We start from the raw sequence: 72,089 nt of genomic DNA on the forward strand, positions 1-72,089 counted from the left end.
CTTTATAAAACCCTGTCGGGTTTTTCCTAATATCAGGGACTGATTGTCTAATCGTGTTCACTTTCTGTCGAGAGAACGGGACGTGAACAAACTGCGATACGTAATGTGCAGGGATATCCGTCGCGGGAGTACCAGTCGCCGCGTCGGCGGGGATTTCTACTTTTGGGACAAGGGTCGGAGGGACCTCTCTCATAGGCAACTGAGATATAGGGACCTCCGACCGCTTACTGAGCAATAGGGCCAAATCGAGCGCTAAAGCAGCTGTAGAAGTGTCGGGCGAAAAAGCTCTTTTACAAATACCCAATAACTCTATGGGGCAACCAACCTTCTTCCTTATACATTCCTCCTGTAAGTGCTGTACCATCACTTGGATTACCTTTCTTTGCATCTCTACCGTGTATTGACTATATGTGTCATACACCTCATCTGGCGGTATCGATGAATCCGAGATCCATCGAATCGCGTCTTTGGTACAAATTCGTACTTCCTCAGGTGCTGATCTTCGGCACGAAAGGAACCGTTTCTGTACATATATCCTATCGTCCTCATCATCCTCGTTTTGTAACCTTTCAAAATCCCTCCTAAACTCAAACAACCTATCAACATGTCCATATACTTTCTGCTCTGTATCCCTCGAAAGTGCCAAAGCATTCAGATCTCTCACCCCTTGTGGGAGATCCGAAGTCTGCAATCTACCCCACATTACACCTAAGTGAATCCCCAGTCCTTCAATAAAAACATTTTTCTCGGGAAAATCAAGCAAATTAGATAATGTTGAAAATGCATCAGTTTGATCACCTTTTTCCATGCAATGCTTAGCCCAAGCAAATAGTTCCTGTTTCCTGCCCGCAGGAACAGTACTACGAGTCACAATTGTTGACCCTGCACCGGGATCTGTTTTAACGAACACGGGACTCCCCGGAATCGAAAGTGTAGGTGGACTTAACAAGGGTGCAGGGGAGAGAGGCAGTGTAATAGACAGAGGAGCGACAACCAAAGAACTAGGAGCAGTAGGCTGTGCAGGGGGAGTAGGGATAGCAACGGGAACAATAGCAGGAACGGGCAAGGTGCCCACAACAGGAGCATACGGAGGTGGCGCTGAAGAATCAGGCCTCCGTTCGTTCAATATTTTCTCAATAAACTCCTCGGAAACATGGAAATCTTTAGAGGGGTAAATTTTCTGGACCTCGAGCGAGAAAGCTCTATCCATTTTCTGGGCTTCTTCTAATCGTTTTTCCTTGTCATACAACAATGCCTTTTCGGCATTTGTTTTATGACGACGTGCATGTTTATCCCTACTTTTAAGCTGCTGCAATGCTTCCTTTTTCCAATTTTGTAACACATCAAAGGCTGCTGGCCTAGCCTTTTTCTTAAGCAAGATCGATTCTAAGTATTCAATACGGGGGATCTCAAAACTACCATTGATTGGCCACTGAAATTCGGAGGCATTTCTGGTCTGTCTGTGCCAAATGTCATTAAATACAATACTACCAATGCCATACTTACAGTACATAGTACACGCCGGCGACCCCTCCTGTGGTGCCGGACGGCTAAATTCCAAAGATTGTCGATCGCTGCGGAACAGAGCCCTAAAGCAGCTAGACAATTTCCCAGGCATTTCTCAAAGAATTGGTGTTACCTGGTCCAATAATTGTGTCTGCAGATACAATACGCCAAATTCAAATTGTCAGGGTTAAATTAAGAGCCGGGTCACGACTGCACCTGACCAAACCTAAGGAGGACCGTACGGTTTACAAAGGACTTCAACTAACGAATTTTTACCTGCGTTCGGTGGTTTCGGCAAATCTGCCCGCCTCGGAATTGGACCCTCGTCAAGATGCCGTGTCAGACCGCACGACTATCGCCCAAGGATCGGATCGTGCAGCGCTGCTGAGGTATCGCGTCTCGATCGGTCGGGCCCGCAGAATCACACCGTCCGATCCCGATTCGATAGTCTGCGTCAACCTTCAATGATCCGGCATCAATCTTGAGGGTCCCTATTCGGGCGCCAACTGTGGAAACAGAGAAATTGATATGAGGCCGGGAAGCCCAACAGGAAACACACCAACACAGGTTACAAAGGACATACAAAGCGCTTTATTTCAAAGTTACAAAGTTACCAAAGTCAATTGACATACGGATAGCTATTCGGCCCTCTGACTAACACGCGAACCTTCAACGTAAGGTTCGCACTGAAAGTGGGAGAGACCGATCATCGGGATGCTTGGGTTTTTATACGTTTTGTCCTGCATTGGCCAGCCCTCTCGCAAGTTAACCATTCTTGGAACCATGGCTAGGGTTCGTAGCCAGGTCGAACACACAATTTACCTAATTTGATCAGTTCCGCTGATACAGTTACATATTTACACACAGGTTAAAGAGAGGACAAGGTCTTAGTTCGTGACCCTAACAAGTGGCCTGCGGACATATTGTTTATTCACGTGTGCGGAGGTCACCATGGCCGGAGTCTTACTCAAAATGTCATTCGGCCTCCATTTTGTGATTCAGGGTGACTTCCACACTGCAAGAGTACCTAAAATGGCGGCTAGATCCAAGATGGCCGCTTACACAATACATTAAGGTCAAGACCTTGCCGCGGAACCTATGTACATGGTATTCTTTAGACAGCTTGGCGTAGGCCAACATACATTTAAACAATGCGATTGGGGTCACAATATTATATCGATTTCCACAGTATGGGGTGGAAGTAAAGCCCCAGGGATGGAATGGAACATGGCAAAAATGGAATGGATTCCTCTGGAAAAATGTTCTTGGTCTTCCAATGTGTCTTCCGACCTCTAATATCAGGTTTGAATTGGGTCTAAGATCATTAAAAGCCCAAGAAGGTTGGAAATGAGTGTCTGTTTTCGCCTCATAACAGTAGCCTAAGTGGGATCACTATGTGCAGACATGAAGGCCCACTTGGAAAACAATAGATAAAAAATGCTAACAAATCTACGTATTAAAGTAGAAGATTGGCTGGATAAGACCGATATTGCCATTCAAACTCTAATGGAGAACCCAGTGAATGCAAAAAAACAATGGGATGAGATGGACTGGATAAAGACTATAGAGGAAGTGCGATCTGTGGCCAACCCAAACCCATTGCAAAAACTGGGAAAACTAAATAAATACCTGGTGAAATTCTCTGACTGGAGGATCAGGAAAAAATTCCTGAGATTGCGGTTAAATGTCATATATACAGGGGAGGTCCTTGCGAAAAGAGGTCTTGGAGACTCTGCTATCCAACTGTGCCAGGTCTGCAAACATCCAGAAGCTCAATCTATAAGACATTTACTAATGGACTGTGAAGTCACATAGCAAGCAAGATCTCTCCTTTTCGGAAAATTTGGTTTTGAATCGTCAGACTATATCCCAGAAATGTTTTGGGAGAGGATGATTTCTGGACACTCACAAGGATTGACAATAGCAGCGATCCAGATGTTAGAAAGATGTAACATTGTACTTTGATTTGACAGGGGAATGTCCTGTAAGAGGAAAAAGGGGAGCAGGCCTTTAGCAGTTCATTATCTAGTAGTAAAGTGTGGAATGAAGAAAGAGGAATAGAAGTCTTGTTGGGCGATATGTATATTTTAGTTAGATGCTATTTTTAAATTGTGTCTGGGAAAATTAAACATGGAATTTGTTTCTTTCTTGTTTTATGTTGATATTAATGATGATATTTTCTATTTTCTAAAAGGTTTTTGTTATCCAAATACAAAAAAAAGGTAGTGGTTGCCGTCTCCTGGCCACATGGAGAGAGGCTACCTGTGGAAGAAAAGTGATGACTCCACCGGATTCATCGCAAACAGCTCCAAGAGGACAGTCTTGAACATCCAGTGGCATACTTCTCTTAGTCACTCATTAATCATGAATGAAACTATATCATTTTAGAGAGAGAGAGCTGTTAGCTATTAAACAACCATTTACAGAGTGGAGGCATATTCTCTTAGGAGCCTCATTTGCAGCGGAAGAACCATCCATAGAAATCTGAAAGTCCTTCAACAACATGAATGCCAAAACAATCGCTAGGCACATTGGGCCTTTTTCTTTGCACCTTGCACAAACTACGTCACCTATTTACCGTGAATGTTGTAGCTGATTTCTTATCACAAAGGTCTCTACCACAAATGACTCCTGAATATGCAGAGGAAATGATTCCAAAAGAACGAATACTATGTCAAACATCTTTGTTTTTGCATGAAGTCGCTTGAATCAGCAAGGGAATCGCTATTGAAACCAAACTCTATCTACAAGCACAAGGTGGGTTGCAATTTTACAAACATCAATCATTCATTCCAACCTCAGACCTACAACTCCAAACTATCTGCATGTGTCATGACAGTCTGGTCGACTGTCACAAATGCATCAACTCCATGTTGGATGCAGTGAAATGCTCTTTTAGGTGGCTTTTCCTAGGATTGTATTATTGTGAGTCTGTGTTTTCCTTTAAGATTTGACTCCAGTCCAAGGCAGCCAAACATAGGGCCTATGATGAACTATGGCAGTCAGAGGGCCACAATTCACCTCACGATTCAGGTCCACCCTTTGTAAGGTTCTGGGCACACAACGTTCCATAACTTCTGGATATCACCCACAATTCAATGGGCAGACCGAATGACTAAACCAGAGTTTAGAACAGTGTTTGCGTTGTTTCATCTCTGCCACGGCAGACAACTGGGTAGAGCTCTTACCTGTGGTGAATACATGTACAACAACACTAAGCACTCCACAAGCAAATATAGTTCCATTTTTTGTTTTTATGGGTTTCATCCCTGCATCTTTCCAACATCTGACCTGGCAGACTGTGCAGTACCTAGTGTGGAGCAGTTACATGAATAGATCCACGTTACTCATGGACATTATCTGGCTAGCCTCTTGGATCCCACAAACAAACCAAACGGTATGCAGATTTACACTGTACCAATGCACCATCCTACTAAATAGGAGACAGAGTTTGGCTGTCCTCTCGTTACCTACCTCGGCTTTTGACAGCTTGTAAATTGTCTACTAAATACTCTGGACCTTTTCCTATAGTTCAGAAGATCAACCCAGTTACTTTTGCCCTGGAACTCCCTCTGGCTTGCATTGCATCCATCCCATTTTTTACTCAAGACAAATTGCATCGATCGTTTCTCCGGTCACCATGAAGATGCTCCACATTCTGTGCAATTGTCTGATGGATCTGAGTGCGAGGTTGTCAAGATCTGTGATGCCCGCCTATTCCAATGTTGTCTTCAATTTCTTATCGATTGGAAGGTATACGCTCCATGTGAACACACCTTGGAACCTGCCAAGAACATCCATGCCCCGGCGCTTCTATGTGCGTTATATTGTTTCTACCTGTATTAGCCTGGCTACCCCTTAAAGAGACGTGGACATACTGTTACATCAATATGGAGTCTGTTTTGGTCGTGGTGGTGCCTTCACACTTTCGGGATGCTCCCCCATTCAAGATGGGATCCGTAGTTGTACATGACATCCTGTGGTGACTCATGACATCATTCAGTGGATAAGATCCTATGAAGATTTACCATCCAGTGTGCCATAAACTTGTTTCTCTGTTGAAGTGCCGCTGTTTGCAGAACATACAGACAGGTATTCCCTCCTACGCTCTTTGACCTTATCTATTCTTTGTCCTCCCTCTCCTGCTTTTCATCCTTCAGGGTTCTGGCACCAGTCTCTCCTCTGTTTTTGCTTTAAATTAATCCTCCGGCCCGCATTGGAACTCGTACCGCTGGGTGTCCTTGCTTTGCCGAGTCATTCCATTACTGAACGCACCTTGAGAGTCTTACCTCTGTTGGGGTTTTTCAATCAGTTGGAGAGGTTTTCCTGGATTGCACAAATCAGCCTCTGTTCACTTAAAAAAGCTGGTTTGGTGGCCTGTTCTCCTACAGTTTAACCACCATTCAGGTGAGCAGTATGCAATTGTGCATTTGACAGACAGCACTTGGCCCCTTGCTTAATCCACCAGCCACCCCAAGAGCTATGGTGGGGATCTGACAATGTACAAAGAGGTTCTCTAAACAGAATACCAGCTGCAACTTGTCCGGTTCAGTAGACTTGATCCGCTGGAGCGAATGAACCCCACTGACCCACAAGAGCATTCCAGTTCCATCTGACTGAATACAGCTAAACCTGACACACCCCTGAGGGAAAGGGGAAGTGGATTAAATGAAAAAACAACAGACTTCCTGACTCCACTGCTGCGATTGTGAAGAAATCTGTAGGGGCGTGAAAATGTACAAGTTGCAATCTTATTTCACATATTCAGAACATTACCCAAATCATGTTCCCCAAATACCATTCCTCCTCCAACTTATGCCCAGAGGAGTTCCAAATGATTTACTCTGTGAGAAATCCTTAGTTTTAATAACTGTTCTGACTTGCTCAGTTTTATTCCAAAAATGGATTTCAAAATTGTTCACAGATTTTGCTTCCACTGTTCTGCCAGTTTACATAAGGGAACACAAAACTCTAACTTGCCCTATCTAACTTATACACAATGAAGTCTTTTACCCAAGTGAGTCTTTATGAAAATTACTCTTGCAGGATATCTTTTCACAGAAGTTATTTTAGCAAACAATTTCTTTCATGCTTTTCCTTTATTGTGTATTTTTTGGCACTTCAAGAATAGTATTTACTTTCTTTAGAATCCACTATTTACATTTACTTTCTGGAGCTGTTTTCTTTTTCAACCTCTGAGCCTGCTTTTCGATTCAACTTTCCATCCCAAAACATGACTAAACATGTACATATAGTCACTACTCTCCTGGACTTCCTTTGCTATACTGCTCAGTGTTACCTGTATTTAAAAGGGACGCTCCATCTCTAGGCATGCGCTATTAGACTAGTTTTCGCATGCTATAAAACGCTCAATATTCGGCCTCATTACGAGTTAGGCTGTAAGTGGAAAAATTGATGGTAACTGCCAATTATACCACCATGCCAAATCATGAACTTTGGTTTTGAGTGGAGGATATACCTCCAGCAAAACCCTGGAGGTAAATCTTCCCACTCAATGCTGAAAATTCGGCAGAATTGGCGGAATTACCGCAGCAGTAATTCCACAAAAAAAACCATTGGGTCCAATGGACCCCAAATAAATGGTAAATTACACCACCACCACCACTTGTAATCAGACAGAAATACCGCCTGACCAAGTGGCAGTAACAGTAATTCCTCAGTGCTATTATTTTGAGGATTTACCTCTGAATTTCTGCCTAACTCGTAATGATGCCCTCTGCTGTCTTAGGCGCATTAGTGCTCCTTTTGTATGGAGGATTTTCCGCACTCGCAGAAATGAGTAATCCTTTTTTTATTAAATGACATGCGCCCAAAGTAAATTCATTCCTGCACACGTTCACAAAGCTTTCCCCCACACTTAGCTTCTGAGCATGCACGCTCACTATTAATATGCAGCTCAATTACGAAATGTCTCTTTCTGGAACATCTGTGCTCACCTCAAAGGAGTCTCTTGCTTAACAGTGCTCGCCACAGGAAGTGTCTTTTAATGGAGCATGCGCATTAGGAATTTTTCCAAAAAGAAGTTAGATTCTGCAAGCAAAGCTCTGAATGAGCCTCTTCACATACAAAGCATCAGTTTTCTATCTCTTGCTTATAATTTATGTAATAAGTCTCTACGCAATAAAGATATAGTTTGAAGGTAAGGCTCTTATGAACAGAGTCTTCGAACTTGAGCGCATTTAACTCTCTAAACGCTGAGCTCCCGCCAGCAAACTCCTCAGTCCCACACTGACACCAGCCAATGCAACCTGTTCCTGCTCTTAAAATTCAAATCCTGCTTTCTATTTTTTTAAAACAACTTTATTTAAGTCGGTTGCAACATGGAGTACCATTTCATGCACAGAGCTTAAGTCATTGAAAGTAAACCACAGATAGCAAAGTAAATACGCAACCACTCCTCGCCCAGCCCTCCGCCCCAACTCCCCCCGCCCTATACGGTCAATACGAAGGCTATTGCGCCCATAGAAATAGTCTCGACAATTGTGGTTTATGTGTTAACGCTGGGAACTCTGCATCATAGTCCAGGAGTGGGGACCCGATATTAGCAAACTGATGTAATACAAACTCTTTGGCTGCCGTAATTTTCTCCGTCACTAGAATGTCCCATATTTGAATCCACCATAAGGCCAGTATTGGGCCCTCTGGAGATTTGCAGGCCCCGGCTATTGTAATACTAGCAGCTAGAAGGAGTTGAGTAATCAGCTTGGCTGTCCTCCCGGATCTGGGGTATATCCCCGGAACTGGCGCCCCCAGCAGGAGCACTTTGGCCTGAAGTGGGAGCCTAATGTGGGTGATATCCTCAATAAAGGAAAGAATCTTTTCCCAGAATGCATGAATTAGGGAGCAGTCCCACCACATATGAGCCTTGTGCTCGACATTATCGCCAACACGTCGGGTCCAGAGGTTTCAGCATGGGGTGTAACCGTGTTGCGGGAAGGTACCACCGGAATACAAGCTTAAGGGCACACTCCTTGTTCGTCTCACAAGTAGAAGAGTGGCTCCTCGTTCAGATGTCCAACTACAGCCAGTCGTCTATCGGGTGACCGAGATCTTCATCCGAATTGGGGCATATATTTGGGTTGAGAAGCAAGCATGTCATCTTGTAGGAGTTTATATATTTTAGATATGTTTCCCCCCTGAGAGCCTTCCTGCAGGGTGAGTTCAATGGGCCCAAGAATGCGTGTAGCGCCCTGTTTAACTGAAGGGTGCGTGATCCAACGACGAAGTTGGGCATATGTGAATCTGTCTGCTTCGGTCAGATGGAACTTTTCCTTATAGTTTTCAAATGTACGAGGCTGGCCATTGTCAAGCAGGTCCACTACGGTGAGCAATGCCCTCTGAATCCAGTGCCCAAAGTGAGCAGGTTGCAGGCCCAGGTGAAGGAAGAGTTATGAAAAGTTGGCGTGAGTGGGCCTATACCTCCTGGGATCCCTTTATATCTCACCCAGTCCCAAACATTTACAGTTGTTTTCGTGGAAGAGAGCACTGAGGGCAAGACTTTCGTGCAGAGTGGAGAACATTTGGCAGGGAGTGGAGAGAAAGTGGGATCCTGGACTATTCGATGTTAACCCATTTTGACTTGTTAGCGGAAACCTGCCAGGTGAAAAGTCGCGCCAGCTGTGCAGCAGCTTACTATTGATGTAAATTTGGAACCCCTAGACCACCCAGACGGGGACTGCCCATCATAACCCTTTTAGGAATTCTAGCTTTTCATCCCCACCGAATAATCTGGGAAATCATCTGTTGCAGGTGAAGGAAGGGGCTCTGCAGGATCTCTAATGGGAGGGCTGAGCAGAAGTATAGAAACCGGGGAAGGAGATTCATCTCACAGGCAGTAATTCACCCCATTAGCAACATTTCTTGGGTCAGCCATCCCTCCAGATGGGATCTGTGTGATTTTTCCGTCGCGGAAAAGTCTGCAACGGAAAAGTTTGCATGAGAAATGTGCGAACCACAAAAGGTTTCCCATGCAAACATTAATTTATAACCGCTACAAACCCACACCCACACCCACATCCAAAACACACCTACGACACACCCCAACCCACACCCACAACCCATCCACAACACACCCACAACACTCCCCCACCCACACCCTCAACACACCCTCAACACACCCTCAACACACCCCCCACCCACACCCCCAACATAAACAAGTCTGTGGATCTGATCCAGAAGAAGCATTGATTTGTCAAGGTGTGGTAGAAGCGTTTGAAAGAGTTCCCCTATGTATTTGTACAAGGCTTGATCTGAGATTGAGGTGGGCACCCCTTTCACCCAGAGGTTGTTTCTTCGGGCCCTATTCTCCATATCTTCTTGGATGTACTCCATGGCTTTGCTTTTCTCCTCCAGTACCTGAATCCTGCGCTGCAGCTCCGTCACCAGCATAGCTTGGTCTGTCGCATGGTCCTCAGCCTCCCTGAGTCTTTGTTCCATCTCCAGAACCTGTTGATCCAGGCGGTCCATCTTTGTTGTGATTTCAGTCCACTTTCTTGTCTCTGTCCGGCAGTTGCAGGAGGGTAGCAATGTCTGCAGTCTTTTGAGGCTTTTGCTGTTTAGACATGACTGGGATGATTAGTCCTATCAGGGGCTTCCCTCCTAGCGAGCCCTACTGGGATCTGGATGTGGCCTCCGCAGTGGCGCTGAAACTTTAACCTCAGCAAGACAAGGAGGATGCGCACGCTGACCCAGGTATGCTCCTCTGTCTAGGAGCATCAGCTTCCAGGGCCACAGGGTCCAGAAACCAGGGCATTGCAAGGACAACCCCAGTGGTGACTGTTGTACTGTAGCCCCGGGTGATTTCTCATTGGATTCTTCACTCCGGGATCGTTGCCCGCGGGATGTCGGAGAACGCCCTTTATCTTGGTCCTCTTCCAGTGGCTGCAAGTGTGGCGATCTTGTGGGCCGGTGGGCAGGAAGGCCTCCTTACCTCTTCTCCGGTCGGGTGTCAGTCACCATTGAGTGCCCCAGGCCAGGCGGGAGGACTCTGCAAAGCAAAACCCACCCCACCCCCCGGTGAGCAACCGCAAGCTGCAGCAGGCTTTCAGCTGGCTTTGTTCTGCTTCCTCCGGCGGTTTCTCCGCCTTACTGCAGGCGTTCCCTATGGGTGGTCTCTTGGGCTGAGGGAGGACGCTGGGTGACGGGCGCTGCGCTCTTTGGGCAGGCAGCCGCCATTTTGGGGCGGCCCTGCCGTGGGCATGACAGAGCTGTCTTTCAGTCTATCTCAGCTCCTGGAGGATCCCCTGTATTGCCACTCTCCCCGGTTCTCCTCCCAGCTTGTGCACACCATGCCCCGGTGTTCATAGGGCTCGTGAGTCACCACTGTTGTTTGTATAAACTGGGCCTGACTGGCCTTGTTGACTTCTAGTGCTGTTTACTAATTCTGCCCATGCTTTTGTAACCCTCTCTGCTAATGTATGATATATGTAACAACACAACCACCTATCTACTTGCTTCACTTCACTTTGTTAGGCTTTCGCTCTCTGTAACCCTGATCAAAGCCTTCTTACCTATAACTAAGACACTTTCTTGCAACAGCGCCTCGATGCCCTTGGGCTGTAGTGCGCTTTACAAATCCAAAAATAAATAAATGTATCCCACAGAGGCTTTCACAGAAGCGTTTGCATTCTGGAATGCTTCAAGCCACGCCTCCCACATAGTCCAAATCTTGCTTTCTTCTTAGTTCAGGCCTGGAGATTTATTTATTTTTATTTATTTTGCATTTTTAAAGCGCTCACACAGCCCGCGGGTATTGAGGCACTGTTACAGGAATTGTTTGTTTTTTAGTTGTGTAATTGTTTTTGTCTTAGTTGAATATTTATAACGCGCAAAAATACACAGAGGTTTCTAAGGGCGGACCCGGGGATCGAACCTGTGTTGCTTCGTGTCGAGACTCAGCAAACTGGACCTTCCTGCTTGACACTCTTAATGAAAGTCATTTTAGAACTTTGGCTGCATGCTGAGGTTCCAAACTCAGCCAATCAACACTCAACGGCCCCTCCACCATCTTGGCATGGGAAACTCCGGAATGTAACCTGTCAAAGTCTGACCAACATCAAATAACAGTTCTAAATTACCACCTTAAATAAGAAAAGCATCTTCCCACCTTCTGCACAACCCTATGGGATATCCTGCAACTGACAGTACCCTCTCCCAATGGTCCTGCCTCAGGGCCTTGTTTATCAGGAAACCTCTTATGGAATCTTGAAACCATTCCCAGGATCATTTCTTCCAAACCACAACCTTTCCAATCAATCAAATACTATAATCTTCTTCCCAACCTCCTGGAATCCAGAATGTCCTTAACTTCATATTAAAAAGTTCATTTTCAGAAACTAGAGGAGTAAAGGGAATCCCTAACCTAGTTCCTTCAAGCACTGGTTTGAGTAAACTCACATGAAAACTTGGGTGGCCTTTTATACTAACAGATAGCTTCTATCTGACAGCCACTGGAATAATTACACACTCATTTTCAAACAGACCCACACACCTAGGACTGATTTTGTTCCTCGCCTTTAGTCTGAAGTGCTTAGTGGACAACCAACCCTTAACCCCAACCTCATACTTGGGTTGAACACTGCATATCAAATCCGCAAATCGTTTGTAGTTAGTCTTGCTCTTAGACAAAGCATTGTCAGCGCGTTGTAATCCACCCCTCATTGCTAACATTCTTTCTTCTACTGCAATATTCCTAGAGTTCTCTGAAACAAATTCTGTAAGAAAACATGGATGAAAACCCCGGGTGCAAAAGAAAGGAGACCTTTTAGTGGACTCCTTAGCAGAATTATTGTAAGCAAATTCCGCTAACCATACTAAATGAACCCAACCTCCATCAGCTTGTACATAGTTTCTAAGGAATTTTTCCAATTCTTGGTTCGCTCGTTTAACTTGACCATTGGTCTCGGGTGATAACCGGAAGACAACCTTATCTCCATGGCGAACTCTTGACAAAGTGATTTTCAAAACTGAATTGTGAGACCCTATCAGAACTCACCTGACTGGGTAGACCATGTAACATAACCCCCCTTTGTATAAATACCTGAGCCAACCTATTCGTTGTCACCTCTCTCATGATTGGAATAAAATGTCCATCTTTGGTTAAACCTCTACCAACACCAGTATTGCAGAACAACCTTGATCTTTTGGAGGATCAACTGCAAAATCCACTGAGATCGTATGCCAAGGACGTGATGGAATGCTCAAAGGTTCAAATAACCCAACAGGTTTTCCTGTAGAACATTTAGAACGGGCACAAACTTAACAAGTCTTAACACAATTTAAGTTGTCCACCCTGATGGTATCCCACCAGACCTCCCTCCTAACCAACTCTAAACTCTTACAAAATCTAGAGTTCCCCACCAAAACAGATTCATGACAATCAGTGGGAACCCTTTCACACAGATATTCTGTTGGTAGGAACAACCTATCATCTCTAAAAGGTACACAATCTCGAACTACTCTGGCTGGATCCTGGCGTGCCCACTCTTCCATCTTCTCAGGAGACATTAAAGACTTAATTCGATGTTTTTTTTTTTATTGAAAAACTACAGTCTTGACATTTTAAGAAAAGACTTTTGTTTCAAAACAAGTAAACGGACAGACAGCGAAGTGAAACATTTCAAGAAGAAAAATACAATTACAGTTACAGGGTCTGGACCAAAATCATGATTACAAACTGCAGTCCTTCACAGCAGAAATCATCGTTGACAGGATTCAGGTGTCGGGCAAGTTCCTATTTCCTCTGGCGCATTATAGGACAGTATTAGGCTGAATTGGGAATTTCAGAAGTTCATTCAGATAATTAACTATTGCGCACACATGTTTCGGATTATTGCCAGATGAAATCGTGTGCCACCATGCTGTCATATCATCATCTGCAGGTGCACATTGACCCAACTGTTTCGAGCGGATCTCACAGATTATTTGGCAATTTAGAATCAGATGTTTTGTAGATTCAACTGCATCCAAACAAAAGCGACAATAGTTATCACTCGTTGCAGGGTTTTTCCTTTGCCATAGAATCTCTTTTGACTGCAGCGTGTTTAAACGAAAGCGTAGGAATTGCTCACGATAATAGCGAGAGTAGCATCGTAGCAGATAATTAGACTTTGTATTTAATTTTTTCTGATCAGTTCCTAACCAGGCGGCTGCTACTAATTTTTCCCGTTTTTCTAAATTGATGATCCATGACCATGTTTCAAACTTTCTCTTTGCATATTGAGGGCGGCGAAAGAGATCAAAATTGCTAATTTCAGCCGCGTTGATCCAGTCTTGCACTCTTGGAAGCCATTGGTTCAACAAACATCCAGTTTTCGGCTGTTCAATGCTCGCAAAGATCTTATATGCTGGAGCACCATCGATCTCTCTCATCTTCCGCATTAATGAGATGGATTTCCATATCACCTGGCTGAATAGCGAGTTCAAATATAACTCATGTCGTATCAATATTATGGAAATACAGGATGGAAGGCTGAGGACACGCCGCCAGAATTGGCCCTCGAGTTGGTTCCATATTAGCTTGCTGATGTTCCAGCCCGCTTCGGCGCCAAACGTGAGGACGGGAAACACCTTTTGCTGGTAAAACATTAATACTGCTGTGAGAGAGAATTTGCCATAATCTTTGTTTATCTTCAATGCTTGCAAGGCTAGTCTTGAGGTTTTTAGTTTTAGGTCTTGTACCCACTGATCTTCACAGATTGATGTATTAATCTGTACTCCTAAATAGCGGATTGAGTTGACTGATGACAGGAACTGACCATCAACTTTCCATTTGAAAACTCGGTCTTTCTTAGAGAACCCAGGGCCAATCGAGAGTATTTTCGTTTTGTCAGTATTGATGGTAAACTCATTGTTAGACAAATACTCATGAAGACTGCTTAATAATCATTGGAGGCCGATCTGTGTTTTATCTAATAAGACCAAGTCATTGGCATATGCTATATATCTCACCGGGGTTCTGTTTATTTTTGGAGGAAAACTATGGACTTTCTCTAGATGAAACGGAAGATCTGCCAAGAAAAGTTTGAATAGGTCTGCTGCAAGTGGACAAACTTGTTTGACACCTCTTGTCGTTAATATTTTATCAGACAGCATACCAGCTTTGTTCAGACGAACTTGGAACGACGTCTTTGAATGAAGCGCAATAATTGTATTTAAAATCTCCGCTGGGCAGCACCACTTGTGCAATTTAGACCAGAGCAAGCTACGATTAACACAGTCAAATGCTTGCTTCATGTCTATGAAGGCAAGATGAAGCTTGCCGCCTGTTTTGAGTGCCTCTAGTTTCAAAGTTGTTAGTATTGCCAAATTCACATCCACACCAGTTCCTTTTGAAAATCCTGTCTGTCGAATGTCGCAAATTCCTAAATTTTTCGCCCAGTTCACCAATTTCAACCTAAGGTTCGAGCCAAAGAGTTTGCCAATTGAGTCTAATAATGCAATAGGGCGGTAATTTTCTGGAGCCTCACAGCTGCCCTTCTTATGGATAGGTACCACAATGGACTTTAGCCAGGAAGTGGGTAATATATGGGTGGAAGCGATCTTCTCAAATAGACACTCGATAAAGGGTGCCCATTGACTTATGTTTTTTTTTAACATTACATTACTCAACATGTCTGGACCGGCTGCACAGGAGTTTTTTAGCTTCTCGATAGCTCTGACAATATCCATTTGTGACATTTTCACATCCCAGGGCACTGGGTCTTCGGCCAGATCTATTGTGGGCCCATTGCCGTTTGAGTTAAACACTGCTGAGAAGTGTTTACACCATCCATCGCCCGCGATTGTATTCTGGGTTGAGTTTAGAGTGTTTAGGTGGCCCATGTTTAGAATTTGCCAAATATCACGGGTGTTCTTAGTGATTAGTAGTTTCAACATGAATTCAGCACGGTCCTGCTCCACAATTAGTTTATTGGATCTTATCCAATTTCTATAGCTCGCTCTTCGTGATTTTATTGCTTCCGTCAGTTGAGAGGTATTAAGGTTTTTTTCCTTTTTAATAGACGCACGTCTCTTCTCAACTCTTTCTTTTTGACATCCATCACTTTAAAGAATCGGTGAGTGTGATTCTTGACTTTTTGATGTAGATATTTTTTATCTGCAATGTAAATTGACAGAAGCGGAGTATAGTTCACGCCGTTATGAAGATTCAGTAGTTTTTTGGTTAGGTTGTCAATTATGTTAGCACTCAGCCGAAGACGATTACCACTGTAATTTGCTTCTACTGAAGAGGAATATTTCGGGGCGTCTTCCGGAACTGCTAGTAGTCATCCAAGTTTCAATAGCCTATGATCGCTATTAGGCATATTCAAAGTACAAAGATTAATTATCTTGGGGACAAAGTTCTTAGAGACCCAAAAATAATCAATGATACTGTGAGATGACTGTCGGTGCCATGTTGGATGCGCAGGAATATCGCCTACAGTGGCACCGTTTAGCAACACACAATCCCTCGTCTTCCTAACATCTGCCCAGAGTTGTTCTTTCACACCCAGGTCTCCATAAGCAAGTTGTTTGTAGCTTTGGCTTTTCGAGTCGTGATGGAACCCTGTGCCGTTTAGATCACCACAACAAATGATCGTTAGGTTGTTAAATTTCAGGATTGTCTCATCCATTAGCTGGCAGATCGCATTAATGAAGGCCTTTTCGTTGATTTCGGTGGGGTTCCAATAACAGTTGATGATCAACAATGATGAGTTTGCCTTCGCCGCATTAATTGTTGAGTGCAGAATTATCCCTTGAATAAATGGATTCGGATTTAGGCATGTAGGTGTGGACCAATTGGTAGATATTCGTACCATTGTCAAAAGGCCAGCACTTGGACATCCTTGAATGATTCTGATGGCTGGGTTCACAAATATTGAGAAACCGTCTCTCGTCGGCACTTCAGACAGCCATGTTTCTTGTAAACAAATAGCAAAAATGTCGACCAGGGGATCTTCAAAGCCCTGAAAAAGATGACAATGTCCTCTGGTATTCCACGAGAGGATTGAAAAAGGGCCTTCCACGGGGGTCAATCATTGCTAATTAAACACTTGCCTTCGCAGGCGAGCACCTTGGTTTTCATATTGATGGCTCGCTTGACACTTCCTTGCTTCTAACACTAGGCTACTATGTAGCTGATTCACATTCACAGTTTTAGTTTCGACTGGATTGCATTCCGAAGATTTTGAGCAGTTGTTCCCATAGTGTTGCTCCGGTTCGACTGAAATGTCGAAGCCGAACATCAAAAGATCGTCCGCTGCTTTAAGCAGTGTGTTGCGTACACCTGCCGAATCTATGTGTAGCAAAACTACATCAGAAGACTGCTCATTAATATATTCCACGATTTGGATGTCGTCGGAATTGATCAGATGCAATGGAGGAATATGCTTGAAAAGTCTCAGCACGTTTGCACGGTTTAAATTTAACTCATTGTCGTCCTTGTGGATGTTTTCCAACCTGAGTTTCCACATGCGGTCAGCTACTCGCTGCTCCTGCGGTTTATGAACCCTAGAAGTGAAACGAACTTGCTGTTTACGTTGGTTCGTTGTCAGTTTTGGGTTCAGGGTCAAGGTGGCCTCATATGATTTCTTCACATTCAAGTTACATTGGGCACATTGGGCTGAGTTCGTTGCTCGATCAGCATGCGATTGGGGGAAGATGGCTGACATCCCAGCATTTGTGGCTCCAGCTGATGGATGTAAATTGGACGAGTTTACAGCGTTGGAGGACTGTGACTTCACGTCATCATCTGAGTTTGAGTACGTAGAAAGGTCGCATAATGCAATTGATGCTGAGTTTGTTGATGTCACTGATTGGCAATCATCTGAGTTTATGCGCCGCCTTTTCGCGCCAGGTTTGGATGACGTTGGGTCACTATTCTTTTGAGATGGTATTACGACCTTGGTGCTGTCACATTTGCGCTTAAAGAGCCCCGTTCTCGGGGGTGTGGTAATGTTTCGTATGAAACATTTCGTGGAAGAATTAGTTTGTTTTGTTGTTTTCTTCGTTGTTGTGGTTGCTTTATTTTTGTTGTTTGCTTGTGGCTGTTTCTTGACCTCTGTTGGAATAACAGATGTGTTGACAGCTTGAACCACCACGCCTGTTTTTGCTGGCCCAGTAAAGATGCCAAATGAAGAAAACGCCGATCCTTGCATTACCACACCAGATGGACCCTGTGGAGGCGATTTCGCTTCAGCCAGAGGCATATAAACAATTGAGGTGGGCTGATAGTTAGTTGGTTGAACTTGGAGTGAAGCAGGATTAGACCCTAGCTGATCAATTCCTGCCACCGTGCTTTGAGTGCTTTCAATTCCGATGTCGCTGGTTAAGGTCTGTTTAATTTGAGTCGTTTTTATTGGACAAATGTCTGGTTCATCTTCGAAGGCTTGAGAATCACCAGAAGTTTTGCAAGAGGGAACAGAATTTCGAGTAGGGCCTCCAGAATTATTTACACCTCGATCTGAACATAACAAGGGTGCTAGTTCTCTTAGCACTTCCAAGAGAGAATTTATCTGGAGCTCATGACGCTCCTGTTGCATAGCGACTAAGTCGCCAAGACGTGTTTGCCATTGCTTACTGTTGTCTTTTTCTTCGTGCGTCTGTGTTTGAACTGCCTTGGTGAAATGTTCCAAGTTATCAAGTTTTGTTGAAAGGTTTAATAAAACAGCAGTTTGGTCGCGGATCGTTTCATTCAATGATTCGTAGAGTTTTACAAACGGAATCATGGCTTGGGATGAAGCTGCCAAAACGTTGTTGTGCAGCTGAATAGCAGCACCCATCGAAAGATTGATTTTGGAGTGAGGCGTGTTTTGTCCAACTTTTCCAGGACTTGAGGCAACGGGTGAATCCGTCAATGTGGAAAGGCGCTTCACTGGCGTTGCAGGAAGAGAGGCAACGTTGGTTTTTTTTATTGTAGGAGGCCCTTCAGGTTGTTTCGCAAGAGACGGCTGATTGATCGCATTATCATTTTCTTGGGTGGTGTTTTTTGACATTAACAGAGCGTTTGTGGCTGCAGAAGTTGTATGTGATCTCTGTGGTGGCATCATGTTTTTGTGAAGCAAGGTAGAAGAGGTAGTTATTACTTGCGGTTTGTCAGTGTTGCGAGACTGTGAATTGGGCACACGTTTATGAGCATCCTTTTGTTGGTGGGATTGGCACAGTGCTTCACTAGAAGTAATAGTGCACCCGATTGCGGGATTTGATGCGAGGTTGAAGCTTCTTATGCCTTTAACTGCGGCATCTTCACAATGTTTGTTGCATTGGTTTGTTTTCCGTAGAGGGCCGTCCGCCGTTGCCTCAGTTATCTCAATTGGATGTGAAGAAGCATCTGACGGAATCAGATCTTTCGTCGTCTTGTCTAACACCTCAAACTGGGCAGTGGCTTTAGCTGCCAAATTTCTCGAGAACGCCGGTGGAAGAATCAAGTCTCCAGCGGACGGATTATCACTGGGACCCACATCCGGTATTTCCAAGGATCTCACATTGTTTTCATCTACGCTGTGTGAGACTTGTTGCTCGTCTGAGAGGGCATATGCCAAGTCGTCAGGTTTAGTCAATGGCAGAACTACACCTTCAGCCGGTCGTTCATGTGCGTCGAATGTTGCATCAATAATTTCGGCGTCAGTTAGGTCGAATAGAGAGAAATACCTCTCCTTTGGGTCAGGATGCCTTGATATGACATCAGCTGCTTTATCGTGTACAGTTAGTGGAAACGGGATCGGCTCCAAGTCTGCCAAAGAAAGGAGTACCAGCGGTCTTGTTGGAATTACACATAAGGGAGAGCCTTGCTGCCTGTTCAGAGAGTCAGGACATGAAAGGTCAATATGCACAATTAGAGCTTCATTGACAGGGTTTTGATGCACTTGAACATTGGTAGACTTAGGCAGAGTCAAATTTAGGCTCTGTGTTTGTAGAAGGGCTGAGTTGTCATGCAAGGCCGTTTTGCTTACCTTTGCTCCGGCAGCGGCTTTCTCAGACAGCGTGGTCCAGGGGTTTAGCATACAGCGCTGCTGCAGCATCTTGCGGCGTGTCTGTGGACCACTTGAGAGAATTTTTGGCGTTACAACCATGTTGGAGGACGTTGCCTGGGCTTCCTGAGGGCTCCGGACGAACTGGACAAACTGGACTCTGCCGGATTCCGTGCTGCGCTCCGCGCAGCAAAAGTGTTTTTAAACACAGTGGAGAAATAGAAACAGGACTCCAGGCACTCCGGTTGCTGTAGCTGCAGCTCCTCTCAGCAGGTCTGGACAAACTGGACTCTGCCGGACTCTGCGCCGCGCGGCAAAAGTGTTTTTAAACACAGTGGAGAAATAGAAACAGGACTCCAGGCACTCCGGTTGCTGTAGCTGCAGCTCCTCTCAGCGGGTCTGGACAAACTGGACTCTGCCGGACGATTTAGCAGACTCACCCTTCCATGGGTACTAGCAGAAATTAATCTTTATTTGGCTATCAGAGGCTTGGCACTTAATTCCACTTCCTTCTCACTGCCTGGAAACTGACGAGAAAGGGCATCCGCCTTACCATTTAACCTCCCAGTTATGACAAAATTATATTCAGCAAACATCAGTGACCAACGCAACTTCCTAGGGGTAAGTGTCTTGGCAGATTTCAGGAAAAGCATGTTGCGGTGGTCTGTTAATACCGTTACAGTCTGTCTTGCTCCCATTAAGTGATGACGCCATTCCTCAAAGGCTAATTTAATGTCAAGAAGCTTTCGTACAATGATCCTGTAGGTACATTCAGCCAGAGAGAACTTCTTAGATAAATATGCCACTGGATGTAGTTGTCCTGTATCTCCATGTCTCTGAGAAAGAACCGCTCCTGCAGCTAGATTAGAGGCATCCGGCTCTACAAAAAAAGGCATCAGTGGATCTGGGTGAAGTAAAATTGGTCCGGGTGTAAAATTACTTTTGAGCAACCGGAAAGTATTTTCTGCCTCTTCATTCCAGGCAAACTTGATTCCTTTCTTTAACAACTTAGTGATTGAGGAGATGATGTTCAAAAATCCCTCAATAAATCTACAATACAAATTAGCAAATCCAAGAAAACTCCAGACATCCTTCACACTGGTTGGTGATGGCCAATCGCACACTGCTTGAACCTTTCTGGAATCCATCTCCAGTCCCTTATGAGAAATCACAAATCCCAAAAATTCTACAGTTTCAGTATGAAACTGGCTTTTCTCAATCTTGTCAAAGAGGGGTGGGGTGGCAAAAGCTCTCCTGCCCCTTTCTCGTCAAACATATCCCAAAAATCACCATAGCACTCTGGCAAAGTACCCGCTACTGCTCTAATAGAATGAATCTGTGCTCCTCCCTCAGCCAAACTCCCAGTATAACTTGCCTCCTGAAGTCTCTCCCCTCATTGAAGGTTCAATGTTATTTTCAAAACCCTGACTGAAAACCTACTACCCTCCTGCTCCAATCAATAAAGGGATTATGAAAAGTGGGTCAAGGCATTCCAAGAATGATTTTTAGTTGGAGGGCATTAATCTATTCAAAAGATATTTGTTCCCCATGATTACCTACAATGACCATAGTGAGGGGAACTATCTCATGTGAAATGGGACCCAAAGTTAAGGATATTTCATCCACCGCCCTCACATGTTCCATCACCTCCTTCTGAACTAAAGGAATCCCTAAGGCCTTTGCCACCCCCCAGTCCATGAAGATACCTGGTGCCTCTGAATCAAAAAACACTGGACCACTTCCCATCAATGAATACTCAAGGTATAAGGATACGTTCAGTGTAATATGTGGAACAGCCGCCTGGATAGTGTTGGCCACCTGCTGCATTATGTAGGCTGAAGATTGAAATCTCTTTGGAGTCACAGGACAGTTACTCAGAGAGTGACCACTCCTCCCACAGTACAAACCCAAACTATTTAAGCGTTGACTATCCTTCTCATCCTTGGAAAGGGGGGCCTCGAATCCTACCTCCTACATCAGAACTCTTAACCTTAACTTCTCTATTGACTCCTTTCACCCTAGGTTTCTCTACTCTTAAACTAGGCCTTCCTTCCCAAACTCCTTTATTGAGCTCCTATCTCCGCTCAACCAACCAGAAGTCCAAATGTAACCCCAGATCAATAAAAGCCTCACAAGAGGTTGGACGGTCTACTGCAGTGGACAGAGCATCATTTAATTCAGCCTTCAAGACCCTGTAAAACAAGGATGTTTGCTTTTTCCTCGGGCCAATTACCTTCCAGGACCAGAGACCTTAAATGAGTACCATAACTCACCAATTCCCTATTGCCCTGTTTAAGATCCAGTAACTCACGCTCAACCTTCAGAGAAACCGACTGCCTGTCAAACATCTTTTGGAGTTCCTTTTTAAATAGTTTGAAATCCCTTAAAATAGCATTGCCTTGCGCCACTATCAACACTGACCAGACTTCAGCCTCCCCTGTCAAATAAGAAAGCACAAAGATGACTCGGGCTGCATCCGGGGCACACACTTCTGGTTTACTCAGAAAGTATATTTCAGACTGTGTACAAAACGTTTGCCACCTTTTAGCTTCTCTCGCAAAAAAAGCTCTGCAGGGGCCAAAGGAACTGCCTGAGCATAAGGTACAGATCCACCCACAGCACCTCTCACCACACTGGAATGATCACCCATGTCTTCCCAAACCAACTATGGGGGCTCATTCTGAGGGTCCTCCCGGGCAACAACTGGGTCGGGCACCCTCTGTATCAAGGAGACCTTATTGCCTAATTCCTCAAGTCTTTTATTCAAACTCTCATTCTCCCTATGTGCTGCCCTCAACGCTTCCCGTAATTCCCTAAATATCTCAGTCAAAGCCTCCGTTGTGATTTCTGTGGGATCCATACGGCTCGGGCAGAATTTTTAACGTGGGACTTTTATTCTGTCCGGTCCAGGAGACTTGATCTGCAGGAGCTGCTGAACCCCACAGACCCACAAGAGTGTTCAAGTTCCAGCTGACTGAATACAGCTGAATCTGACACACCCCTGAGGGAAAGTGGAAGTGAATAAAATAAAAAAATAAAAACATTTCCTGATGCTCTTTAGAACTATCCGTGGAGAAACAATCCCCCTCTTTTGCAAAACAAATCCTTTGTGTCTGTGTTAGCGAGAGGTAGTCCAAAATCCAATGTCTTTCTGTATCCATACCACTGAAAGAACTACAAAAACGACAAGATACCGGTAAAACATCCTCACCGCAGTGTTGCCTAGAGGAGTTCAAATGATTTACACTGTTAGAAATCCTTAGTTTGAATAACAGTTCTGACTTGCTCAGTCTAATTCCAAAAATGGATTTTTAAATTTTTCACAGATTTTGCTTCCACTGTTCTGCTAGTTCACAGAATGGAAAACGAAACCCTATCTAACTTTCCCTAACTAACATATACACAATGAAGTCTTTACCGAAGTGAGTCTTTATGAAAATTACTCTTGCAGGATATATTTTCACAGAAGGTATTCTAGCAAACAATTTCTTGCATGCTCTTCCTTTAGTTTGTATTTTTTGGCACTTCAAAAAATGTATTTACTTTCTTCAGAATCAACTACTTACATCTATTTTCTGGAGCTGTTGTCTCTGGAAATTGAGTTTTTGTGCTATAGTGCAAGAGAAACTACTTCCTCCGTGCCCGCCCCTGGAAGGCTTACTATGGCAAAGAAATATTGTTGTGGATCTACTTTCTGGGTGGACATATGTATCAATGCTTATTATCCTTGTGTGCATTATAAACACTAGATGCTATCAATATCTCCCCTACACAGTTTTAGCACAAACCCAAAATGTGTTTTCCCTTGTAAAATAGTGTCTTTTATACTCATAAATAGAAACACATGTTAAGTATTTCAATCAGGCGGTACACCCTGGTCACAGCCTAGTGTGCAGCGCGCAGCTGAAATGCTTATTTTATTATGTCAATAGGTTCAATATTCTGAGTGATATACCACTCATATAACACCTCTTCTCAAAATACCCCGGTCACAATGGGCCAGGAATCAGGCTGGTTGGTAAAGGTAATATTTATTTATTTATTTAAAATTCAAATTAAACGTGTACTTTTTAATAGGGAGCAGCAATCACCAATGTGGTGACAATAACAGATAAGAAGGTATGTAAGGCAGTTAAATTCACTTTTAGCAACACAGAATATAAAACATCAGAGAAAAGAACACCTTTGGCTTGTTTGAAATGATAGCACTTAAGTTAAGATTTCCCCCCTGCAATATTCCTCAAACCACAAATAAGCTATTCTAAATAGATATAAGGAAGCAGCAGGGGTATTCAGGAATGAAGAACAGTAAACAGAATTGGAAAGCAACCTTCCCTCCCCAAAGAAGAGAGAACAATGGATTTGAAATCTTACACTTTAAAATGACATTCGAAAATGGCTTAGCAAAACAATGAAAAGTGGGCAAAAATCCTTAAATCAATATACATTTCTATGGGAGCGACATTGGAAAGATGCTAACAATCATAAACTATAGTTTGAGCAAAAGTAAACACTTTGAATCTTAATGGAAGTTTGAAAATAATTTAAAAACAAAAATTACACGTTTAATACTTGGAGAAAAGCAGATTCCTGCCTAAAATTAACCAAACGATTTTTAAGAAAAACAGGTGAAATATTCTAATTTTGTGTGCGGTTTTTAGGTTGCAATGTAGCTATAGGTCTTAGGTATAATCCAGAGTTGAAATGAAGTTATGCAATGTTGAATGAGAGGCGTTTTTGGAAATTAAAGGCGCGAAGGAAAACACAAATCAATTTTTTACAAGGATTGTTATGCTCTACACTAGGGCATTCAGGGTAGGTTACCAGATTGAAACAGTAAGCTCTAGAGTTGATCCGCGGAGCCAACCCCAGCACCTCAGTGCCCGTCCTGGCTGACCCACTTCGATTACCCGAAGGAGGATTAAGAGTTTAGGGTTTCACATAACAAAATTATTTAAAGAAGTCAGCACTAGCATAAAGAATCAAAGGCAGGGTGGCAATAATGGTTGTGACGATATTACAGTGATCAGGATAAGGATTCTGACAATGTGACAAGTTGTTAAGGTAAGGATAGGATGGTTTAGAGATTGGGATGAGACAAGGCAAGGTATGCTATGATTTTCTATGCTTCCTATTAATACTTACAGTCCACTTTAATTTAGGATTTTGGACGGTCAAAGATTCTGGACATCACACGGATCGGGTCTAACCAAGGACAGCTGGGCAACTCGGGCGGAACAGGATCAGGTGGGCTGTTCTGGTCACCGGACCGCACTGGTTACTGGAGACTGGAGATCAGTGGGATGGCGAGTTTGCAGCAGGCATGCATTTAGTAGTAGCAAGCCAGACTGGATCAAGATGCTTCCCTTGGGTTTTGGGGATTTTTTTTTAGACATTTGAGGCCTGGGTGAAAATAGAGTTAGCAATGCATAGGCCTTGGCTTTGCAATGAAAATTAGGAATCAGGAACAAAGATGAAGCAATCAGGAACAGGAAATGCCACACAGAAATCATGAAGAAGTCAGGAATCAATGTGTCCCTGTGTGCTGTCAGGTTCGCTTTTTTATCATGCCAAATGACATCACTAAAGTATATGACAGGTGCAGGCTTACTGTCCATACCCCTAATGCTAGGATTGGGGAAAGACATAGTCTGTGCCTTGCTTTTCGCTGATTGGATCAAAGAAAAGGATGTCATGTGTATGGTGTTACTTTTACAATGTCGAGAAGCCTCCCCTGGCTACTGGGACCAAAGTCCAATGTTCCCACAAATACTTATTTATACAGTTCTCACCTCTGCGATACACAGGTTACATATCTTGTGGGTTACATTTCAATCCAAACCCCAAGTCTGTGGGACCTGGCTTTGCCTTTCTGCTACATTTTGACAATTTTAACCATGAAAGATTTGGCCTAACATTTCCCAATTTTGTACATAGATGCACATTTACCCCTGCAATATGTGTACACAATGTTATATTTGCAACAATAATACTTTCCGCGCAATTAGTCATTCTTTATAACTTCCGTATGCAGTAATAAACTCTACCAAGTTTTCAAATGAATAGCATAAAATTAGATTTATAATTATGCATTTTTCACAATTTTCTTCATTCTTGTTGCAAAGTTAAATGTCTTGAAAGTTCAGTTGCAAAATAGGCTTTTTAAAACCAAATGTCACTTGAGCAGTTTGTTTATTCCTTTCCCCAACTGCCAGCAAATATAAATTCCTTTGAAGTAGGATGAGGGGCCTCTCTCGGTTGATTGAAGTTTCCTGCTGCTCCCACTTGACGGGGAAGTGTCTTAGACTGCTATTGTCTCTGCGTGGGGCAAAGACGAATGTCTGATGACCAATGGGAAGTTCCTTTGTCCTGGGTATTCAAAGCCTCCAAGCCAGCAATTAGCCTTTCCTGTGCCAGCAGTTTGAAGTGTCACCCTTTCTCAGGGTTAGCAACTTGCAGAGTAGGTTTTTTTTAATATATAGTTTGCCACTCAGCCTGGGTTTTAGCTTTGAATGTCTTATTTTAAATCTTTACTTTAAACCTATATAATTAAAACAGTTTATAAACGAGCACACAACTTGTTACGAAGAGCACGCCTAAACCTTTTACCAACAAATTAAATCCTGTACATTAGAGGTTTATCTCCAACACCCAATTGTCGTTTCTGTCGAAACACCATGCCTCCACCGCAAGAAACAATTTGTCACCTCCTAATGGTATGTGAAGAGACACGCACAATAAGACAATGGTACATCCCCCATGCAGCAAGAGCTGATTCATTGATGGAAGAAGAAACGTGGTGGTGTAGGCTCATAGGTGGCGACAGAACCACTTGGCAAATAGCCACAGTAAAAATACTGGAATACATTACGACAAATGAACTAAAGTCAAACAGTGCTCCGACGTACATGCTGTCGCTTAACCACAACAGTCAACAAGCCCCACCGACATGAACGCACCTAAGCTAGCCTTCTCTTTTGGACAAGTCTCGAGACATATGAAGAGACATTTACATCTACATGTATATGGTAAAAATCTAATTTTTGATTAAACGATAAAAAAAAACAGTTTATAGGTGTATTTCTAACAGTAGCAAATCCTTTTACACTTCTAAATAATCAAGCCTTTATACAATAATATACTTTAAAAATATTATTTCTTTAAATTCGGTTTTTACCTGCAGCAAATGCACACTTTAAGCAGCTCTAGTCCTTTCCTTGAGTGCTGTAGTTGTTTGCAGTGTGGATACATGTATCTGGCATTTGCTTAGAGTCTTTCTCCGGACAGCTGATTCTTGATACTTGTTGCAGAGATTTAGCCGGGTTTCCTGTGGAAAATGAAAAACACAGTCCCTGGTTTGCTTTTCCAAAGATACTTTTTACAGGAGCTGTCATTCAAATGAGGCCCGGTTCCTTTGAGACTCAAGACTGATCCTGGGCTTTTTTGATCATAGTAGTTTATGAGAAATTAATGGATTTAGCGGCAAACAGCACTTTGATGGTTGAAAAGATGACATTTTAACGAGGCATTTTGGGTTTTCAGCACAATGATGCTGCCTCTGTCACTTTTGCTCCATGTAAAATGTTGCAGAGCACACTGGCACATTCCTGCAGCGAGTACTCTGTTCCACCCCACCTGAAATGTGTGTTGGCAGGACGGTGCAGCAATTTTCTGGTTATTACAAAATGCAGTTTAAAGATCTTGGCGCGCACAGGCGTCAGTGCAGCCATTTTGTGCTGTTTCCTTGCATCAATGCAGCAAAGTGATGTAGTGAAGCATAGCTGAGTGGGTCAAAATATCCCACACACATTAATCATGCTTGTTAGGGTAAATTCTGGGGCCGGCAGAGCCGTACCTAAGGTCCCCGGACCTCTGGCTCTCGGAAAGCCCTAACTCCTTCCAAGGTCCCAAAGAAGTCAAGGCCCACACAAGGAGCAAAGGGTTACTGCTGTTTTATTATAGTAAACAAGCAGGGATCATACGCATGGAGCAAAATCCATTCCAGGCACATCTCACCGATTTTGGGCTCGCAGGCCACTTTTGTAGACTTGTGACGTCACAATCGGCGTCACTTACCAAAATCCTTCCCTGAACCTAACACTACTCCGGGTTGGCTCCCGGAGTGGTAGGTCCAGTATATGAACATATAGTGTGCGTTGTTAGTGGTGGATACAGTGTCAGGTGGTATACTTGGGTCGTCCCTAGAAATTGTTACCTGAAACCAGTTACATTAGAAGTGTCAATGATTGGCTGGGGATTCCTGCTGTCAGCCCCTATCCCCCCAGTGTCCTCATTGGTCAGGCCACAGGCCCACAAGCCTTGGACTACCAGTGTTCCCAGCCCGCAAGACACCTGCTTATGTACAGTGTGTATCAGCAAGGTGTGACTATGTGACAGTGTGTAACAATAAAATGCTTTTACTAATGCTATGAGAGCGGTCCATTCCCAGCGCATGTTGTAGATGAATTGTTGCAATTTGTTGCAGGCTCGGTCCCAGACGTGAGACGGCTGCGTCTTCCCAGCTTCCAGGCCTTGGCATCATGTCAGGTCGGCCGGATCACGTGTGAGGAGACCGCTGGTGAGGCCGCATTACTTCGATTTGATTTGTATTTTAGCTTGGGATATTCTCTCCTGTAGCTGGGCTCATCGTAGCGTGGTGGGTGTGGAATGTCACTTGCAACATCGTGGCCTTGGTGGCTGCGGTCCCTGCCAGGCTATTCTGCTTTGCACAGCATCTTGCAACTTGGGATTTCTGTGTGACGATTCTAGTTTGCTGGATTTGCCTGAGGCCTACTTCGGCTTTGGTTATTCAATCGACGTAATTGTCCATAGGTTAAAGCATGTCATGGTCGATCAGGTTCCTTGAGTGTTCCTGTCCATCCATAGGTTTAATAGCATGTAGCATCTGCAAGCATATACACAAGCTCTTCTAGCATCTTGCGTTTCTGCGGTGCTGTAGCGAGTCTATGGGGCAAAATAATAAACATGCAGACAGTATGTATATGTCACTGTCCTCTAGCTCAAAGAACTGTATGTGTATGTTCTTCATGCGGATTAGTGTGTGAGTGTCCCGACTGTGCAGGTTGCACATGTGCTTCCTGTCTAACACAGCTATGTCATCATGGCATCTGTAACGACCTGCAGCATGGCTTGCGGGAACGTCAATCGATTCGGTCCATATAATCATCTCCAGCTCGGTCTTAGTTTCATTGCTTGGATTGGATAACGTTCGTACCACCGCAGGGTTGTATGGTCGGGTGGCTGGGTACCGTTCGTGGTGCGTGCTTATGCTGGGAGCGGTGGGGATTGGCGCAACCACCATACGGTTGGTGGTTATTCTGTCGGGGGTGCTTCTTCCGGTTGGGGGGCCTGTCGGGAGGGAAGGGACACTCAGATTTTCCCTCTTCAGTCCTCGACTTGTCGACCAAAAAATTGTTGCTTCTTTTGTCATCTCTCAGGTTCCATACCTTTGTGATCCCAGCCAGATGTCCGTAGTGATTTACATGATCTTCAAATGACCAATACATATACACGCATCCTCCTCCAGGCTTGCAGTAAACCCATTTTCCAACATAAATCTTTGGATTCCTTGCATTCTCTAGTTTCATTGATGGTGGATACATGTCTTATTCCATTAGCTGTTGCCGTAGTCTCTCTCGTTCCATACGTATGATATCTGTCTGCTGGTCATCCTCTGCAGGCAGTAGTAGCTTCATCCCGATCATTTCTTCTGCAGTTGTCTTAGATTTTGCAATGCACGCTTTTACCCCAAGTAGGGAGACCAACCCCAGGATCAGGCCTCCTGCCAGTATTTTTAGGCCGTCCGATAGCCAGGACATCATCCAACACCAGAGGTATGAAAACCAGCTTCTGTCTTTCTTTGTGCCTTTGGATTCTTCTTCCATTTTAGCGTGCATTTTCACTAATTGTGATATGGCTTCTGATAATGTCCCATTATCTTCATCTTTTGCCGGGATGAACGTGCAACAGGAACTTCTGATCTTTGCGCATACTCCTCCCTCCATTGCTGTGAGGAGGTCCAAGACATACCTGTTTTGTAAGGCCACCAATGGTATAGCTCGTAGCTCTTCCTTTATTGCATTGAATCCATTCACTGTTGAGTATATTGTTATCATTAGCTCCCATCTTGTTATTTGGAGCTATTTTGCATTTGCGTACATTTGGAACCCGGAATGTATTATCGTCGAGAAGAACGTGGCAGCCCTGCTGAACAGCTGATGTGATGGTGGTACTTCATCGAGAGCAGTTTCCGATTTGCCCCATAAGTAATTTCCTTGTTGTTTTACTCTCTGTAATTTGCCATCTTTGGTGGTGTTGTTGCCTGGTGGTAGGTCAGCTGGGGATAACAACCTCTTCCTTCTTCTGTTGCCTTCATCCATTTTCGGGAAGTCGTCTATTTTTACATGTTTCTTAGGCACTACCATTGAGGGTACGTTGACCTGTGCCAGTGAACAGATCCCTCCCCAGTTTGGTGGTTGTTTGTCGTATGCTTTTGATCCACGGGCCCAATAATGCCATACCTGATCCCATCTCCACTAACTTCTCTATCCGCCTGCATCCCTCGTTTGTTCCCACTTCAATATCCCCGTCTTACTGGTAGCACAATGTTGGTGTTGTTAGAGGAACGATTGTCAGTGGTCCATCTTCCTTGAATAACCATGTCAGCAAGCTAGCACTCCTGGCACACTCCTTGAGGCACTTGTCATTTTCTTCTTGGACCTTGTTTACTGCAGCTTTTGTCAACGTTAACAGCTTACTTCCCACCACTCCATCTACCCATCCTTCTTTACTATATACTTTTCCTAACACCAAAATCTGGGGATGCTCCCAGCAACCGGGTTCTCCACCTGTTTCCTTGCCGTTCCATTGGCACGGCAGGTAGTCCAATGTCACTTCCTTTGTTTCCCCTTTTCCTTGTCCGTCAGTTATGTATCGTAGTGCTTGAGTGTGCTGCCAATAATTATAGAACATAGGCAGTGTTTTTCGAAACTATGCTTGTACGGGTATGTTGCCTTTGATTTCCATCTGAGTGTTGTTGTCTTCCCTTGGAATCTCCCTCATGTCTGGAACAGTGCGAGATATAGGAGACCAATTTTTGACATGTGTTTATGCCACATGTTGTTTGTTATATGTGCAGTGCCAGTGAGATATGTGTCAACCCCATTAACATCAGTATAGCCTATGGCCTACGGCCTGCAGCCATGCACCCAAGACTCTAGGCCCTGGCCACAACCACCGCAGCATATCACACCCATACATCACACCCATACAATTGAATATCTGTCAGGTAGGTGTGGGCAGGGCCTAGAGTCCTGGATGCAAATTGAGTATATGCCGCAGTTAAGAAGTTAGAATGTTTCATTCTATGGGTGTGACAATAAGTTATAAGCCACCATGGGTTTGATATGCTGTGGTGTTTGTGGCTAGGACCTAGAGTCTTGGGTGCATGGCCGCAGGCCGTAGGCCATAGGCTATACACCCAAGACTCTAGGCCCTCGCCACAACCACCGCACCATAGCACAGCCATAGATCAAACGTAAAGATTTGAATATCTATCAAATTTTTGAAATTATACTTACTGTTTAATTTGTTGAGATTCGATATATTTTTTACATGACTTTAGTACCTGGAGGAAATATTCTTTTTCAATTTCTATGATAAAAGAAAAGAGCATGTTAGTGTATGTATTTTATAAAGACTTATTACAATGCATAATAGACATTTTAGCTTTTTTTCGACCCTCATATTTAGTTTATAAACCAGTGTACTGTGCATTTTGCTCAGTTTCTGTTATTCAAATCATTGGGTCTGTGGGAAAATAAATCTTTGTCGGATTAAAAAAAACTTTTTTTGTTATGCTACAAACTATTTGTTTCCTTTGAGTGTTCACTTGTTGTTTCTGGTTAATGTTCTATCTGTTGGCTTGTTGCAGATTTTTGAAGCAGTTAGATACCTGTTGGCGTATTCTAACTGTCTATTTTTTGTTACAATTTAGTGCTAATCATGTATCTGTGTGGTTGTTATACAATCCTGGGCCAGTTAGTTACCTGTTGGCGTATTCTAACTGTTTATAGTCTTTTAATTGCATTTTTGTTAATATTGAAGTACAGATTAGTTATTAAATTTTGGCTTTAAGAAGATTAAACAAGCGTTTGTAAAATTTGCTGGTAATCTCTGCTTTAGAGTAATGCTGCTATCATTACATTCGAACCATCCACATTTCTTTTTAATATATGCAGTGTAGTGACCGGCATTGGTTGTGGCTCCTGCGTGGTAGATTATACCAATTGTTGTGAAGGTTTTCTTACCAAGTGATACTTGACCGTGTGTGAATCCAGTCAGCTTGCAGTTGTTTTTGGTACCATCTGCATTGTAACATAGAAGCATTAGTATTACATAGTTACTATGTGTTTGTATTAGTAAGGTGGAGCGATTATCTGAATTGCAGATAGTACATAATCTGCCATGGTTTGCATTTTGTACAAATTGCTGAAATGGAATGGGTTCACAATTAGGTATGGATACATACACAAAGCGTTCATTAGGGATTTATTCCTGTGTCACATTGTTGCAGAGAGTGCATGTATGTTTCCACATGTATGAAAACTGGAAGATTTCATTTATAAGTATGTTTTTGTTTTCCAGTACTTGTAGTAAGTACATTAGACATCTTTGTGGATTTTCTTGCGAGTTTATAGTGAACCTCACCATTCCAGCACAGTACTCCAATTCTTGTCTTATTCCGTGAACACTATACGTGTTGTCAGGATTGTTTGTTGCGTTTCTATGAAGGACTAACATTTGCAAACACAATTGGTCTGTACTGTGTAAGTAAATGTTGTTAACAATTGGTGGCAATTGAAATAGAATATTCATTGCTACATTTGCGTAGCAACTTACACCAGTTACATTTGAACATTTTAATGGGCCAGATAGTTCTGTGTCTGAGTCATTTTTCTGGAGTTTGTGTTGCTTCTTTGAAGAAGTACCTGAGTTACTTTCACTAATAGGCTCTTCTTTAGTTGTGGTAATTGATGAAGTATTAGCTTCTTTTACTCTCTTTGAAAGATTTACAGTCAGATCCTGTTGCATTTCTGTTTGAATTAGTTTTCTTTTACAGCCTTTTCCTTTTTGTGGAACAGGATATAATTTCAGATGGGGGGTGTACAGGGAACATAGTCTATTGTATTCTAAAATGCAAGGAATATCAGCATTTACTTTACTAGCTTCAAAGTTGATTAGAAATAGACTGTCAAGTGTACGTAAGCGTGATAGTGCTACGTAGCTCATGCCTTCTTTAAAGACTGTGTTCCCAATATCTGTCAACGCTTTGTCTAGGGTAAGACCTTCGGATTTATGAATGGTGACTGCATATGCAAGAGTTAGAGAAAATTGTTCTCTACGTACATAGATGTCTTTGAAGAGAAGGAATCGAGCTGTTGAGTGCCCTATCCTTTTTACTTCTGAAAGTTTGTCAAAGAGAATATTGACGAACTGAATGTTGTTGTCACGTGGGTATGTTTGAAAGCCAACAACTGTACCCAGTGCTCCATGAACTAGTCCTTGCTCCATGTCAAGGTTACATTTAAGCATTACTCTACAATTTAAGGATAATTTTAATATTTTGTCCAACCCAGCTGTGTTGGAGATTGAATTTTCTAAGGTATTTAGTCTTGTTGTGGCTTGCTGACACATGGGTAGTGTCATACCATATACGTCCAGTTTGTCTGTGGAGCAAATTTCAATTATTAGTTGCATTTCTTTTTTTAACATTGTTTCATTGAATTTGGAACAGCTTGCAAGAGTTGGCATTAAGGCCATACAATTGACATTTTTGTGCGCTAATTGTTCCATAACATCAGTAGCACATGCGTTATCGCCATAAAGTGCATGGATGTGCCGGGTTTTCAATATTGCTTGTGCTTCTTGAGATAGTACACCAACTCTAATACTTTTTAAAATGTTGTGTAACACTCACCTGATTCCCGTAGAGGCGCCGGTTTTGACTGGGCGTATACCGTATCTTCAAAGGTGATGTGTAACACACGGTTGGCTCTTTGGGCTGGACCTCTGTGCACTGTATGTCTGACTCGAAGGGTAAGATGTCTTAGGTAAGTGAACGCCGTGCTCTCCATCTGCCTCGGGGCAGGGTGCTGTAACCAGTTTCTTCACTGGATAAGGGGAGCAGGCCTCTTGACTTCAGAGGACTGCTGTCCGTCGTTTACTGCACGAACGGTAACTTTCGAGTAATTCTAATGTCTTTAAAGTCTTTAGTAATGATGTTTCTTGTTTTGCAGGGTTCCGGCGATGGCGGATGACGGGCTGAAGTGAGTTGAAGATGGAGCCCGTGTGATGAATAGAAGCGCCTGGAAGCACGTAAATAAGCGCTTGTTGCCTGCTTCACGATGCGCTCTAACTGTCTTTTTATTTTGCAGGTACAAGTTCGGAGCGGCTGCAGGGTGCCGGAATACCCACTGGGTTAGATGTGGAAAGGAGTAATGGCACGTGAGTATTAAAGTTCTCCAATGTCTTTAAACGCACCTTGTTTTGTCTTTCAGATGCGGGATGCAGCGCCGAAGGCCTCCGGAGCGTGCGAAGAGTTGGTAAGCTTTTGTCTTTCAGATGCCGGAATGCAGTGTGAAGACCTCCGGAGCGCACGAAGAGTAGGTAAGCCTTTGTCTTTCAGATGCCGGAATGCAGCGCGAGGCGTTGGTGACAGCCGATGGACCAGGTAAGTGAAGAGCTGTCACTGAAGACCGTAATGCTAACCTGTTCTTTCTTGTCTTTATAGGTGTTGCTGAAGACTGGATTCAGGATGGTAAGCCTTTTTCCTTAGGCCCAGGATCAGATGCAGAAGACACGATGAGCGTTCTGCTGCAGAGGATGCAGAATAACGCAAAGCAAGATTCATCCATCGGGTGTGGTTTAAATAGCCTCCTGTAGTGCTTAGGTGTCTCCTTCCACAGCCACGCCTAGGTAAGAAAAGAGTTCCTGCTTTCCAGAAGAGTTCCAGTGTTCTGAATCTAGGGAGTGGCTCCTGCCCCACCCAATAGGAAAAGTAGTTCCAAACAGAAGAGGATCAGAGGCTCAACTGGCAGGCAAGTAAGCAGCATGGTCTGCTGCAGGTAAGTCCACCCAAGCATTATGAGCCCGGCGCTTCCAGCGCTGGGACTGGGCATATTTATGAGCCTGGTGCCACTGGCGCCAGGACTGGGTCCAAAAGGTCCCAATTGGGACTGGTTGGCACTCGGAACCTGGGTTATGGATCTGCTTCCAAGGGTGTTGGGAAAACCCTGACCTTTTGGAAGCAGAGATCATGACAGTACCCCCCCTCAAGGCCCCTCCCAAACCGGGCTTCTCCGGGGGTTTTGGCTTGTCAGGAAATGTTCGGTGAAATCTTTTGATTAGGCGAGGAGCGTGGACATATTCAGCAGGTTCCCAGGATCTCTCTTGGGGGCCGTAGCCTTTCCAGTCAATTAGGTAAAATAGTTTAAATTTGGAGATCTTGGAGTCCAGAATGCTTTTGACTTCAAACTCGAGTTCTCCATCAACTAGGATAGGTTTTGGAGATTTAGTTAGTCGGGTTTGAGGTTGCACGGGTTTTAATAGAGAGACGTGGAAGACCGGATGTATCTTCATGTGCGGGGGCAAGTCCAACTTGACCGCTACTGGGTTTACTATGGTAGTGATGGAATAGGGACCAAGGTATCTTGGGTTGAATGTGCGTGGCCCTTTTAGAGGTAGATATTTGGTGGATAACCAGACTTGATCCCCTACTTGATATTGAGGGGCTTCCTTCCGATGTTGATCTGCTACTTTCTTGTATTGTTCTTTAGCCCTTTGAAGGTGAGAAACAGCTTCCTTAAAGGCTTGGGTGATTGTAGAATGCAGGTAGTCTACTGCTGGTGTTTCAAGATCTTGGAGGGGATCCAACTCCGAGGTTCGAGGGTGACTGCCGTACAAAAGAAAAAACAGGGTTTTCCCAGTTCCCGAATGGACAGAGTTATTGCAGGCATATTCTGCTATCCAAAGGATGTCTTTCCAAGTTTTTTCAGTTTATTGCAGCATGCAGCGTAAATACTGTTCCAGAGTTTGATTGGTCCTCTCGGTTTGTCCGTCGGTCTGAGGGTGGTGACTGGTCGATAGTCTCACATCAATTTGAGCCGACCGACAGCAACTTCGCCAAAAATGAGAAATAAATTGACTACCTCGATCTGAAATTAGAACCGAAGGAAAACCGTGCAGTCGGACGATGTTTTCGAGAAATTCTCGGGCCAGAGTTGCTGCTGTTGGCAAGCCTTTGAGCGGAATGAAATGCGCCATCTTGGAGAATAAGTCCACGATTAATAGAATCGTATTGTATCCGGAGCATGGAGGTAGATCGGTGATGAAGTCCATAGAAAGCGTATGCCAAGGGCGAGGTGGGATGTCAATAGGGCGTAAGAGGCCTGCTGGTCTTTCCTTTTGACTCTTGTTTTGGGCGCATACTCCACAGGACATTATAAAGTCTCTGATATCTTTTTTTCCAAGACGGCCACCAGAAGTAGCGCTTGATCTTTTCTGAGGTCTTGGCCATACCGGGATGTCCTTCCATTAAAGAATCGTGATAACAAGAGATTACTTTTTTCTGTAAATCTGTGCTGGGTAGGTATAATCGTTCTTGGAAATACAATAAGTTGTCCTTTACTGCAAAGTCCTTTCCCTGCAGATGGCAATTCTGTATGTCTGCTGGAGTTACAAGTTGCCTGGCTTTATCCTTAACTTCCTCTATGGATTCTGTGGCGATTACACCCAGAATTCTTTGTTCGGGAATGATTGGTACAGGTTTAGGGTTGATCAAGTGTTCTTCCACTCCCATCCGAGAAAGGGCATCAGCTTTACCGTTCTTTGTACCAGGTCGATAGGTAATTATGAAGTCAAACTCGGCAAAGAATAATGCCCAACGGAGTTGTCTAGAGGATTGGGCTTTTGCGGTTTTCAAATATTGCAGGTTTCGGTGATCCGTAATCACAGTAACGGTGTGTCGGGCCCCCAGCAGATAATGCCGCCAAGCCTTAAAGGCAGTCTTGATAGCCAGAAGTTCCTTGTCAGTAATCGTGTCATTGATTTCAGGAGGCGAGAATTTGCGGGACCAAAATGCCACGGGATGCAACTGATTGGTTACCGGGTCCTTTTGTGATAGAACTGCCCCCATAGCAAGGCTTGAAGCATCAGTTTCCACGATGTAGGGGAGTTCGGGGCAAGGGTGTTTTAAGATTGGTGCAGAGATAAATTTAGTCTTCAAATCCTGGAAAGCTTGTTCCGCCTCGGTAGACCATTCAAAATGTTTGTTTTTCTTTAACAAGGCAGTGATGGGCTGGACTATTCGAGAGAATTCGGGGATAAACCTGTGGTAAAAGTTAGCGAAGCCTAACATGCTTTGCACACCTTTTACGGAGGATGGTGATGGCCATTTGAGAACTGCATCGACCTTCTTTGAATCCATACGCACTCCGCCAGGTGATAATATGAATCCCAAGAATTCAACTTCAGTCACGTTGAAAACACATTTTTCCAACTTAGCGAAAAGTTTGTGTTGACGCAATCTTTCGAGGGCCATTTTCACGTGTTTCCGATGTTCAGATTCCGATGAAGAATAAACGAGGATGTCGTCAATGTAAACAACAACACACACATCTATGAGCTCTCTGAGGACATCGTTCATAAAATATTGAAAGGCGGCCGGGGCATTGCAAAGTCCGAAGGGCATGACCTGATATTCAAATAGCCCATACTTGGTGCGGAAGGCCGTCTTCCATTCATCGCCCTCTTTTACTCGTACCAAGTGGTAAGCTCCTCTAAGATCCAGCTTTGTATATATGCATGCTTTTCTGACTTGGTCCAGGAGTTCAGGGATCAAAGGTAACGGATATCTATTCTTAACGGTGATCTGGTTCAGGGAGCGATAATCTATACAAGTTCTAAGGTCTCCTTCCTTTTTTGGAACGAAGAACAAAGCTGAAGAAGCAGGGGACTTGGAAGGACGAATAAACCCATTTGCCAGGTATTGATCCAGGTATTGTCGAAGGTGAAGGTTCTCAGGCTCGGTGAGGGCATAAATTCTACTACAAGGAGGAGTAGATCCAGGTATCAGGTCTATCTGGCAGTCATAAGACCTATGAGGAGGTAGAGAGTTAGCCTGATCCTTCCGGAAAACATCTTGGTATTCTAGGTATTCGGGAGGTAACTGGGGAGTCTCTGAAGAAATTGCTGCCAGTGCAACACCAGGTGGAGGGTGACAAGTAGAGACACATTCTGGAAACTGGACCGTTCTTGCTCGCCAAACGATCAGAGGATTGTGTTTCTCTAACCAAGGTATTCCTAGAATAATCTGAAACTGAGGGGCCTTGATCACATCGAACACGATCTTCTCATGGTGTCCATCTTGACTTACTAGCGTCACCTCTTGAGTGGTATGCGTTACTGGCCCGGAGGCTATCTCCGTACCATCCACCGTAGTAATGACGTCCTTTACAGCCTTGGGACAAAGAGTTAGAGTCATCCTCAAAACCATTTCATGATCCACATAATTGCCGATGGCACCGCTGTCGACGTAAGCTTCAATTGCATGTAATCGATCCGGATTATCAGGGCTAATGAGGACCATAGGTATCACGAAATGCGAGGTCACGGAACTGGTTTTCACGCTCGGCAAGAGGACCTCTATTCTTGTCGGGCGAGGTTGTTTCCCTGCTCAGAGTTTGTAACTTTGGTAACTGCAGCTCCTACTGCCTTCTTGGCAGGTTTCACCGGACAGTCTCGAAGAAAGTGCCCTGAGTTTCCGCAATAGAGGCATAATTGCAACTGTTTTCTCCTTTCCCGCTCCTTTTGTGTTAGAGGACCTTTCAGACCCCCTATTTGCATGGGTTCCCCGGAGTCTACTCCTTTGGAAGGAGTTGGCGGTTTGGAAAATACTCGAGCATCAAACGTGGAACGATCGGCCTTCCTGTTCTGCAGTCTGTGATCTATTTGAACGACTAAGTCTATATAGTCCGAACAATCTTGTGGGGGAGTCACTACTTGGGCTAACACATCTTTGAGCTCTCCACGTAGACCTCTATAAAACAGCGTAATCCTTTTGTCCTCAGGCCATTGAGTTTCCACTATCAGTCTGTTGAAAGACGCAATATAAGCCAAAAGGTCTTGATTAACTTGTTGCAACGAAAGAAGCTCATTGTCCAAGGCCTGCCCCTGTGAATGTCTTGCGAACAGTTTTTCCATACTGAGCTGAAAAGCTTGAAAATCACGGAGGACCGGATCATCTTGATTTACTAGAGGGATCGACCAGTCTGCCGCATTGCCACTAAGGTACGAAAGCACGAACGCTACTTTAGCTTGATCAGTTGGAAAGGCTGCTGGCCGGCATAAGAAATGCAACCGGCACTGATTGATAAATACTGCAAACCTCTTTGGGTCACCAGAAAATCTTTCGGGCGGAGCCAGAGGTACATTCCCAGGTAGGTTGATCTGCACTGGATTCATAGAGGATGTAGAAGGAAGATTTCCCCCAGATGCGGGTAACGGGGTCTGTCCGGCTTGTGACTGTAGCAATTGTCTAGCGAGATCATCTGTTCGCTCCTTGGAAATAATCGGTTCCCTTCTTAGAGCGTTCGTTTCCTGACGGGCTGCATGCACTTCTGCCCTTAGTTCCACAAGTAACTGGGCTAGCTGGTCGGTATCCGAGGTTTCCATAGTGCCTGGACGGGAGTTTTGTGGTAGGCTTTGCGTTCTGTAATGCTCACCTGATTCCCGTAGAGGCGCCAGTCTTGACTGGGCGTATACTGTATCTTCAAAGGTGATGTGTAACACAAGGCTGGCTCTTTGGGCTGGACCTCTGTGCACTGTATGTCTGACTCGAAGGGTAAGATGTCTTAGGTAAGTGAACGCCGTGCTCTCCATCTGCCTCGGGGCAGGGTGCTGTAACCAGTTTCTTCACTGGATAAGGGGAGCAGGCCTCTTGACTTCAGAGGACTGCTGTCCGTCGTTTACTGCACGAACGGTAAGTTTCGAGTAATTCTAATGTCTTTAAAGTCTTTAGTAATGATGTTTCTTGTTTTGCAGGGTTCCGGCGATGGCGGATGACGGGCTGAAGTGAGTTGAAGATGGAGCCCGTGTGATGAATAGAAGCGCCTGGAAGCACGTAAGTAAGCGCTTGTTGCCTGCTTCACGATGCGCTCTAACTGTCTTTTTATTTTGCAGGTACAAGTTCGGAGCGGCTGCAGGGTGCCGGAATACCCACTGAGTTAGATGTGGAAAGGAGTAATGGCACGTGAGTATTAAAGTTCCCCAATGTCTTTAAACGCACCTTGTTTTGTCTTTCAGATGCGGGATGCAGCGCCGAAGGCCTCCGGAGCGTGCAAAGAGTTGGTAAGCTTTTGTCTTTCAGATGCCGGAATGCAGTGTGAAGACCTCCGGAGCGCACAAAGAGTAGGTAAGCCTTTGTCTTTCAGATGCCGGAATGCAGCGCGAGGCGTTGGTGACAACCGATGGACCAGGTAAGTGAAGAGCTGTCACTGAAGACCGTAATGCTAACCTGTTCTTTCTTGTCTTTATAGGTGTTGCTGAAGACTGGATTCAGGATGGTAAGCCTTTTTCCTTAGGCCCAGGATCAGATGCAGAAGACACAATGAGCGTTCTGCTGCAGAGGATGCAGAATAACGCAAAGCAAGATTCATCCATCGGGTGTGGTTTAAATAGCCTCCTGTAGTGCTTAGGTGTCTCCTTCCACAGCCACGCCTAGGTAAGAAAAGAGTTCCTGCTTTCCAGAAGAGTTCCAGTGTTCTGAATCTAGGGAGTGGCTCCTGCCCCACCGAACAGGAAAAGTAGTTCCAAACAGAAGAGGATCAGAGGCTCATCTGGCAGGCAAGTAAGCAGCATGGTCTGCTGCAGGTAAGTCCACCCAAGCATTATGAGCCCGGCGCTTCCAGCGCTGGGACTGGGCATATTTATGAGCCTGGTGCCACTGGCGCCAGGACTGGGTCCAAAAGGTCCCAATTGGGACTGGTTGGCACTCGGAACCTGGGTTATGGATCTGCTTTCAAGGGAGTTGGGAAAACCCTGACCTTTTGGAAGCAGAGATCATGACATGTTGGCGTAAGTGAGGTCTGCAGATTGACACATGTTTTCTGTTAATTCTTTGTATTGGAAATGTTGCCAAAGGTTGACATTTCCTATGCTGCCAACAGTTTTACGGCAGAGTTTGTGTCCTAAGGTTTTAAAAATAGGTTCACCTTTCACTGGTGTCAATTGCAGAAGATCTCCGAAAACAATAATGTGTTTTCCTCCAAAGAGTTCTTCGTAGTTTGTTTTAAGTACTACTTGCAATCTGAGGTGAATCAAAGCCAACATTAGGTTGGAGACCATGCTCAGCTCATCTATTAGTAGCATTTTCATTTGTTTTAATACTCTGCGTAGTTCCATTGCAGCTTCTGTAGAAAGCTTGTAATAGTCTAATTTGTTTTGGTATTCTACTGGAAGGAGTAGTAATCGGTGTAAAGTGACACCACATATGTTGTAGGCAGCTAAATCTGTGGGGGCATTTACAACAGCGGACAGTTTGTTGTTTGTCAATTGTTGAAGGAACTTGCTGATGATTTTGATTAAGAATGTTTTGCCTGAACCAGCTTCACCACTGACGTATAGCAGTATAGGTTTGTAATGTTGGCAGGTACATTCTTTATTTTCGTGTTGTACACCATGTGCAATTTGTTTTGTTACTTCTTCAAAAATGGTGCACTGGTCTTTGTTAAATTTTGATTGTAGTACAGTTAAGTCTTCTGTATCTTCTTGATAGTGACACATGGTGTTTTCTAGTTCTGTCATAGCTAGTTCTGCCTCATTTGCTATTAGTGGCTGTCCCAGTGGTTCTTGGCTTCCTGTTACAGAAGGTTGCCTACTGTCAGAAGTGTCCTTATCTAGTTGGGCCTGGAGTTCTTCTTCATGTTGCTGTTCATTATGCAACATTGTTTTGTACTGCGTAAAGTTCACATCAGTGATAGTGCTTTCATTTGCTTTGAAAGCGTCTTCATAGAAGTAATAGTTATCTAGTATCCATTCTTCTTTTCTCCATGGTTTAAACAGTTGTAGCAGTGACATGTAATATAGTTCTTTCTGTTGAGGAGTTTTTAATGACAATTTGACATGATTAATTAAGCTTCTTTTGGTAAGTTTCACTAAGCTGCCTTCACAATCTGTCACTCTATATCTACCTTTGTTTTCATTGGGTTTTATATTATTTTGTATGCAAAGTTTTGGGCTATGTGGTATAGACACATGGTTTCCAAAGTGGTACTCCTGTTCGGGTGGTATGTGTCTGGTAAATTGTTTTTCAAAATGTCTTGGCTGTTGGGATCATTTTTGGCTATTGTTTCTATGTCCTCATATGATTTGAGAACTCTTTTTCTAGATTTAGCAGGACCAAGACTTAGCCATACTATATTTTCAGATTTTCCATACAAAGCAGTACCGGTTAAACGATCTGCAGCTTCATAGGCACCGCATTCTCTATGAGAGAGCATTTTTATGCCTAAGCTGTACAATTTCTGCGATAGTGTTTTGTCTGATGATAGGTCATTCCAGAGGTCTTGAAGCTCTGTTTTTTCTGCTTTTGTTAGGTAGGCTGTAACATATTGTGCAACTGCAGTGGAATTGTCTGCAATGTACTGCACATCTATGTTTGCATTCCATAAGAGGGCAATGATTGCATTGTAATCATTGATATATTTTGATTCTTCTGTTCTTTTTATGTAATACGTGTTCTTGGGTGATTTACCTTTAACACTATGTCTAACTGAAGACATGAAGTTGTTCATTTCACCTGTTTCTGTAACTGGTCTAGGGAAACCAAAGCAGCATTTGGTGTAGTATTTCCCTTTGTTTTTGAATTTGCAACGACAATATTTGGCACATTTGTGTCTTTGAAATTGTACAATTTGTGCATGAAGGTCACTATGTCTCGTTTCTGAAGGAATTTCACAAGTGACATATTTTTGGATGAACTGAAAAACAGTGGCATCACTGTCCTGACCAAATTTAGGAGCACCTTTAATCCATAAAAGCATGTGGATATGTGGTGCTCCTCTGGCTTGGTATTCTTTTCTCCAAAAGAAGTGTTGCACTTCTCCGAGAGGAGGAACAGTTTTATTACAAATAAAGTGTAGCATAGCAATGAAACGATGGTGGAAATATCTTGAAACATTAACATGCTCAGAGAGCAAAGTTCTCCAGGTGTTAGAATATCTATGTTGGTTTTTTGTTTGATATGCGTAGGAAATCATGTAAATCTTCCCATGCATATTCTGCACAACTTAATGTAACAAACCAAGTGGGTGGTCCAAGGTTTCTGATCATACAACGTACATCTCCTTGTCATGATGCCTACCCCCGGGCAACCGGATCGAGTCCATCAGCCCTGGGATCAGGCATCCAGATACTCATTAAAACCCCAACAGCCCCGACTGGGGGCTGTTTGGATTCAGTCCTGGCGCCTTAGGCGCCAGGCTCATCATAGAAATCAGTCCTGGCACCATAGGCGCCAGGCTCATAGACTTTACTTACCTTATGCGGACCATGCGGCAAATGAGTCCAAGCCAACGTGAGGCCTGGATGGGACTATTTTATTACAGGGCCTATTTTATACTCGGGTGTGGTTCTGGGGAACTTCTTACCTGGGACTACTTTGCAGGCTATTTAAACCACGCCCGAACAGCAGCTCAAGCTTCGTGTTATTCTGCATCCAGCAGCGTAACGCTCACCGTGTCTGCAAGTCAGCATCCAGTCTTCTGCCACGCCCGCCTCGAATCCAGAGCTCCTAGACAAAAGGAAAAGAAAGGAGAAGAGGTTAGATCACGGACATTATTTGATTCCTGACCTGATTCCGGACCCAGCACATCTCCGAGCCTGGAAAGGACATTATTTCAGCACATGTCGCTTCGCCAGCAGCAGCGCCACGTTATACTTACCAGTCCACCGCATCTTTCAACTCGGCGCTGCTTTCATCATTTTCTTCATCGAAACCCAGCACCTGAGGGGAAAAAAAATAATAACAAGGTGAGCCGAGAAAACCAACAAAGACAATCTCTTTGCCACCATAGGCTTACCTGCTTTACCACCGGAGGTATTATCCTTTAATTCGCTGCATCTTTCTATGCCGCACCTATAAAGGGAGAGAAAACAGCAAGTTAAACTCATGCAACTTTTACCGGACAGTGTTTGGTAATACAGACTCTTACCTGAACGCCATCAGCTGCCTCCAGGCAATATTCTTTTGGACCCAGCTGCAACCTAACGAGGGAATGGAACAAGAGTGAACATCAGACATATTGAACTCTTTGAACTTTATAGACACTGGAGTCAATATTCCTCCGGAACTCCTCCAGTACCTTCAAACCAGTGAAGTAACTGGTATCTACGCGCCCCTGCATGCCATGCAGGATGGAGAGCTCATCATTTAAAAACATAAGGTGAGGTTACCAAGAGGGGATATCGGAGGTGATTAGTGGGGAGAACGAGAACAGTTGGGGGGGCATCACTAAAGTCCACGGGTGGCTAAATCCCTTTCTCCACTTGCAGGAGAATACTTCTACGAGTCCAGCAGACAAGATTAGGCGGGCCAGTCCAGACTGTCATCTCTTCACTACGCATCACGTTGGTGGAGACCGCAGCTGTCTGGGTCCGATTGACGCCCCTGTGGGAACCAGGTGAGCATAACAGAACACGAAGCCTATCTACAAATCCCCACCCGGGCGTAATGGAGAACTCAGAAACCGACCAACTAGCCCAATTGTTAGGAGAACTTAGGGAAGAAGTGCACTCCGCGCGCCAAGAAACTAATGCCCTCAGGAGAGAACTGATTGTGTTAAAGGAGTGCACTGATGATCTTGCCAGACAACTGCTGCAAAACCAAGCTGGGCAAACACCACTACCTGGACTTGGGGGGAATTCAACCCCCGTTTCATCGAGCAGCTCTGTGCAAGTGGTTCAACCAGGGAGCATTCCTTTAGCTCCACCCGAACGCTTTGCTGGGGACCCGAAAAGGTTTGCCGTGTTCATGAACCAATGCCGCTTGCACTTTTTATGCAGATCAGGAGCTTTTCCAAACGACCAAGCCAAAGTAGCCTTTGTACTGTCATACCTAAGTGGCAGCTCAGCGGATTGGTCAATTCCATTAGTTAACCAAGATGACCCTCTTCTTCGGGATTTTCAGGGTTTTCAATTGAGCAAGGAAAGACTACTCGCCAGACATTCACAGGGACAGGCCCTGGATAACAAACTTCTATCCCTACGACAAGGAAACCAGGACCTGCTAACTTATATCGCAACCTTCAATAGGTTGGTGGTGGAAACCGGATGGCCAGAGGTAAAGCGAATTACATTATTTCATCGTGGACTTCGGGGTGAACTCAAAGATGTTTTGGCCAAAGTTTTGAACCCACCTCTGGATTGCGCAGAATATACAGACTTAGTGGTCCAGCTAGACCACCGACTTCAGAATAGTAAAGCTGATCGAGCTAAGTTCGAGAATCGGGTGTTGGTTAAACCCAATGTTACTCCCAAAGGAACAGATGCATCAGAACCAATGCAGATCGGGGGGGGTTAAGGGACCCTTAACTCAAAAAGAAAGAGAAAGGAGACGACAGATGCAGTTGTGTCTGTACTGTGGGGCCTCAGGACATTTTCTGCGGGATTTCCCTATAAAACTATCCAAGAAAGTAGTCGGAGTTGCTGATAGAAATCAAACAGAGCCTGATTCGGGAAACGACCACGCCCGACAAGCATAGAGGTCCGCTTGCCGAGCTTAAAGAAGGACACTCAGACCTTGCACCTAATCATACCAATGGTCCTTATTGATCCAAGGCAGCCATCACGTATGCACGCAGTTAGGGCATACATTGATAGCGGGCCGTAGTAAACTATGTGGACCACAAATTGGCTTCTAGGATGAATCTACCTCTCTGCAAAAAGACCACTTCGGATGTTATCACCACAGTCGATGGAACTGAAATTGCCTCTGGGCCTGTAACTCATTCCACCACAGAGAGGACACTGTTGGGTCAAGATGGGCATCGAGGGACTATTGTTTTTGATTTAATCAAAGCCCCACAGTTCCAAATAATACTGGGGATACCTTGGTTGGAAACACATAATCCTTGTATTGATTGGCGAGAGAAGAGAGTAACCTTCCCGGAGTGTGCACACACCTGTTACCCGGAAAAAACCTTGAACAAAAGCCTGGCCACAGTCGCTAATCCAGTCTTGCAGTTACCTCAGGAATATCAAGAATTCCAGGATGTTTTCCAAAAAGAACAGGCAAACACCTTACTACCTCATAGATCATACGATTGTCAAATTGACCTCATACCCGGTCCACAACCTCCATGCAGTAGGATCTACGCCCTTACGGAACCCGAAAACCGCCACCTACGACAATACTTGGACCAATACCTTGCTAATGGCTTCATTCGTCCATCTAAGTCCCCCGCATCTTCAGCTTTATTCTTTGTGCCCAAAAAGGAAGCTGATCTCAGAACGTGCATAGACTACCGCGCATTAAACCAGATCATGGTGAAGAACCGATATCCATTGCCTCTGATCCCCGAACTACTAGACCAAGTAAAGGATGCTTGCATCTACACTAAATTAGATCTCCGAGGGGCATATCATCTGGTACGTGTAAAGAAGGGCGACAAATGGAAGACCACTTTTCGCACCAAGTACGGATTATTCGAATATCAGGTGATGCCCTTCGGGTTGTGCAATGCACCAGCAGCCTTCCAGTATTTTATGAACGATGTCCTTCGTGAACTCATTGACGTCTGTGTTGTCGTATACATAGACGATATTCTAGTGTACTCCTCCTTAGAATCAGACCATGTTAAGCACGTTCGTGCAGTCCTTGAGAAACTATGCCAGCACAAGTTATATGCAAAATTGGAAAAATTTGTTTTTCATGCTACAGAAGTTGAATTCCTTGGATTTATCCTGACTGCAAAAGGAGTCCGAATGGCGTCTCGAAAGGTGGACGCAATTCTCAAGTGGCCATCACCCAGTTCAGTTAAAGGGGTGCAAAGCATGCTTGGATTTGCTAATTTCTACCGCAGATTTATTCCTGACTTCTCATATGTTGTACACCCCATCACACACTTTTGCAAAAAAACAAACGCTTCTTGTGGACCGTAGAGGCTGAAAAAGCCTTCCAAGAACTGAAATTGAAATTCACGTCGGCACCTGTCTTAAAGCATCCACGCCCCGAGCTCCCATACATAGTTGAAACCGATGCATCCAGTTTAGCCATGGGGGCTGTCCTGTCCCAGAAGGATCCGGAAACCGGTCAACTTCATCCAGTAGCATTTTGGTCCAGAACATTCTCGGCCCCCAAATTAAACTATAAAGAGTTGTTAGCCATCAAATCTGCCTTCAAGGCTTGGCGCCATCATCTTCTCAGTGCCAGGCATACCATTACTGTAATCACCGATCACAGGAACTTGCAGTATTTAAAAACAGCCAAGGCCCAATCATCGCGTCAACTTCGATGGGCCTTATTCCTTGCCGAATTCGATTTCGTGATCACTTATCGACCAGGTTCTAAGAATGGTAAGGCAGACGCCTTATCCTGAATTGGGATGGGAGAAGCATATTCGAACCCGGAACCAGTGCCTATAATTCCTGAACAAAGAATTCTTGGGATAACTACTCTACAGACCTTAGAAGATATTCATTTAAAAATCCAACAACTTTTCGATTCAGCAGCCCTGCAGGACTGGGTTAAAAAGGGCCCAGATTATTCAGTTGTCAATGACCTATCTTACTATCAAGGGCGTCTATTTCTACCACACAAGGAACTACAAGAACAAGTCATCTCCAATTACCATGAAGCTCTGATGGAAGGGCACCCAGGTATTGCAAAAACTGAAGCTAAAATTAAAAGACAATTCTGGTGGCCCACCTGGCGAAAAGATGTAACGTCATTTGTACTGTCTTGTGGTATCTGTGCCCAGAACAAAAGTCAAAAGAAGAAACCAGCTGGTCTTTTACAACCTTTAGATATTCCACCCACACCATGGCACACTTTGTCTTTAGACTTTATTACAGATCTACCGCCATGTAATGGATTCAACACCATTCTAGTTATTGTGGATCTTTTTTCCAAGATGACCCACTTTATTCCTTTAAAAGGATTACCTTCTGCTTCAATCTTGGCCAAGGAATTTCTCGAAAATATTGTTCGAATACATGGATTTCCTTCCGTATTGATCTCTGACTGAGGTAGTCAGTTCATTTCGCAATTTTGGCAGAAGTGTTGTCAATTGGCACAAATCGACGTAAGGTTATCAACCAGTCACCATCCCCAAACCGATGGTCAGACGTAGAGAACCAACCAGACTCTTGAACAATACCTACGTTGTATGCTCCACCAAACCGAAAGTAATTGGAAGGACATTTTATGGATTTCTGAATACGCATACAATAACTCTGTACATTCAGGAACCGGACAAAGCCCCCTTTATACCATATATGGACATCATCCTCGAACCTCAGAACTCGATTCGCCCCAGCACTTAGAAATGCCGGCAGTAATTCATCTGCATTCTACTATTATACAAGCTTTTAAAGAGGCAACAAAACATTTGAAACAAGCAAAAGAGAAATACAAGAAAAATGCTGATCAACATAGAAGTGAGACCCCACCATATCGAATCGGAGACCAAGTTTGGCTGGCTACAAGACATATACCTCTGAAAGGAACTCAGACTTTTAATCCTAGATATTTGGGACCTTAGACCATTAAGGCCATTATCAACCCGGTGGCCGTCAAATTAGAATTACCCTCTAATATGCGGATTCATCCTGTCTTTCATGTTTCACTTCTAAAACCAGTTCAACCCGGGACAAGATTAACCAAACCACCTGACCCCATCCTAATAGATGGAGAACCTGAATTCGAGGTAAAAAACATCCTGGACTCTAAAATGGTTAGATCAAGACTTTTTTATTTAATCGACTGGAAGGGTTACAGACCACAAGAAAGGTCATGGGAACCTAGTGACCACGTTCATGCTCCTCGATTGGTGAAAAAATTCCATCGGGACTTCCCAGACAAGCCAGGGCCAAGGGGAAGGACAACTTTAGGAGGGGCCTTGGGGCGGAGTGCTGTCATGATGCCTACCCCCGGGCATCCGGATCGAGTCCATAAGCCCCGGGAGCAGGCATCCAGATACTCATTAAAACCCCAACAGCCCCGACTGGGGGCTGTTTGGATTCAGTCCTGGCGCCTTAGGCGCCAGGCTCATCATAGAAATCAGTCCTGGTGCCATAGGCGCCAGGCTCATAGACTTTACTTACCTTATGCAGACCATGCTGCAAATGAGTCAAAGCCAACGTGAGGCCTGGATGGGACTATTTTATTACAGGGACTATTTTTTACTCGGGTGTGGTTCTGGGGAACTTCTTACCTGGGACTACTTTGCAGGCTATTGAAACCACGCCTGAACAGCAGCTCATGCTTCGTGTTATTCTGCATTCAGCAGCGTAACGCTCACCGTGTCTGCAAGTCAGCATCCAGTCTTCTGCCACACCCGCCTCAAATCCAGAGCTCCTAGACAAAAGGAAAAGAAAGGAGAAGAGGTTAGATCACTGACATTATTTGATTCCTTACCTGATTCCGGACCCAGCACATCTCCGAGCCTGGAAAGGACATTATTTCAGCACGCGTCACTTCGCCAGCAGCAGCGCCGCGTTATACTCACCAGTCCACTGCATCTTTCAACTCGACGCTGCCTCCATCATTTTCTTCGTCGAAACCCAGCACCTGGGGGGAAAACAAAAGGAATAACAAGGTGAGCCGAGAAAACCGACAAAGACAATCTCTTTGCCACCATAGGCTTACCTGCTTTACCACCGGAGGTATTATCCTTTAATTCACTGCATCTTTCTATGCCGCACCTATAAAGGGAGAGAAAACAGCAAGTTAAACTCATGCAACTTTTACTGGACAGTGTTTGGTAATACAGACTCTTACCTGAATGCCATCAGTTCCCTCCAGGCAATATTCTTTTGGACCCAGCTGCAACCTAACGAGGGAATGGAACAAGAGTGAACATCGGACATATTGAACTCTTTGAACTTTATAGACACTGGAGTCCATATTCCTCCGGAACTCCTCCAGTACCTTCAAACCAGTGAAGTAACTGGTATCTATGCGCCCCTGCATGCCATGCAGGATGGAGAGCTCATCATTTAAAAACATAAGGTGAGGTTACCAAGAGGGGATATCGGAGGTGATTAGTGGGGAGAACGAGAACAGTTGGGAGGGCGTGGCCATCACTAAAGTCCACAGGTGGCTAAATCCCTTTCTCCACTTGCAGGAGAATACTTCTACGAGTCCAGCAGACAAGATTAGGCGGGCCAGTCCAGACTGTCATCTCTTCACTACACATCACATTGGTGGAGACCGCAGCTGTCTGGGTCCAATTGACGCCCCTGTGGGAACCAGGTGAGTGTAACACTCCTTGACGTCAGAACCAGCATTCTTTCGTACCACGCATGTTTGCAAACAGATTTGTTATGCTTGATTGTAAAACCTCATCTTTTTCTTGCACTTTTTGTATTAATTGCATAGCTGACATATTTTGAAAGTGGGTTCCCGATTTCAATATATGTGCAACTCCGTGACATAGGGTTGCCTGTTCACTTTCAAAGAGTAGGTGGAATATGTATTCCACATTTTGTCTAAATCTGGGATCTTCAGAATACATTCATAATGAGCGGTATTCTGATGCTGTTATCCGAGTGGGTCTATCATCGTACCTTCCTCCTTTGCCAGTTGGAAATAGTAGAGGAAAAGCATGTGCTTCTATACTTTTTTCCCATATGCTCATTGGTGAACCTTTGGTTTATCGCATTTGGTAAGTTTCTAGTGCATCATCTATGCTGTCATTAAAGTGCAATGGATGAAGTGTATAATGGTCTAAAATATTGGATACTGAAGCAGGATACAGAAGTTCAAATTGACCAGTTTCTGTTGACTCTTGAATGATTTCAGTTGTTTCCCTTAAGCTTTCTTCAATATTTATTTATTTGTAGTATTCATTATTGTCTTTCAGATATTGCAAGGCTTGTCTAACCTTATGTAAGTCTACGAGTTGTTGCCAAATATTTTTGTCTTTTGTTGGTACACCATTTACTAAGACAATTAAAGATTGCTTTATTGGACGTTGCACTCCTAGAGTGTGCACATTTTCTGTCAGATCTGATGGTAAATAAACTACTTTGCCACAAATACCTTTCACCAATTCAGAGGGAGGTCATTTTGCTGTTTTTGGTTGAAGGCATATTATTGCTTGAAATGGGTGTACTGTTTGAATTATGATGCTCTCATACAAATTGAGTTGTTGCAGGGGATTTGGTAGTGGGAACAATTCCAAGTTATTTGTGATAGCACATGAAGGAGTTTGGTTGTTGTCACGTTTTGTAGTGCAGTAACTGCAAACTATTAAGGGTTCACTTATTTCGTATTTGTTTTCTGCTAAAAGGTAGAGAGCTAATTCACACCATTTGGAATCTTCATTGTCTTCTATTTTGTATGTTACGTCTATAGTTTTTGTGTTACTTTTGTAAAAAGTTCTGCGGCAACACACACATACATGGTTTGGTACTTGAGGGGATGTACTTTTAAATTTTAGTATTTATTTTTTGGATGCGTGTAGTAGAAGGTTGCCATGTGCAGAATTGTTGCTAGTTTGTTCTAAAGCTATTGCATTTTGTAAGTGGCTTTCACTTCCAAAATGTTTGCTTTGGATACGGTCGATATCTTCTTGTAGGTATTTGGGTGTACCCTGCAGACGAGTGTTATTTAAATTGGCTAGTTCTAAAGCAGGACTTTTAGCATAGTACAGTTTATACACTAGATTTCTTATATTTGAATGATGTGTTGATATCATTTTGATATCATGGAAGGTGTTTTTGCCAATAGGTCCTGAAATGCAGGCTAATGAATGTCCTTGTAGTCCTGTGTATTTGCGCACTGGACAGGTATCCATATTTTGCAACACTTTCATTTTGATTTTGTCTTTACCTTTCACATACTGATTGAGGAACTGGCGCAAAGATTTGAAAGATTTGTTGGGAATGTTACACATTGAGGTGCACAGCCATTTGTATACTGGACGTTCTGGTTCAGTCGAATGGAGAGGTAATTCTGAGTTTTCTGGGGATATTTTAGTAAGCAGTGTTTCCTGTTCCATGATGGTATTATTCATTTTTTCATACCCTCGTCCACTGCTATGGATGGCAATTGTGTTTGTTTGGTTTTGTTTGTATGCTTCTTCATTAAAATATGGTTCTGTGGTCGTGGTGTGACTCCATTCACTCCCACAGATATTTAAGAAGTTATTTTTGTTGACATTCCGTTTATTGAGAAGTTTTTTGTAGTTTAGTACTTAGTTTTGTTAGTGGTTTCATCCGGTTTAAAACTAAAAAGTTTGAGAAGGATTGATCTGTCTACGAGATCTTCTAGGTTTAATTTTCTACGGTAGGTTTTAAGGGTTGTTCATGATTTCGCTCCTGTTTTTATAAGATTCTAAAGGACTCTGTGGCGGAACATTTTTGCTAAAATACTTTTCTTAGTATGGTTACTTGCTAGTATATGAAGATTTATAGGAGCAGTTTTAGCATTAGTGGTAGTCGAATTCTTGTTAAGCATTTTCTGTTTCGTTTTACATTTTGATAGAGGAGGCAAAGTTTCTGTACTAGAAGCTTCTTTTGTTTTGCTAAATGACTGCATTAGCTGCTTTGTTTGAACGTTTTGTACAAACTCTGGTAGAGATGGATGCTTATTTTGGAAACTTTTATTTTCATTTCCTCTATTTCTGCGTTGCTTTCTATGGACTTGCATTGTGGTAGGCATTTTTTGGGGACTGTTGAAAAAGAAGGTATGGGTTGGTCTGTTTTGCAATGTATGTGTGCTGTGTGCATGTGTGTATGAGTTTGATGGGGAAGATGTATGTTGTTGTGTGTGAATGTGCATTGGGCAGTTACAATGAGTTGAGAAGGCTATTCTTCTGTTTGTATGTTACTACACTGCGGTTCAGATGAGAGTAGAAAGTGAGCTAGTGGTGAGGAGAAGCATTAATAGTAAACGTAATGGTATACAATTAAAACAGTTCTTTGTTTTCTAGTACTAACATTCTAAGGGTTGAGTATTTTATTTGTGTTCCAAAAAAGCAGGGATTTGTGTGCCATTCTGCCGGCTAATCTCTGTTTAATAAATGGGGATTTGTGGGCAGAATGGTTCAGAAATCAATGTTTTTTTGGTGCACAAATTACATGAATGAACCACACAGTGTCTTTGAGGAACATTAAGAATATAAAGGTAGTATTGTACTTGCTTTTTTTGTGGAATGAGCAGGTTTCTTCGGATATGTTGTTTGTAGTTTAGATGCTGCTGATTTTCAGGAGAGTGGTCTTCACTGCAATTGTAAAAGGAAGAAGTTATTAATTTTGTGTGTTTATAGCACTGATGTTAATGTACATGTTGATTTTTATGTTTTTGTGGTAGTATTCTTCTCTTTGATATCTGAACATAGTGTATGCATGCATTTCATTTGACTATGTGCAGCCTTTATATGTCATTTACAGTATGTTAGTTCAACATGCTTTGCAAATTAGTAGAATTTTAATCGACTCTCACGCGTAATTCGTGAGGGTTGGTATGTATGTATAGGTTATGCGGGAGACAGTAAAAAATAGTGCGAGTTGGCATGTATGTATTGGCTATGCAGATTTATTGGCATTACTCTGTTTATATGGAATCATAAGAGTTGTACATGTACTCTGAATAAAATATGCATACCTGTACATTGAAATCATGCATGTGGATATGCATGGAGCTGTAATTAGAAATCCTTGAGACTTGTACAGTAGTTTTTGTAGTAGGTGGTTTCCGATGATATGAGACTCGTATTCAGAGTGATCAATAGTACATTTGAATTGCGGAACTCTGATGATGGAGTTAGATGTAGAGGTCTTGGATGTGATTGGTGGATGGTTGTGTGACTGCTTAGCTGTATCAATGAGTGAATGGAATCGAGAGTGATGTGAAAAGTGTCAAAGGGCTAGCTAAAAGTTACTTGCCATGCAGATACCGTGCCTGTCCGCGGGTAGGGCGTGCCACATACAGGGTTTTCTAGTAAATCCAGCATGGAAAGGGGACTGTAGGGATCAGCCAATCTGATGTTGACATTGGTGATTTGTGTAGAAAGAGAATGTGTGTAGTGAAGAGGGCAGAGGTGGAGAAAGTCAGGGCGTTGGTGCTCAGCGATATGTTTGTCCATTGTTTACAGCAGTATTCTCAATGTAGGCATGTGGCAAACAATGTCGATGTTGGAGGAGTGGAGGTGGTGTGGAGCGCGGTGACTGACTGCAATGTAGAGGCAATTCTCAAAGTTTGTAGAGATATGCGTAGGATGAACAGTCACCATGTGGTAGTTTTGCACTATGGTGCTTTCCATTTGGGCTACGTGAGTTCCCCTACTTTGTTGGCAGATTTGGAACAGTTGGTTGAAGCAGTAATCAACATCCTTCCAAATACGAAAGTAATTTTTCTGGATTACTACCTAGAGCAATATGGGACAACAGTTCTGTTTTTTGTCCTCAGCAAAACATTGCTAGGTGTGCAATCAATCGAGGCATGCGTGCTTTCATGCTAAGAGCTGGTATGTTTTTCTGTAACAACGAGAACATTGTTTCGAGTAATGTGGCTTATTTTGAAGCAGATGGTGTTTCTTTACCTTTGTTTGGGAAATGCCATGTTCTTTTGGAATGTAAGGGTTGCTTTGGAACAGGTTATGTGAACATTTTAGTTGTAAAATAAGAAGAAAAGAACCCCCAAAAAATACAAAATAACAGGTGTCTGTCAGGCATCTGCAAAATAAACAAAAAAACTGCTCTTTTCAGAGCCCACCTTAAAGGGGAAATGGGGAACACTATTTAAATGTACATTCGCCACGCTCAGATCTTCTACATGTCTGCGGACATGGTGGTACTCTGCGGACAGCACGTATTAAATACGGGGATTCTGGGGTGGAGAGGCATGCAAATGAGAATGAGCGGAGCTAGGGATTGGTCAGTAAAATTTAGTGGGTGTGTTGTGTGCGAAGAGATTTAGTGAGGACGTCTTTTTCCTGAGAGGAGAAAAGACAGCTATGGCTGTGTGTGCTCGAAAACAGATTATCTGGATTTTGGGAGATTCATGGATACATTGGTTGGAGGTGCATGCAGAACGTTGTGGTATATCTGCAGATCTTGGACTCCCTCATGTGCAAGTGTACTGGCATGGAGTGCGTGGAATGAAGTGGCTGGACTTGGTACCTCTCTTTGCTAGTTTACATACACAGCGTCATCCTGACATAATTATAATTCATTGTGGAGGGAACAGTTTAGGACATGTGTCTGGAATTTCTTTGCAATTTTCAATGAAAGAAGGACTTCAGAAGGTCATGGACATGTTTCCAAATTGCCAAGTAATAAATGTGACTGCGTTCTTCTTCATTTGGTCCACAAATGGAGAAAGCGAGGCGCAATGTCAATAAGGCTGTTTGTGCCTTTCGAAGAGATGTTGGCATGTCCTCTTTCCACAATGAAAATATTATGTTTCGTAGCACAATCATTTTTCGCAGAGATGGAGTCCATCTTACATATGCTGGCAATCAGATTTTTATTCGAAATGTACAAAATGCATTGTGACCTTTTTTGGAAGTATAGTCATCTATTTTGCATTACATGTTGACGAATCCAAGTTTTTCAAACACACAAAACACTACCAAAAGGCTCTTTTCAGAGCCACCACTTACTCCCAGAGAAAAGTGCATTGGTTTTGCTAGGGTTGCACCCCAACATTTTATCTGTCCTAGGACTGTCCTCAGACCTTTAAAAAAATGCGCAGGAGCCTGCACCGTTTACTTGATAGTTCTATTTTTAAACTGAGAAAGGCGTCTCTGAAAAGAGCCTTTTTTAAAAAGATTTTTGTTGTTTTATATATTTTTTGGCTTTTTCTACAGCCGACACACTAGGAGAGGAGGGGAATGGAGGGTAAGGAAGGGACACCAACCACAGGGATAAGAAAGGGCAGGTGGAGAGAGGAAGATGTAGGGTGGGCCTTATTTAGGTAGGTAGTAGCTCTTGTGGTGCTCCGTGACCGTAGTCTCGAAAGCACTTCGAAGACTCTTCCCCCCTGCAGAGTATTGCGTCGCAGTACATACACAATATTGTGACCCTCGAAAGGTAAGTGTCAAGAGCATCGCAAATGGCCTGTGAAGCAGCTGGAGGGATGCGCTCTCCCACAGGAGTGTCTCTTGTGGTGAGAGGATCGTAAACGGAGGATGCTGTGGAGGAACTCAACCTACTACATTCTTTACATGGTACAACCTTGCAAATGTCCGCACCGTGGAACGAAGTTAGGTGTCACTTCATGGATGTCGTACCAAAGCTGTACGAACCACGTCTCCCACGACTCAGTACCAAATTGCACTGGTTACAGGTGACCTTGTTCGCACATGCTTTTGGTACGTTACCATGAACGGTAAACAACCACCAACCCACGACCCCCGGCGAGTGCTGGTAGTAGGGAGTTCCTCGATCTCATTCTCTTCATCCTCTTCATCCTCGTTCTCTACATCCTCACGCGTATTCCCCTCTGCAGGCCCTTGGGGAGGTGGTGGTGGTGGAGGGTTTGGGGGTGGTGCTGAGGCTGATGTAGCAACAGCAGCCATGGATGCCATTAGGTTTGGTGAGGTAATCTGCTGTCATGATTCCTGCCCCTCATGTCCCCAGCCCTCCAAGATGTCAGGCTGGAGCCAGGCCACGATCACCTACATGGCCCTGAAGGGCCTCTCCATCCCTACAAAGAACCATTTGGAGTCAGACTTGGTGCTTGTGGCACCAGACTCACTCACTCCCATAGGATAACATTGGGGATTGGACTTGTAGTGCATTGATGGGGACAAGATGGATGCCCCCACATATTTCGGTTCCCAGAACTGCATGTGCAGTCTAGTCTTTTGGGTGTGGTTCTGCCCAGAGACACCTGGGATACCCAGAGACTATTTAAGCCACGCCCAGGCTGAGAAACATGCTTTGTGTTTTCTGCACCTGCAGCGTGACACTCACCGTGTTCAGATCGGTCTCCAGTAGGCCTGCATCTTTCTTCTGCGCTCAGCTCCTGCAAGAACAAGAACACCATTAGGAACAGCCTTACCTTGCGGCGCTTCTGCCCATCATTCATCGCTCCTTCTGTTCTGCGTGCATCTTCGTGGGTGTCATTCCCATCCCGGCAGGCCGCTTCCTAAGGAAAAGGGAAAAGAACAGAAAAAAGGCATTAGTAAGCATTCAGCAAATCTTCGCTTATTTTTAAAAACTGTACGAGCTTCAAACGCTTACCTGAATCCCAACCGCTCTGGGGGAACTCTGTCTCCGGAACTTCTCATCCATCTGCAAGAAGGAAAAGACACTCCAGGTTAGCGTGGAAACATCTAGAGGCGCCGCATACCGCGCTTATTCACCGCATTTCTTCTTCATAACCGGCATCCATGCTGAAAACGTTGCGGCACCTAAAAGACACAGAAAAAGAACTCAGTTCAATACAAATACGAAAGGGTTGTATCGTGCATCGCGCTCTCACTCACCTTCAGCGCTACTCATCTCAGCAGCACGTCGCCATCCCCGGGTGCCGGCCATCATCTAAGGAAGGAAAGGAACAAAGTTAGAGAACTGTTCAAAAGACTCATTATACTTACCTGTCGGACTCTTGCCAGTGAAGTAACTAGGCAGCAATGAGCCCGCATCAATCAACACGCCCCTGCGCTGAAAGCAGGATGGAGAGCACACTTTCCAACAAAACAAGGTGAGCTGTGGATCAAAGGGAAGGGTTGGACCCGGGGTAAGAAGGGGTTCAAGAACACAGAGACAGTAGGGAGTTAAACTCTACCAATCCTGTGTTTCAGGCCCAGTCTTCCGTCGAGTAGACTCCAGGGAAGGGTTTGAGGTCGTAAGAGGTCAGAACAGACTGAGTGACGTCCCCGTGGATACCAGGTGAGCGTTACATCTGCACTAGAGCACTAAAAGCATCAAAAGTAAATCTGCAATAGCCAGAAGTACAATGAAGATGAGCTCTGGGGTGTGGCCTTTTATAGGGGTGGAGGGGTGCGCCTCGTGACCATATCGATCACTCAAAAGCGTAAAAAAAATTATTAAAAATATGTGGAAAGCTAGGACCATTGTCTGGGACATGTGAAATGGTGATTTTTTACTGTAAAATAATTTGGTTTTTCTGCATAAGTTCTTTTAAAATGTTGGGGAAGCGGACAAAGTGCGCAAATTAGGACACACGCTCAGCGTGGGTGCGGTCACATGATGACGTTGTGAACACATCTGCGAAGGGAATGGGTGTCCGCAGGACACCAAATGCACAGGAACGGTTGTGCGCATGCGCGCGGGTGTTCTACGGACAGTGTTCGGGTCCTGAAACTAATTAAAAGAGCGACACAAGTGAGACGGACAGTTACGGACAGGCGCGATGTTCGCACGACTTACGGGTGTGGTGCGCATGTGCGTAGACAGTGTGCACAGTGTACGGCCAGGTACAGTGTCCTTTGGACACCTCCATTTTGTTTTACTACAGACATCCCGGACACCGCGCATGTTCTACCAACAGTTGCATCTTGGTTGCGTTCTGTACGGACAGGTACAGTGTCCTTAGGACACCCCCATTTTGTCCATTTTTGGACATCCAGGACAGCTGCTTTGTTCTAAGAACAGTTCCATCTTGGTTGCGGACGGAACGAAGAGGTATAGTGTTCTAGGACACACCCTGTTTGTACATTTACGGACATCCCGGACAGCTGGTGTGTTCTAAGAACAATTACATCTTGGTTGTGAATGTTATCGAGAGGTGTACTGTCCTTAGGACATTCATATTTTGTTAATTATGGACAGGCCGGACAGGCGCGCTGTCCGTGGCCATTTTAACTGTTTTTAAAGAAAAAATTAGACACAAACAATTTCATCAAAACCAACATAACATTTTTTTTATTATACACATATATCGCTATTAAGAAAGAGAGGGGGAAGCAGAAACTGAAACAAATATAGGGGAATTAGGGGTTTGCAGACGATGGTTGTGAGGGGATGAAGGGATGGAAGTTTCATTGAAACGTTTATGTTGTTGGTGAGGGTTTGGGGATAGTTCACTGGGACGTGGAGAGGGGGGACGGGTACAGGTAGTACAGTAGTATCTAATTTCTCCTTTGACGTGGTCCACCACAAATTGCTTTAAACCATTGAAATTATCTTTCAGCATGTCCACTTTCTGTTCTATGCGTTGCAAGGTCTCTTGCATTGTGTCTTTTGGTGGAATTTCTTCAATTTTTGAATGGTCTGTTAGAAATAAATATATACATATGTTAAGTACACATAAAGTACTGACTATTAATTTGCTTATGCAGAGAAGTGTGTACCATTATTATCGCTATCTACCGACATTTCGTTACGCGGAAAATTCTCCTCGAGCCACTCCAAAGTACTGCACATTTCTGTGTGAAAAACACAATTACATCAATTGTTTTGTTCCTCATACAAAAAGTATACAAATATATAAGAAAAATGACGTTTACTTACTAGTTTCTGGTAATTTGTATTCATTGTATTGTGTTTGTCTACTGTTGCTTCTAGCTCTGCAGTTTCTGTGAGATAATTATGTTGGAGGCATATCTTTTTTGTTATGGTATAATCCATTTAATTACATATGGTATTTAAATGGATTGTTGATGTGTTAGACATGTAGGTTCCACTGCTTATTTATTATTACTTATAATGTGCCTATGTGCTGCTTTTTAAACTTGTGCAGTTTTTATATGGTATGATAGGACAATTTCAGATACACCCCTGAGTGTTTGGGTAGTGTTGATGTCGTCCGCACCTCTCCGCGGACATACGCACAGTCCGTGGCCTTCAAAAATCATTAGCGGTGGGGTTCAGTATGTTCTATGTTACATGTATATAAAGTAAGGGAATCCTAGTAAACATCTCCCAAATTCACACGATGAAAGTGTATATTCAGTAAAAAAACGTTGTTAAAGGGATGTTATGGTTAAGTTGCGCTACTAAAAACCTATGAAATTCAGTAAAAAACTTTGATACAGGGACGTTATGGTTAAGTTGCCCTAATAAAAACCTATGAAATTCAGTAAAAAGCTTTGTTAAAGGGACATTATGGTTAAGTTGCTCTACTAAAAACCTATTAAATTCAGTAAAACATACTTTGTTAAAGGGTATTATGGTTAAGTTGCGCTAATAAAAACCTATGAAATTCAATAAAAAACATTGTTAAAAGGACGTCATGGTTCCAAGTAAAATCGGAAAACACCTGAAATTCGCCAGTTATGGTAAGCTAAGCAACCATAACTCGCGCCACCACCGTGCACTGCTAACACTAACACCCAGGACATCAAAGATGACATCGCAAATGTCATTGATGAATTCACTGATGACATCACATGTGCATTTACTTTTCATGAAATTTGTGTACTAGGGATTTTTATTATAATGTTGCGAAAAAGTGTCAAGGATCATTGCAATAAATATCATACCGTAATTAGTGTTTGAACGATGCATTGATATAAATAGCATTGTATTATGGGGTTCTATCTAGTATACTGAGCTACTAATGGAGAAACATAGCATTGTGTGCAGCGTACAAGATGAAAGTATAACATTTGTAATGTTAATATGTTGAATAATGAAATGATAATTGTCCTGAAATGTTAGAAAATAAACAAAATGGGGGTGTTCTGAGGACGTTCTTCGTATTGTGTGACTGCTTAGCTGTATGCAATGAGGGAATGGCACAGAGAGTAAAGTGGAAATGGTAGAAGGGGTGTCGAAGAGTTACGCGGTCCGCGGACACCACGGCTGTCCGTGGACAGGGCGTGCTACATCCGGGGTTTTCCAGCAAATCCAACATGGAAAGAAGACTGTACGGATTAGCCAATCAGATGTCAAGGTTGTGGATTTGTGTTGAAAGAGACTGTGTGTGGTGAAGGTAGAGAAAGTCAGGGTGTTGGTGCTTGGAGATATGTTTGTGCATGGTTTACAACAGTACGCTCGATGCAGGCATGTTGAAAAGAACTTTGATGTGAAAGGAGTGGAGGTGGTGTGGAGCACTGTGCCTGATTGCAATGTACAGGGAATTGTACAAGTTTGAGAGGATATGGCCACGATGAACAGTGTCATGCCTGCGCCATGGGCGCATACATTGGCGATCAATATGGACAAATTGTTATTCATTTATCTACAGAAAACTCTTGGATCAACCGCTATTCACTTTTTGGACCTTATTTCCCATTTGCGAGACTTTGGTGCTTTTTTATTTTTCCCAAAAACTACAATTACCACAATGCACTTGGCTATAACCATCTATTCCTGGCCATTCCTATTTTTCTTCATCAGAACTACAATCCCCAGAAGCCCTAGGGATTTGCTCTGCTTCCACTAGCTCAGGAACAGAGAGGGAGGTGGCCGATTGTCTGCAGGTGTGCTGAGCCAGGTGCAACCAATTAGCCTGCCTCTGTGCTGGGCTGGGCGGTATAAAAGCTGCTGCCTGCAGCAGCTCAGTCTCTTGCATTAAGAGTCCTTCCAGCACCTTTTTGCTTCGAGCTACAAATTTTGCATCCTGTTGCTGCTTTTTCTGAGTCCTGTTTTTCCAGTGCCTCGCTGCCCAGCTCCTCTGGGCTCACTCCTTGTTGCCCTGCCCCCCTGGCTTACTCCTTGCAGCCTTGCTCCTTTTGGCTCCCTGCCTTGCAGCTTGCCTCACTCCGCTGCCTACAGCCTTTGTCCTTTGGGCTCCCTGCCTTGCAGCTTGCCTCACTCCGCTGCCTACATCCCTTGTCCTTTGGGCTCCCTGCCTTGCACTTGCCTCACTCCGCTGCCTACAGCCCTTGCTCCTTTGGGCTCCCTGCCTTGCAGCCTGCTACACCCTGTTGCCTTCAGCCCTAGCCATTTGGGCTCCCTGCCTCAGCCCTGCTCCTCTGGGCGTCCTGCCTTGCAGCCTGCTACACCCTGCTGCCAACAGCCCTAGCCTTTTGGGCTCCCTGCCTTCAGCCCTTATCCTTTGGGCTCCTTCCCTTGCAGCCTGCTTCACTCCGCTGCCTGCAGCCCTTATCCTCTGGGCTCCCTTCCTTACAGCCCTGCTCCTATGGGATTGCTCCTTGCTGTCCTGCTCCTCTGAGCTCTCTACCTTGCACCCTACAGTCCTCTGCAATCCTCAACAGTTTACCTGCATTTATTACTTTCAGTTACTTGCAGCCCCTCTGTTTCCTGACTGCTGCTCCCTTGCTATCTTTCTCGTTTTCAACTCTCAGTTCTTTATCCCTGTTCAGTTCAGTTATACTGCTTTCCTTTCATTTCCTTCTGCCAGTTTGCTCATCGACTTCCCTATTCCTGGATTTGTCTGGTATTGTCTTCTCTTGTATTGTTTGTAGACCCTTTTGTACAGGGCTTGTCTGGTGGTTTTCGCCAAGCAACCTCTGCCCCTTCCCTTGTCTTGTTTCTGTGTTACAGACACCCACAGCTGTTGTTCCCAGCCGTGAGCAAACAGCGTGGGCCTCTGTTAAAGCAAACTGTGCAGAAGGCTAGAGTTGTTTCCTAAGGTCCGTGGAACACTCTTCCCATATCTGCATACACCCCAAGAGGGAATCCATTCTGTAGTACCTTATTTCCTTGCTACACTTGCCTACCCTTTGTTCTCTTTTACTTTCAGCTGTGTGTGTACTTATCTGTCCACCTTACTTAGGCACAACCACCCAAACCCTACCTGGGTGCCCTGTGCCAGTCTTAACAGAGTGCCATCCTTGACAAACAGTCCGCATGTGGTAGTTTTGCACTATGGTGCTTTCCATTTGGGCAACATCAGTGCCCCTACTTTGTTGGCTGATTTGGAACGCTTGGTTCAAGCCGTAATGAAGATCCTTCCAAATGCGAAAGTAATTTTTTCTGGATTACTACCTAGGGCAATATGGGACAATAGTTCAGTTTTTTGTCCTCAGCAAAACATTGCTAGGTGTGTCATCAACCGAGGCATGTGTGCCTTCATGCTTAGAGCTGGTATGTTCTTCTGTAATAATGAGAATATTGATGCGAGTAATACTGTTAATTTTAAAGAAGATGCTATCTCTTTATCTTTTACGGGAAATGCCTTTCTATTTTGGAATGTAAGGGTTGCTTTGGAGAAGGTTATGTGAAGATTTTAGGAGTAAAGAAAGAAAAAAAAACAAGAAAAAAAATACAAAATAACAGCTGTCTGTCAAGCATCTGTAAAAAAACAAAAAAAACGGCTCTTTTCAGAGCCAACTTCAAAGGGGAAATGGGGCACACTATTTAAATTTACATTCACCACGCTCAGATTCTCGATACGTCCGCGGACATCAAAATCACTATGTGGGGGTTCAGTATGTTCTATGTTACATGTATATGAAGTCAGGGATATTATGGTTAAGTTGTGCTACTAAAAACCTATGAAATTCAGTGAAAAAACTCTGTTAAAGGGACGTTATGGTTAAGTTGCGCTACGAAAAAAACCTATGAAATTCAGTGAAAAAACTTTCTTAAAGGGACGTTATGGTTAAGTTGCACTACGAAAAACCTATGAAATTCAGTAAAAAAACGTTGTTAAAGGGACGTTATGGTTCAAAGTAAAACCGAAAAACCCCTGAAATTCGGCAGTTACGGTAAGACAAGCAACCATAACTCGCGACATCACTGATGACATCACATGTCTGGCTCTCCCTTTTTCCCTTTACTGACATATCTAGGCCACATAGTTTTCTTCAGTAACAGTCAGGAAGTAAACATTGAAAAGGTACTATATTTGTAGACTTAGGGTCAAGTCACATCATATGAAACATATACATAGCGGAAGACACAGGCTTGAAAGAGAGCAATCCTTTCTGTGCATGAAGATAATCATTAGGATTATCAGCACTTTCTCATAGTTTTATTTTTATTACTCTACCTTCCCTGTATATGCTCATATTTGTATACATTGTACTCCCTCTCCTTTCCTTTGGGTGCAGTCACATCATGTGATACACATACATGTGGTAAGTAGCAGCTTTGAAACAGAGCAATAGTTTATCTGCATAAAGACAATCAGTTAGGTTATGAACTCTTTCTGCTACTACTTCTGCTTTTTTGTTTACTTCACTGTCCCTGTATATACTCATATTTGTATGTGTTGTTGTCTCTTTGTGTTTTGTCTGTAATAATTATGTATTAAGTGGGTTTTATTATCTACTTATTACATGTTTCAGAGTACGCAAAACTCTAATAAGAAAGCAGTTATCAATTCACTATTCAACATGACAGGATTATGAATATTGCACCTTCATCATGTATGCTGCACACACTGCCTATGTTTCTGCATGAGTAGCTTAGTATACTGTATAGAACTTCATAACAGAATGCTATTTATATCAATGCATTGCTTAATGCACTAATTAGCGCATGATGTTTATCCCAATGATCCTTGACAGTTTTTGGTCAGCATTATAAGAATCCCTTGTACAGAGTTTTCATGAAAAGCAAATGCACATGTGATGTCATCAGTGATGGAATCAATGACATTTGTGATGTCATCTTTGATGTCCTGGGTGTTAGTGTTAGCAGTGCACGGTGGCGCGAGTTATGGTTGCTTATCTTACCATAACTGCCGAATTTCAGGGGTTTTTCGGTTTTACTTTGAACCATAACGTCCCTTTAACAACGTTTTTTTACTGAATTTCATAGGTTTTTCATAGTGCAACTTAACCATAACGTCCCTTTAACAAAGTTTTTTCACTGAATATATATGTATATACTGCTTACCACCCTGTCCAGCTGTTGATGAGGTGATAAAGTTGCCTGCCTGAAAATCGCAATAAAAAGCGTTATGAGGTTAGTATTTATAAGTACTTCAAGCCAGGTTCACTAAATAATCATTCAATGCCCATGCAAGTAACTCCTCCCAAATTTCCATATGGATCTGTTTCTAAGCATGGATAGGGCGTGGTGGAGTTGTGGGTACGTTTAGGCTATGTACTCTATAAATGCATTGTAATATACACGTGGTGGCCTTGGTCTGGAGTGTATGGGCCTTTTTTAGAGCATGAATATATTGATGAGACAGTGCTTCAGGGTGTTCAATGGGGGTAACATATAATCACTTTCAACCTATCCCTAACATTCATTCATATACATGTATTAAACGCAGAACCCTGCATGTGCGCATAAAAAGATAACATGCTAAGACTGTGTTAACACAGTGTATTCCTAATGAGATTGTGCGTGCTGTATGGTCATATCTACATTAGGACATTCTTCATATTTTCCGTGGGTATCGCCTGTAGAACTATGTAATATTTAATAGTGATATTCAGTTCATAAATTCACTTAAAATCATTGAGTCCGTGGGGGGATGAAGTGCTTATGAGTGTCTCACCATAGAGTGATTGATACACTCTTGCTCACTTGTGTTAGTGGAAGTATCTACATTTGAAGTTATTGCTAGTGGGGTACTGCTGCTATCTTGTGTGTCTGTCGTTGCTGTAGTGTTGGCCCTGTCGATGGTGCATTGGGGCAAGGCCAATGCTTTGTAAGGCTTGACGTCCTGGAGATGATGCCAAACCGTTTTATTTTTTAGTTTGATTGCCCTATCTACGACCGCTTCAACTACGTGCGGCCCTGTAAATCTGGGTGAATTCGACATTCTCAAATAGTTCTTTAGGAGCACCTGGTCTCCTTTTTTAATGGGAAGTTCTGTTGTGGGCTCTTGAGTGCTGTCTGTTTCTTGTATATCATTCTCCGACCTCCCGTGTCCGTCGGATCTGTTGAGAGATAAAAGAAGCGCTAGAAATAAGTGAATTAACATATTCATGCATTTTAGTGCCACAAATGTCTGCTGTCCCTTTGCAATCCTTGATGGCCCTTGTGGGTGGAGCTAACCGGAGGTACCTTTTGCATCCATTCGTCACCTCGTGGGGTGTGAGGTGGTGATCTGACTCGGGTTTGTTCCACAGCTCAAACAGAGCCAGGGGTAGGCAGTAAAGCTAGTTCTTTTTAGTACTTTGCTGTGTTTTGGCTATACTCTCTTTAAGGAGTCTGTTGAGGCATTTGCAGACACCATTGGCCTGCGGGTGATATGCACACGAGAACTTATGTTCTATCCCCAACAGTGTGGTAATGGGCTGGAATAATTCATTTGCAAAATGGGGACCGTTGTCAGACCGAAGGACCTTGCAGACACTCCACCTTGGGAATACCTCTCTAACCAGAAATTTGGCCACCCTTAGGGCATCCGAATGAATGCGAACACGGGCCCGCCTCTATCCACCTTGAAAAGGGGCAAACCACCACAATCATGTAGCGGTAGCCTTGACATACATTGATCATATCAACATAGTCGATGTGGAGGTGTGAGAAGGGACCTTCGGGCCAGGGTATTATTCCTTTGATCACTTTAAGTGTGTGGCTGGCAGTAAATTGTTGTCAGGTCAGACAATTACTGATGAAGTTTGATAAGTGGGCGTTTAGCTCAGGGCAGAACTATGATTCTCTGATGCGTGCCGCGATCAGCTCTTTCCCTGTGTGTGTAGGATGGTGTAGTTGTGTTAATGCTATTTGCAATAACGCAAGGGGTATAACTACTTTCCCTGTATTGTTTTGCCTCCATAGGGCATCAGTAGGGGCCATTGAGCACCCTCTTTTTACCCAGAGGTCCTTTTCCATCATTGGGGCTGCTGCCTGCAGTTCCATTACCTGTGTCTGTGCTAGGTGGTTATAACCTTCTTTCATTAGCATCTGTCTCGCCCCTAACCTCTCTTTTTGTTTTTCTTGGAGGACCCACAATTCCCCAAAATAGGAGGCATGTTTTGCATAGAAGTCTGCTGCTTCATTCCCTTTTGATATTGGGTCTTCCCCACTAGTGTGTGCTTGGCACTTCACTAATACGAGTTCTGATGGATATGTTACAACCTCTATTAGTTCCCCTAGTAGGAGTGTGTGTTGTACTGGTGCGCCACCTGCTCTTCTGAATCCCCTTCTTAACCATCTTGCTAGGCCAGAATGTACTGTTGATGTTAAGTAGGCACGATCTGAGTAGATAGTGACCCTTTTCCCCTCACTTTCCCTCAGAGCTAATATCAAGGCCACTAGCTCTGCTGCTTGAGCCGAATATTGGGGAGGTAGTTTAGCACATTTTACTGCCTCGCCTGTCCAATCCTCTCTTAATCTTACCACTGCCGCCCCTGTTCTTCTCACCCCATCACCTTAATCAATTGTTGAAGACCCATCAATATAGAGCACCTCTCCCCCCTCAAGTGCATCTTCCTCTACTTTGCGTGTCTCTGAGTAGTACTCAATAGCTTTTGTACAATCATGGACATATTCTCTTTCTTCAAATTCTTCTGCCAGGTATTGTGATGGGTTGACATTCTTACACCTCACTATCTTTAGTTCAGGTAGTGAGAGTATAATTTCATACCCTGTTGCTCTATGTGTTAGTGTGCTTTTTGGCTTGTGCAGAATCGCAAAGAGGGCATGCTCTGCATAAAGTGTTGTGGAACATCCCATATTCATTGATGATGCTTTTTCTATACAGAAAGCTGCAGCAGCCAAGTGTTGTTCGCAAGGGAAATGCCCTGTCATTACTGGGTCTAGTTGCCCGCTGTAGTATGCAGTCGGTTTGTGGCCTAGGCTTGTTTTTTGCGTGAGTACTGTCTTCATTACCACCCCCTCAGAGTATGAGAATATAAAAAATTATTTCTTATAATCGGGGGTTCCTAGGACTGGTGCTGTTGATATTGCCTCTTTTAATTAAATGAACGCATCTGTCATTTCCTGTGTCCACCCCAGCTTCTTCCCTCCCCTTTGTCCTTCCTTGAGGGCTGTGAGCAGCAGGCCTGTATAGCTGCTGTAGTCGAACACCCATGCTCTACACTAGTTACATAAACCGAGTAACTGTTGTAATTCTCGTACTGTCTTTGGTTGGGGTGTGTCGAATTTTGCCTGTGCTCTCTGTGGTGCTATGTACCTGCCTTTTTGTGATATTAGTTGGCCTATGTACAGATCCTCCTTCTGGCAGTATTGCAGTTTTCCTTGTCTACTTTGTATCCTTTCTCTGCTAATACAGTGAGCATTTTAACCGAGTCCTTCCAGCACTCGGCTTTTGTTGTGCTGCAGATGAGGATGTCCTCCACATATTGCAAAATTGTAATCTGTCTCAATGTTGCCTAGGTCCATCTGGATCACCCTGTTAAAAATGGATGGGGACTCGCAGTACCCTTGGGGAAATCTGGTGTGTTTCCACTTTGTGTTGCGGTACATGAAGCTTGTTAGATCTTGGGAATCTGGGTGCAGTGGTATAGAGAAAAAGGTGTTCTTGAGGTCAATCATGGTGAACCGCGTAGCCTCAGCGGGAATGCTGCACAGTATTGTGGCTGGGTGGGCCGCTACTGGGTATTTTGCTTCAACGATATGGTTGAGGGGTCTCAAATCTTGTATGAAACGCCATGAACCTCCATTTGCCTTGCGGGGTACACTGCAGTGTTGCAGGGGGATTCTGATGGGACATGCAGGAAATGTGACCTAACTGTCCCCACGTCCAGCATTGGGGTGGTTCTCGCGCCTCCCATGGAAATCCTCCTCCTCTTTCCCCTTGGCCTTGCAATCCATGCTGTGGATAGCCCCAGGAACCACCTCTGGAATGGTGTGCTTGTGGCCAAAGCCCTGCCCCCTAGTAAAACCTCCCCTTCCTCTAATGATTTGCTGGTATCCTCTCATACCCATGTATTCCCCCATGGGTGGTTGTTACTGCTGGGCTGTGTTGTATTGTGGCAGCTGCTGCTGGAGCTGCGGTTGGGGTTGGGACACTGTTGTCTGATTTTGTGGTGCAGGGCTGGTGATTACTGCTCCCTCTAAAGCGTATTTTGACCATTTCTTCTGCAATTATTTAGCTTTGTCTGCTTTTCTATCCTCCGCCTTTTGTTTCATCTTCTCTTGTGATAACCTACAATGGAGAAAAGAAGACGAAACAGACTGACTACCCCTCTCTCTAAGGTCTTTCGACACTACAGATACAGGTGCTAAGGTGCTGATATATAAATCTACAGCGGTTACCTTATGGAAGAAAAAGTTATTGAACAGAAACCGTTGAAAATATAAAGATATAAATCACTTTAATAGTTAATTGTAAAACTACATTATTTGTAAAAAACTATACATTAATAGGCTTTTTCATACATCACTCATGCCTTTCATACCAATTCATTCATTCTGTAACATACGGGTTCGGCAATTTACATTTTCTTTGAGCATATTGGTTGTTGGTAATATGCATGACATTAGAAAAAACACAATTGGATTTTCTGTAGGTTGACATATGTTTCGGCCCCTTTCAATAGTCCCATCGTTGTCTACGGTGGTCTAAATAGTCATTATTGGGCCATCTTCAGGACAGTGATGATTTTGTGAAAGCTTAAAGTCTTCACCCTTTTTCGTATGAAAAGCCAAATCTGTGCACACGGCCTCTTGTACACCTGTCTGGTAGGTTCAGCGCCAAGCTTCCAATCCCGCGCTCGTCGATAACCACAGTGTCCTATGCAATAACCTATGGGTGACGTCACCAAGCTAATGTTTCACAACCAAACACTTTGTGCACGGATTACACACACACAACAACCCCGCTGTTTAAATTCGGCATGTAAAACCCCACGCTCCCCACAGCTGTCTTCCCACCTACCCCAGTGCGGAGTATACGTCACCAATCAACTTGTTTTGCATTTGAACTGCACCTATCGCGTCACATGACATGTGATACGTTTCCTACCATAGAAACTTAACCAGTCAACTACCTTCTGCAATCTAAGATAGCTACAGCTAACTCTTACGGGAATCCGACACCTATTCACTGACCTAAAACGTTAAATTAATAGGAAGACCACATCTATTCACTGAACTACAACGTTAATTCATAGGAAAACCAAGCCCCTACACATGTGTTCACTGTCCAGACCTATCGGCGCAACAATCCTCCTCTCACATGGGGGCCGGCAGCCCCACCCTCGAAGCGTTCATTAACACAAAAAGGGACTACCTCCGCTCCGTTCCCTACAATCGTACATGTGCCAAACACTGCCTCGGTACCGAATGTCATGACAAAGTTACACCACCCTCCACCCTAATTACACGTCCTCCCCCCACCCGCACAATAGGTTGCTGCTAGTTGTGTGCACCACACTTACTTTAGTTGCATGTCTGCCGGCAACGCTCGGCTGCTGGCTCCCCTCCCACTCGGCTCATCTCGCCTCCACTGGACCGCGTCTGGAAACTTGCCAACTGCAGGCGGGAGAATTTCTGAAGTCGGCTCCCGAAGGCCAATCTCCGGTTGCGCTGTCCGGTTGTGTTGCAATTTGCGAGGGTCCCGCAGTACTCTGAGGTCCGACGGCAGAGGGGGCAGCACCTTGCTGAGTCGACATCACAAACGATCTCGCTGGGGCCTCCAACTTGTTAGGGTAAATTCTGGGGTCGACAGAGCTGTACCTAGGGTCTGCGGACCTCCAGCTCTCAGAAGGCCGTAACTCCTTCCAATGTCCCAAAGAAGTCAAGGTCCACACAAGGAGCAATGAGTCACTGCTGTTTTATTATAGTAAACAAGCAGGGACCATACGCATGGAGCAAAATCCAGTCCAGGCACATCTCGCCGATTTTGGGCTTACAGACCACTTTTGTACACTTGTGGTGTCACAATCGGCGTCACTATACCAAAATCCTTCCCGGAACCTAATGCCACTCCGGGCTGGCTCCCAGAGTGGTAGGTCCAGGATATGAACATATAGTGTGCGTTCTTAGTGGTGGATACAGTGTCAGGTGGTACAGTTGGGTCGTCCCTAGAAATTGTTACCTGGAAACTGTTACATCAGATGCCTCGATGATTGGCTGGGGATTCCCGCCGCCAGCCCCTATCCCCCAGTGTCCTCATTGGTCAGGCCGCAGGCTCCCAAGCCTGGGACTACCGGTGTTCCCAGCCCGCAAGACTCCTGCTTACGTACAGTGTGTATTAGCAAGGTGTGACTATGTGACAGTGTGTAACAATGGGGTGCTTTTACTAATGCCATGAGAGCGGTCCATATCCAGCACATGTTGTAGATGGATTGTTGCAATTTGTTGCAAGCTCGGTCCCAGATGTGAGATGGCTGTGTCTTCCCAGCTTCCATGCCTTGGCATCATGTCAGGTCGGCCGGATCACGTGTGAGGAGACCGCTGGGGAGGCCGAATTATTTTGATTTGATTTGTATTTTAGCTTGGGATATTCTGTCCTGTAGCTGGGCTCATCGTGGTGCCGGTGGGTGTGGAATGTCACTTGCAACATCGTGGCGTTGGCGGCTGCGGTCCTTGCCAGGCTATTCTGCTTTGCACAGCATCTTGTGACTTGGGATTTCTGTGAGACGATTCTAGTTTGCTGGATTTGCCTGAGGCCTACTTCAGCTTTGGTTATTCATTTGACGTAATTGTCCATAGGTTAAGGCATGTCATTGTCGGTCAGGTCCCTTGAGTGTTTCTGTCCATCCATAGGGTTAATAGCGTGCAGCATCTGCAAGTATATACACAGGCTCTTCTGGCATCATGCGTTTCTGCGGTGCTGTAGTGAGCCATTGTGGCAAAATAATAAACACGCAGACAGTATGTTTATGTCACTGTCCTCTAGCTCATAGAATTGTACACATATGTTCTTCGAGCGGATTAATGTGTGAGTGTCCCGATTGTGCAGGTTGCAAGTGTGCTTCCTGTCTAACGCAGATATGTCGTCAGGGCGTCTCTAACGACCTGCAGCATGGCTTGCGGGAACGTCACTTGATTCGGTCCATATAATCATCTCCAGCTCGGTCTTGGTTGTCCTTGCTTGGATTAGATAAAGTTCGTACCACCACAGGGTTGTATGGTCGGGTGGCTGGGTACCGTTCGTGGTGCATGGTGATGCTTGGATCGGTGGGGATTGGTGCAACCTCATACGGTCGGTGGTTATTCTGTCAGGGGGCCCGTGGGGAGGGAAGGAACACTCGGATTATCCCTCTTCATGCTCTCTCCTTTTTATCATGTATGTAGAAATAGAATAGTCAAACAATATACAGTTCCTAATATTAGCAGTAAAGTAGTTGAGTAGATATCCAGCGTCCTACTTTAATATTCAATTCTAGAATCTTAGAACTACCTACTATGTATGTAGTCATTGTGGCTCATTCAACATAAAATAATACTGGAGATTGGCAAGCCAGGGAACAAGTGAGTTTATAGAGACCAATCTCTGGATAAACCATGAGGTGGAAAGGGTTAAAAACTCTTTCAAAACATCCATGGCTAATATGGGCAGTTAACTAAGAACACCCCAAAAGAGATCTGGGCCATGAGTAAACAAGAAATGACAGGTACAACATTTTTAAATCCTTCTGCAAGCCTTCTTCTTGTCTTTTCTTGTTCTTT

This window comes from Ambystoma mexicanum, chromosome 6q, assembly GCF_040938575.1.
Source record: "Ambystoma mexicanum isolate Mex_15411 chromosome 6q, UKY_AmexF1_1, whole genome shotgun sequence".
Classification (NCBI taxonomy): Eukaryota; Metazoa; Chordata; class Amphibia; order Caudata; family Ambystomatidae; genus Ambystoma; species Ambystoma mexicanum.